The following is a 72,089-nucleotide window of genomic DNA, read 5'->3' as shown; positions in this document are numbered from 1 at the left end:
GATGAGTACTTTACATCCTCCTGTAAACACAACATAGTACAGATAGGACACACAACAAAGTACAATGTGTCTATGGAGAACCCTTCACATGGATTAAAACATAATTAGTACAATTCTCTTAAGGACGGACAATACTATAAGTACAAGATGAGTACTTTACATCCTTTTGTAAACACAACATAGTACAGAACCAACACACAACATAGTACAATGTGTCTATGGAGAACACTTCACATGGATTAAAACATAATTAGTACAACATAATACAAACAAAATTAGTATGCATGCATCCATTCACAAGTGCAAGATTCGAATAGTTAGAAACATAATTAGTATGCATCGATGTGACTAGTACTGTTTGTTAATAGTTACAAACATAATTAGTATGCATCCACTAACACAAGATTTACTTCCTTACACATTGCATGATAAGTATTAACCATATGGATTAAAAATTACCTGGCGATAAAGTAGAACGATCGTGCCGCCTTAAACTGCGAGGCAGCACCATCAGACCAAACCCAATGACGGTTAAAGGTTAACCCTAGAGAAAATAAATCTGCATGGTGAAGCTTAAAACAATGTTGAACAAATAGTGTATCATGCTTTTTATCATCTGAAATGTAAAATATTGATTTCTTATGTAACTCACCGTCTTGCCTCCAATAGCAAATATGTACAAGTATTGTACATTGATCATTGTACCAATGCATTGATTGAACCTCATTTTGAACTTTAAATGTATAGTTTTCTGCAAAATCAATAACGGATACAATGACACCCGTTGGTAAGTTATTAATACATTCCTTGAACTGTGAATTTTGCCAATAACTCCGGAAGTTATGTGGAATAAACTCCCCAAGTTGTTTCTTAAATTCTGAGACAAGGGTAGCAGCACATGTCTCCTTATATACTTCCTTGATACGCTTAGTTACAACTCCCTTGCCAATATTTTCAGTCACATACTCCAAATATTTCCATTTCACGATATGACTATTTCCCATATCAAGCTCCTGCCTACAAAATAATGGTAGCGGACAAACCTTACATGTTCTTAATAGACATGTACGACGATGCCACTCACACGATGGTTCTTTTTCACAAACACAAGACCTCCATAGCTCAGAAACGGATGCATAAGTCATGTTTCGTGCATTACACCTATTATCCTCCCCATTTGGTCTACAAATCTCACAAGTGCAGACACATAATTCCCCATGTATACCCTTAGAATCAGTACGCATTGCATTCACAGAAACCCTTAACATGTCCATCTTCACATGGTACACACAACAACATGTATTCCTCTCATTTAATTTTCTAACATAAAATGGTTTCAAACCTTGGAACTTGCGGAATCCGACAGTCAAGCTTGGATGTTGGTCTTTAAAGTTCATGTACAATTCAGCCTACATCAACCAATATATATAGCAAACATTAATATACACTTGGTCAAAACAGAAAGTTATGGAATGTGAATTGATATAAAAAAATGGAATACCTCTGTCATCTCCAAGAAGTGTCTAGGGTGAATCTGGTACATACCCTGACTTATTCGTTGTCTACACACGTCCTTCTTATTTGGTGAGACACGCGTATTTTTGGCCCAAAATGAATCCACTTTCTCAATAATCTCTTGAGATAAGGCATCACATCGTCGTCTACGTCCCGACCCCAGCCACTTGAATTTGCTTGAGTGTATATTTCGGCGATGTTTCCTCAAGTTCCTTCTTTGAATACCCAGGGCTAAGGCAACTTTAGTATCACTATATTTTTTTTCTCTCACACCATTCACAACCATGTGTAGGGCTGCCCTCTTTGCAGCAAGTTTGTCTAAGCTCTCTACACCTTTCACTAAGTCTAGGGATGACTTCATAGACTCCACAATCTCTTCTGAAACACATTGGTCCCTAAATTTTATTCTCTCCATGTCTTCATTCAAACTTTGATGGTGTAACACTCTACAAATAATATCCCTACGATCCTCTTCACTAAATCTCTTCGTTATTTCTACCAAATAACGAACTATGTGAAGAACCACTCGTCTCTTAGTCCTTTCAGATATGCATGAGTTACTTGACAACTCACTCTCGTTAGGAACCCCCATTCGGTCACTAGATTTATCCACAAAAATTAAGTGTCTTGCGAAAGTAGTTAATGTTATATAGACTCAACCAAGAAAACACAATCAAATGTTTTTAAATGTGGCCTGCAAAGTGAGAAATATTTTGTTTCAAACATTAGAATTACATATCAAATATGGCAAATGTCAATTCTAAAAATTTAGTACTGAAATATGAAGAAATGAAACATTTTAGTACTGAAAATGAAAAAAATGGATGGAAGGAACCTCCAATGGTGGAGGGAGCGTGGATATATAGACTCAACCAAGAAAACACAATCAAATGTTTTTAAATGTGGCCAAAAGTGAGAAATATTTTGTTTCAAACATTAGAATTACATATCAAATATGGCAAATGTCAATTCTAAAAATTTAGTACTGAAATATGAAGAAATGAAACATTTTAGTACTGAAAATGAAAAAAATGGATGGAAGGAACCTCCAATGGTGGAGGGAGCGTGGATATATATACTCAACCAAGAAAACACAATCAAATGTTTTTAAAAGTGGCCAAAAAGTGAGAAATATTTTGTTTCAAACATTAGAATTACATATCAAATATGGCAAATGTCAATTCTAAAAATTTAGTACTGAAATATGAAGAAATGAAACATTTTAGTACTGAAAATAAAAAAAAGGATGGAAGGAACCTCCAATGGTGGAGGGAGCGTTGGATATGCCGCCTCGATTTGGTGGAAGGAACCTCCAATGGTGGAGGGAGCGTGGATATGCAGCCTCGATTTGGTGGAAGGAACCTCCAATGGTGGAGGGAGCGTTGGATATGCCGCCTCGATTTGGTGGAAGGAACCTCCAATGCCGCCTCGATTTGGTGGAAAAAGCCCCAAATCACCACGACATCAACTGCAATTGGTGGAAGTACGAAAGTCGTTGTCAAAGAAGTGACTATTGGCTGCTACCTAAACCCTCAGAACAGTCTCTGTACCTCAACCGAAACCTAACAAAAACAGAAACCCTAAAAAAATCAGAAATCCTCAACTCAAACTCTCCAACCAGACATGGATGTCTGAGATATAGATTGAAGGAAAATCAGAAACGTGACATGGATGTCTGTGATGAAAAGCTCAGAGAGATAGAGGAAGAACAGTATGAGGGGAATCGCCAAAACGACGTGAGGGGAAGCGCCAAAATCGACGTGAGGGGAAAATAGCCCCCAAAATGGAAGAACATCTCCTCACGTGTTCCCCCCACTCCTTCTACAGTAAATGACACTTGTACTACAGTCACCCCACTCTCCAAAATCGATTTTCTTTTTCTCTAATTTATTTTCTGAATTATTCAGTACTAACAGTATTGAAAGTACTGACAATTTTTGTGGCCAAAAACAGTACTTTTTTGGTACCCCGTAGCGTGCTTCGACCCGTATATTATAAAACATCATCAAATACAAAAATACCTACAATGAGGTATATATAGATCTCATGTGCAACGGTGCACATGTGTGAGGATAATATAGGTACAAAAGTGTAAGTCCTATATTAAATGTACTTGGGAGTGGAGGATCTAGAATATCCCACTTAAGTACAAGGTCCTATTTAAGGCGTTATAGTCAAGACTCCTAACTAGATTCTATCTAGGTAACTACGAAGTTACATGGTTGACTAACTAACTAAACTAAGTTGAGCTTGATCTCTCAACACTTCCCCTCAAGCTCAAGTACGGGGCATCCGATGTCCGCTTTAGCTTTCGACATTCGGATCTTCGATTCAGTTGAATCAGCTTCGGCTTTGGATGGCAGGTATTGTTTCTTTCGGCGTCGACGTTTTTGTGGCAAGATCTTCGATTCGGTTGAATCGGCTTCAGCTTTGGATGGCCGGTATTGTTTCTTTCGGTGTCGACGTTTTTGTGGCAGTTTCGGTTCCTCCCCCTCAAGCCTGTGATGAAGGCTTGTCGTGCGAAACTGGTCGACTGCTTTCACCCATCGTGGGTTACAAGCCACTTCTGTAGAGCTCTCGGGCTCTTGTTCGGCCGCTACCTTCATCGCGAAGGCATAATGATGGGCCATATACTCACTGTAGTCGAGCCAAGTGACGGGATTCTTCTCTCTAGAAGAGCATCAAAGTTTTTCACTCACCTATGTGAGCGCCTTCTTTACTCCGGGTGTCCGCATGATGGGTACACCGAACTCACTGTCTAGTGAGAGAGCCGACTCATCCAAATCACTATCGTCAGGGTGGTAGATTTCGTATTCGGGCATCTTACCTTTGCCTTTGTCCAAGGTTGTACTTGGTCGCGACGTGCTTGGGTTGCACGAGGGCTCTTGTGGCCCACTAAGCCTTGTCGTAATCATACTTTCTTTGAACATGTGTTCGAAGCGATCTCCATCTTCTACCTCTTGTTTAGTGGATTCAAGGTCGAGCGGAGTCAGAGTTGAAGTTGTCTCTAGTGTGTACCAAGATGCGGACTCGTCGAAGACTACGTCTCGACTTACCCGAACCGCTTGGGTAGAAGGGTTGTAGCACTTATATGCCTTCTCCTCGAATGAGTATCCTATGAGGATACATTCCTCTGACTTCACGTCGGGCTTTTGTCATTGTTCGTTCAGGATGCGTACATTCGCAATGCTTCCGAACAGCTTGAGGTGTGATAGGATCGACTTCCTTCCGACAAGGAACTCGTATGGAGTTAGCTCATGCACTCCATTAGTGGTGCATCGATTCATGAGATAGACGGCCGTGGATGTTGCTTTGGCCCAATAGAAATTCGGCATGTGCTTCTCATGCATCATGGCGTGTGCTACGTCGAGTATTTGCCGATTTTTCCTTTTGGCAACTCCATTTTATTGGGGTATGTGTCGGCACGAGAATTCTCTTCGAATGCCTTCACTTTGGAGGTAGGAGGTGAATTCATCGGAGAAGTACTCCTTGCCCCCATCCGATCATAAGCATCGAATGTGCCGACCGGTTTCTTTTTCGACTTGGCCCTTGAGCTTTTGGAAGTGGGAGAGCACTTCGTTTTTCTTCTTCATCGGGTAGATCCACGCGTAGCGCGAGTAGTCGTCGATGAAGGTTATGTAGAATCGACATCCATTGATCGTCGACGTTTGAGTCGGTCCCCATACATCCGAACGTATGACGTCGATGTTGTTTGTCGAGCTGACACACTTTGCATGCTCGATCAACTCGTTTTGACTCGAATGTCAGAAGTCCAATGACAACTCCCTTTGTTTGCATCGCTCGGAGCCATTGGAGGTTGATGTGGCTGATTCTCTTGTGCCACAACTCGATGCTTGTCTCGGTTTTGAGACTTTTGGCATACATGGCTAATTTCACCTCGTTCGAATCGAGGATGAACATGCGACCGTCTCTCCGTCCCTTGGCTATGAGTCGGCCATCTTTCTCGATAAAACAACCTTCGTTGTTGAAGCGGACTTGCATGCCTTGCTCCATGATTTGGCCCACCGAGACCAAATTCTTCGTTATTGTGGGCACGTTGTCGTGAAGAAAACCGTCCACAAGCGGAATCGGTGCACCGGAGCGTAGGGACCGGCTCTTCATGCACGTACGCCTTATGTTGTACATAAGAGAGAATTAGGTACATAGAAGATCCTAGGTAGGTAGATTCGATATGTAGGAAGTTAATGGGAAACGGCTCCTTCCTTGCCTATAAAAGGAGGGAGACGAGGAGGGGGGAGGGATCGCGGTGAGAGAGGAAGAAGTGTTGTCGGGTTGTCGGCCGAAGGCTTCTCTCTCTTCCATACTCCGTAGCTTCTTTCTGTGCAGGTTTTCGGGAGGCTCGCGCTGCTCTGAGGAATGCCCGAGTGCTTCCGGCAGCACCTCCAACCTACTCCCTTCTTTCTGAGCGTTTACGAACAGGCATCGGCATCTGTTCGCCGGCCTGTTCGGTTGTAACCGACTTCGTGCTTCTTGTTGTTTGTCCTTGTTAATATATATACATACATTCGTGTCTCTCTGCGTCGGTGTCCCCCCCTCGCGTCTTTGTGTCGAAGGGCCGTGCCCCTGTGAATCTACGCCCACACGTAGTGGGTCGCTTCCCTTCTCCTTTGTCTCTTGCTCTTCGGTACAAGACCCCCGAGGCCCCACCTCATTGCACGCATCCGCGAGGAAGACCGCGACAACGTGCAAGACATTCTTGATGCAAGTTTGTTCGCCTTCTTTCCCGAATGGGACATTGCCGATGTGCCGAATGGGATGTGTGGTGTCGTCTCCCATCTCTATGAAGCCGGGTCGGTCCGGTGTATGCAAGTCATTGAACCACTCTTTGTGGGATGTCATGTGATGTGAGGCGCCGGAATGGACGAACCACACATCTTCCGAATTGGAGGTGCTTGCGGAGTTGGAGGCCGACATAGAGTTCACTCTATGCCTCATTACGAATAGTCCGCCGTAGTCATCGTATTCGGAGTTGGTTGCGTAATTCGTGAGTTGTCGAGTTGTCGAAGCTGACTCACTTCTTCTTTTTCGGCACTCCTCCTTGTGGTGGCTGATTTTTCCACAATAGTTGCAAGTTGCGGGCCTCATTTTCCGACCTTGTTCGGCATGGAAGCTCCCCCTTCTTCCGAAAGTTCCTCAATGGTTTCCGTGAAGGTTTGAGTTCCCTTTGTGTGATGGGCCGAATTAGCCTCTTCTACCACTGTGACCTCGTCCTCGGTCACCATCTAAATTCGAGAAGAACATTTGTCCTTCCGATGTCTTGGTTTTGGTTTGGAGGTGGTTCTCTTCAACCATTAGCATTGATTGAAGGTCGAAGAACGAATGAGGATTTTCCCTCGCTAAGATTACCGTCCTCAACGAGTCGAATAGTTCTGCGAGGCCGCCCAACCATACTTGAACCATCTCGTTTTCATCGATGTTTATTTTGATGGAGCCAAGCGAGTCGCAAATGCTCTTGATCTTGGCAGTGTAGTCTGACACGAACATGTCTTTTTGCCGAATGTTTTTCAACTCTTGTCGGAGTTTAAGCTTTCGGGCGGTTGTGTTGGTGGCGAACATTTTCTTTAAGTTCTCCCACGCCTCTTTGGGCGTCTTGGCGTCTCGAATGTGGCTAAGCATGTGGTCATGTACACATGTTGCCAAGCAATACATGACTCGACTCGCCGCTTGCTCCCATGTTGAGTAGTCAGCGTTCTTTGGGTCTGGTCGATTTTCTTGAGCGTCGTTGATGTAGCTCCAATACCCTTGGCCGACGAGGTATTGGGTCATCTTGTACTCCCAAGATGAATAATTGCTTCGGTCTAGCTTTTCACTAGGGAGCGAGCTACCCATTTGTGTGTTCATGTTGATTGTAGTGTCTTCTCTTCTTTTGCATTTCTTCCTCTGATCACGTTGTCGTGTTGTTTCGCTTTCACGTGGGAAATAAGGCGGGACTATGGGAGGCCTGAACCGAGGAGCAAGAGAAAGAAGAGGAAGGGAGAAGCGCACACGCGTAGGGCTGGTTAGGCCCGTTTACAACCAACAACGCTTGCTGGCTGAATGAACCACCAACGTGTATACCGACTGAACAAGAAGCACGCTCACGGAAAAGGGGAGACTCACAGAAACACAGATAGACGAAAATAGGAGATTCAATTACAATGTCAGTAACGATTACAACCGGCTAGCCGGCGACAGACCCTACCCAAACGATCACACCCCACGCATGCACATTGTGGAGCCTCTGCCAGAAGCACACAGGCTTTCCTCGAAGCAGAGGCAACCGACTCAGAAAACTTGCAGAGAATAACGATAGATAAAGGACGAGAGAGCTCGGTTCCCAGTCCGTCAGCACCTCGTCCTTGCCCAAAACACGATACCCCTTTCAATCTTCTCCCCTTTCCTTTTATAGGCCGTCGGGGAGGGACCGTTACATCCTGGTCACATCACTTCATTCTCTGTCCGAACGCATTGATTTCCTTGTTAATAAATCTTTACTACCTAGTATATTTACATCAGCTGGCCTATTCCTAATTATGTACTCCTTATCAATACTTGTGTCCGCATGTAAGGGCCGGTTCATACACCTTCTTCACCGATTCCGCCTAAGGCCGGTTTTCTTCACGACAATGTACACGTGCTACGTAGCGGCACTATGGTAGCCGATAGCCAAATTTTGTCGTTGGCGTCTTGAACACACAATCACGGAATCGGGTGGGCTCAGTGGATTTTCTAAACCACACACACACTCTTATACCATGTTAATAATTAGGTAATTAAGCAAGGGTTAATTAGTACCTAATTTATGTGATTAAGTTAAGCGAAAGATCAAGTGATATGTGTGTGTATGTGTGTGAGAGGAAGAGAGAGAGGAAGTTACACTTATGATCTCAAAGACAAGATGGGGGTTGATAAACTAGAGTGTATATTATAAAACATCATCAAATACAAAAATACCTACAATGAGGTATATATAGGTCTCATGTGCAACGGTGCACATGTGTGAGGATAATATAGGTACAAAAGTGTAAGTCCTATATTAAATGTACTTGGGAGTGGAGGATCTAGATTATCCCACTTAAGTACAAGGTCCTATTTACGGCGTTATAGTCAACACTCCTAACTAGATTCTATATAGGTAAATACGAAGTTACATGGTTGACTAACTAACTAAACTAAGTTGAGCTTAATCTCTCAACACTAATGAGTGGATATACATCCCTCTCACTGTTAAAGAAACAATGCCACCATGCATACTTTCACGAGCCACTGACTAAGGGATGGCTCTTCCACTCATTAATGACCCCTTCCCTTATGTGGTTTGGGCTCTAGGGCTACCACCTTTCATGAGGACACAACTAGAGAGACTATTGGTGACGATGTTATCACATCAACTCCAAAGCAAATCGAAACTGTCACATGACATTATTAGAATAGAATTCACTTTACCCTCGGATGTTAATAGAAGCACTTTTCCAAATTTCAGTTTTTATTCATAGGATACATAGCCAACCACAAGATAGGATATATCGCCAAGCTTTTGAGGCATCTCGATCACTCTATGAGTCCAAAGATACTACCTCTTGGTATAGCATTGTGGTGAGTTGGCTTCTTGCAAACGGCCTAGTCATTAATAACCTACCTCCCCTTAGGTACAACCACGAGACTGTTAAAACTTTAATCCCTCATAAGCACCGTAATAAAGTAATACGCCACGAAATATGGAAAATTTACATTCGATATAAATGGATCAACCCATTAGAGCCACTCCTATAAACAATGTACTATAAGGAACACTTCATGCACTTCTTTGAGTTAGGTTTTATTACACAGCCAAAATATCTAGATACATTCTTACCAAATGCACTAAGGGTTGCTATTGGATAACTTGGAATATCATCTCACCAACTCGAGATTGAGAATGGTCATAGTAATGGAGTCTTGGATAGAGATGAAAGGATATGTAGATTATGTCACATAGAGATAGAGGATGAGTATCATTTTACACGCAAGTGTCCAACTTACGCCGAGATAAGGGCAAAATATCAAGACATACTTGGACCCTTTCCCACCCTCTCCAAACTATTAGATACTCAAGATATAGAGAAACTAGGTAGATATATCTTAGAGCTAAGACAACATAGAGAGAATAAGCTACAAAATGTTAACAATAACCTTTCTAATATTCACCAACATGTAACCAATGAAAATTTTCAGGGACAGGGGAAGACGATGAATGTGGACACACTTGCACCACTCGGCCTCTCCCTTGCTAATGCAGAAAACCAAAAAACATCCAAACGCCCTCAGATGTCGGGCCTCAAAGCAACTCGTGGTGTAGAAGCAATAAAGAATATAAGGGAACATGAGTTACACCACCTAGAAGCTATGGTTGGGGTACCTTTTACATTGGGACCATGGGCCACACCCATATCAAAACCGTTTGATCTCCCACTCCTTTTCGAGAGACTTGAATATTTACACCATAACACGTTGTCGTGGAGAAAACCGGCCTTAGGTGGAATCAAGGAATTAGGCACGTGAAACGGCACTTATGCGTGTGCACTCAAACCGACACTCTCCACATAACCCGGAATAGGCCAGTGTACTGTGTATATCCTAGGAAGAATATATTAATAGGTTAGTAAATCAAAGCAAATCTCTATCCAAAGGGATAGAGAATAAAAGTGATGTGACAGGATGTAACGGTCCCTCCCCGGCGGGCTATAAAAGGAAGGGGAGAAGGCTGAAGAGGGGGGGTTCAGGCCCTCGGTTCAAGCCCCCCGCAATCCCGCCTTATTTCCTATGCGAAAGCAGAACAACATGACATACTTTGGTGAACCCGAAGTGAAACAAGGCGGTAGAGGAGTCGAAGATGAGGGGATCAGAGCTCGCCGAAGCCATGGCGGCAGCAGTCGATCGGATAGTAAGTGCTCGCAAGGGCACGGGTGCCCTCGACAGGGCTGTTGAAGCAATTGTTGGCACAATAGGCCGGTTCGGTGGGAAGGACACCACGAGCTATTTGGAGGCCTACCGAGCCGAGATGGTGATGATAGTCGGGTTCCCTCGGGTTGCGACACCAGGCATCCACGTAGAGGTGCTCGAGTTACAGGCTAGATGCCGGACCTAGGGAGAATTCGAAGTACGGCTCCTCGAAAGGTACGGGCTTGATGACGCACTTCGGTTATCAAAGCGGGACTTCATGGAGTGGGTGGAGACACCCGAAAAGGGGAGGAACACGTCAGCGCTCCTCCAAGAGTTCGAGGAACGCTTCGCACGGCTCTTGGCACTGGACAAGACCGTGCTTGACACAAGTCGTGTCCTGTTGTTCGTCAAAGCGGTGGATGTGCGGGATCGGGATCAAGTGGGTCTCCTGCTGATGACAGATGATTGACGGCCGACTGGGCCATGGTCAAAAGACTCTGCAGCCGTTTTGACAAGCGGCGTGAGTGGGGCAACGAAGGTTCGTCAGCAGCAAGACCCGTTTCGACAAGGAAGTTCGAGGAGGAAACCCGGGATTGGCTCGAGGCGGGCTCAACCTCGACCGGTGTGGTCAAGGGCCCATCTGGGGGAGCGGCTCTAGAAGAGCTGATGCAGATGGTGCGCAATCTCCAAATCGCGTAGGCCTGGAGAGACAGCGTCGAACAGTCCCGCGACCGGAAGCCTCCGGCTGGGCAGCGGTGCATGTGGTGCAACGCGATCGACCACACCCGGAAAGAATGCGCAGATTTTGCAGACGTGCTTAAAAGCAATGTGGTATACCTGTGGAACGGGCAGGTGCACACCGGTGATACCCGGAGACCCCTAGAGACGATTTTCGGGCGCGGCAGAATGAAGAGGTTGATGGAAGAAGCAATGGCGCACCATGCAGAGGCCGTCCATTATTCGGCGTCGGCCGAAATCCGGGTCGGGAGCGACGAGGGTCGAAAGACGAGGGACTCCGAGTTTTGGCCGTTGGTGCTAGAAGGCCTCCATGGAGTAAGACTGAGGAAGGAGGAAGCCGACCGCGCGGAGAAGCGGATCCAGGAGGTTACCGGATGGGACGACCCAGTCGAGGAGAAGACCAATTTCGTAGAAGCCGCGTGCCAGAACTACGAAGTTCTTGTGGATGATAAGAGGACAAGGAAGGCCCGTGGGACCGCGGCCCCGAATCGGTACGAGACCCGGTTCAGGCTGAAGAGGATTGAAGCCGGCAATCCCGGCATGGCAGACAAAGCAAGGTTGACCGTCTACCGGCTGGGCACCGAAATCGAAAGGACGATGGACCTGCGGAAGGTCCTCAAGGAGTGGATTCTCGATAGCAAGGTGGAGTTGTCACTGAGGGAGGTGCTTGGGATCGCCAAGAAGGAGTTCCACGATTCCATCATGGACTTAGTGAAGCGTAAACGGCTCTCGACGGAGCCGGAGCCGGAGAGGCCGGTGGAGGTGCGAATGACGCACTTGGAGGACATGGCCCTAGAAGACGAGTTGGCGGAGAGCCACTATTCGAAGTTGCACTGGGCAAGGGCTACTACAGAAACCCTCGTTCGGGTCAGGGACGTCTAGGAGCCGGTAGTGTCGTTGATCGACCATGAGTTGGAGATCAACCTGATGTCTATGGACTTCTATAAGAAAGGGAAGCGGTCGATCAACACCAAGCACGAGTGGAAGATACGTGCCACAGAGGAGCTACATGGGGTTTGCCCGAATGTGCGTGTGAAAATCGGCGATGTCGAGATTGATCAGCACTTCTTCGTGCAGGAGACGTCCTCGCACCCGGTGATACTCGGCGAACCGTACATTACGGCAGCACGCATGGAGACAAAGGTGTTGGATAACAGTTCGGCGTACGCACGCGTGAAAAGCCAAGATGGGCGACACTCCATCCAATTCCGGACAGTGCGACCGAACCATGAGTGGTGTTGTCCATAGGCCAGAAATATAAATACATTATGTAAAATCGTTGGTAGGTAGAATAGTAGGTGAGGAAATAGGTAGAACTAGATATAGTCGAGTTTTTTAGCCCTCACAATCAACCGATGGCTCGGCTTTGTCTAAAGAGGAAAACTATATAAACCGAGATCGGCATACCTCAATGGGGGGAATATCTAGATCATTTTTAGCGAGATTAATATCGTAGCACTGAGCTCTCCACGAACTGTGTCCGGCCGAGAGCTGTGTACTGTAATCACTATGAGCTTTATCATTTAATATAAGTTTCGATCTTACTATTCTGTTATCTGTGTATTCTCCCCGTACTCGTCGAGCTACATTTATGCCTAACGGGTTGTAGCCCGTGTACGCTCCTCGTTCTCCTATCGTCTTCTCAATGGAGAAGATGCTTCCATGTAACATGATCCCTTGATACCGATAGCCTGTGGGCTCATCGAAGGTGTTTTCCCAGAAACAGTTAACAAGCGTAACCGCGAGACCCTCGGCGACGACAACCGAGGGGATTTTTAGAGAGGGCTATGAAGGCGTGGAACGGTAAACCACCGATTGGAATACGGGGCACTCGACGGCTCGAGGATGCCCATCTCCACCTTCTACTTCAGCAGCTCCATCAACTTCGGGATGTCAGCTCTCAGTACCGGAATCGTCTTGAATGAACGACACATTGCGCTTCATTCAAGACCTGCAACCGGTCAATAAAGTGACCATTCGGAACGCAGGAATTGGACCGACCCTTGACGAGTTCACGAAGGCCTTCACCGGAAGGTCGATTTACTCAGTCGGTGATCTGTACTCGAGGTACAATCAGTTTCAACTAGCCGTGGAGAGCAGGGATATTACGACGATGTGGACTCCTTTCGGGCTAGTACGGATGTGTACCCTGCCGCAAGGAGGGACCAACTCGGTGGCGCACATGGTGAACGCAATGAATAAGGTGTTGAGGGATTCCATCCCGGGGATCACCATGCCGTTCTTGGACGACATCCCGATAAAAAGGTGCCCGGTGGAAGAGAAGGATGAATCGGTTGGGCCGAACGGATGCTGAAGATTCGTAGTGGACCATATCGGCGATTGCGAGAAGGTGCTTCAAAGACTTGAGAATGCGCAGCTCACCTTCTCCGGAGAGAAATCGGCTTTTGGGCAATCGGAGATCCTAGTGGTCAGGCACTTGTACGGGCCTTACGGCAACAAGGATACGCCTAAGTTAAATGCGAACTCTAGGCTATCGTTTCGGCAGTCAAGGCCGATAAAGACTACTTGATCGGGACGGAGGTGATAATTGAGACAGACTGTCTACCGATCCTTGGTGTGGTTTCCGGATAAGCGACTCCGGACCTGGCAATGCTCAGGTGGATCGCATACATTAAGTCTTTGAACCTGGAAATACTGCACATCTCCGGTAAAGACAAAGCCATGGCCGCCATGCTTTCTAAAGCACGGTTCGACGACTAGGACGGCATGGTTTCGGAGGACGAAGAAGTCGGCGTAGACTTCTTCGAGTCGGCTTACGTGATGACAAGGGCAGGGAGCATTCCGGCGCTTAACAAGTTCAACGAGGGGGAGTAGCTCCAGATCGGCAAGTTCCAGAAAACAATGGTGCTTAATGTGGCATGGACAAGGGAAGAGGCTAGCTGGATGCGGAAGAAGGCGTACCGTTTCTTCTTGCGGGACGAGAGCATATGGAGGCACCCGAAGAAGCGAGGCAGCGTCCCACTCCACGTAGTGGCAGGAAAGGCAGAGCGAAAGGGGTTGCTAGCGGCGTACCAAGAGAGTCCCTGGGCCGGACATCGCGGGACATGGGGCACGTTCGAGAAGCTGAAGGAGAAGTATTGGTGGATGGGGTTGTACCAGGACATGCACCAGTTCGTAACAATGTGCAAGAGCTACCAAATGCATTCCGCAATCCGACATCGAGACGAGATGCACCCGACCTACCCGTCGACTATCCACTTCAAGTGGATGGTGGACTTAGTGACGATGTCGATGGGGGTAGGACAAATGTGGTACCTGGTGCTTGCGCGAGAGGACTTGATGAACCAGGTGGAGGGTCTTGCATTGTTGAACAAGACGACTGCAATTGTGTGTCGGTTCCTGATCAAAGAGGTGGTATGCCGGTATGGGTGTGTAGGGAAGATCGTGGCTGACCGGGGAGAGTTGGATGCGCAGGAAATAGAAGAGTTGTTTGGACGACTAGGGGTTAAGCTTTCCCTCACTACGGCATACAACCCGGAGGCTAACGGGAAGGTAGAGCGCGGGTAGTAGAAGCGTTGGTGCGGCCATGCGGAGGACAAGTCGGGAACTAGCCGTGGCTTCTGCCTTACGCGTTATGGGCAGACCGAACTACGCATAGTTCGGTAATCGGGTTAATATCGGCGGAGCTGATGTATGGGCAGAAGCCGATCATGTCGATTGAACACACAATCTCCTCATGGGCCATGGTGGACTGGACAGACGAGATGAGTCGGGAAGAGTTATTAGCGGCACGGATTCAGCAACTCGAACGAAGACCGGAGGACGTGGAGCGGGCGAGGGCAAAGCTGTATGCGGAAAGGGTAAAGAACAAGGGCCGGTTCGACCAGACGCATCGGCTATAACCGAAGAAGATCGAGGAAGGCGATTGGGTGCTGGTATACAACAGCAGCCTCGACAACCAGCACAAGGCGACGCAGAAGTTTGTGAGGAGGTGGTTCGGGCCCTACACCATAACGAGCGCAAACGACAACGGTACTTACCATAGTACATAAAATTCGTGTTCATCTAATATATCATTCGTTTTCCTACGTTGGAAAACGAATGCGAATGTTATCCAAACATTCTAGTGTTTTTTTTTTGTATTTTTCCCATTTTTTTAATGTTTTTTTTTGTTTTTTTTTTCATTTTTAGGCTTATCTACCTCATAATAAATAGTTAATCCAAAAGTATGGTATTTATCATTCTTTCGCGAATGATTGAACCATTCGCGAATGCGAATGCGCGTATGGTGCGTATGGTTCATACTAGGGTACTTACCATCTTGCGAAGCTCGACAGGACGCGGATAGCGGTGCCAGTAACCAGGAAGAGGATCAGGGCCTTCAAGAAGCGGCATGAAGACAACCCGGACCTGGGAAGCGAGGACGACGATGACAACCGGTTCGGAGCGGGTGAAGTTCCGGAGAGCGACTGGTGAATACGAGCTGGGTTTCTCTAGCATTTGTCCCTCTCTGGCGCATGCCGGTGGATGCGCGGTTTGGTGGGGGTGGATGTCGTGGAGAAAACCGGCCTTAGGTGGAATCAAGGAATTAGGCGCGTGAAACGGCACTTACGCGTGTGCACTCAAACCGACACTCTCTACATAACCCGGAATAGGCCGGTGTACTGTGTATATCCTAGGAAGAATATATTAATAGGTTAGTAAATCGAAGCGGATCTCTATCCAAAGGGATAGAGAATAAAAGAGATGTGACAGGATGTAACGGTCCCTCCCCGGCGGGCTATAAAACGAAGGGGAGAAGGCTGAAGAGGGGGGGTGTTTTTCGCAAGGACGAGGTGTTGTCGGACTGGGAACCGAGCCCTCTCCTCCTCTATCGTTGTTTTCTGCAAGTTTTCTAAGTCAGTTGCCTCTGCTTCGAGGAAAACCCGTGTGCTTCCGGTAGAGGCTCTACTGTGTGTGCATGGGTGTGATTGTCTGGGTTTGGTCTGTCGCCGACTATCCGGTTGTAATCTCGCAAACACTATAACCTTTACTGATATTGGAATCGAACCTCTTGTTTCCCTCTCTTTGTGTTTCTATGAGTCTCCCTTTACGTGAGCGTGCATCTTGTTCAGTTGATACACGCATTAGTGATTCATTCAGCCGGCAAGCGTTGTCGGTTGTAAGCGGGCCTAACCAGCCCTACTCGTGCACTCTTCTCCCACCCCGCCTACTTTTTTCTCTTACTCCTCGGTTCAGGGCCCCCGTGGTCCCACTTTATTTCCTACGCGAAAGCGGAACAACACGTCAACATTATGTACAATGCTAGAACTGTTTTAGATTAAGTTCTATTTTGTTTTTATTTTTATTTTCGATGATTGGGTAAACACCCGATTTTGTTGTAAACCAATTGTCTCATGGGCCAATTTTGGTCTTAGAAGACGTTAATATATCTTTCTTTCTTTACATAACTTAGAAGGGATGGAGTTATCAAGAGTAGGATGCCCTGTGAGTGTTCTACCTTGGTATCCAACCTCTGCAATCAACACACTATCATCAAATATGAATACTTATTATAAAAGATAGAATTTAATAGGAAGCACTGGCAAGAACTGATTGAATCTATTGTTTGGGCTCATGATAAATTGAAAGTTGCTCCCGTTACTCAGCCCAGAGCTCTGAGTATCATACAGGGACGTGTTCTGGGAGTAGCTCATTACCTTCTGGGTGGAATCACCACAACATGGGCATTCGCCACAAAACACGCATTGGCTACCCTCACACATGCAATTATGTAATTGGAGGTGCATTGCATATGGTAGACGAGTTAATTGTTGGGTCTCACAAATTGATATAACTCAACAAACCTTATAGTACATTCTAAGGTTAATTTTCTTTTCTCACATTCAGATGTATTTATGAATGTTATCTTAGGAGCACATAGTCTAGAGCTCCCATAATATCAAACTGTATGTTGTAATTATGAGTTAACACTTCGATAATAGTATATTTGTCTATATTTTCTCATTTGTGTATTGTGTGTTAAACATATGTTTGCACATCTTATTGTTTTTTGTAATATTTAACATGGTTTTACACTGTGAGAATATACCCTTGGGTTTTAGGAACATGACAAGTCTATGATTGATGAAAATGTTATCTTGGTCACTGTAGGCCACCTACATGCCCTCATGATTCTTATTTTCGTTGAATCTTGGGCATTCAAATCACAGAACTAGCAAACTTGACAATGAGCGTCCTCGCTCATTAATAACTTTTAAGAGCCCTCGTGACAAATCAAAATAGTATTGCATATCAACTTTTCCTTTGAGCCTGTACTTGTCCTTATCCTTGTTTATGTGCTTGGGTTTTGACAAAATGTATGTTGATGTATTCTTATTTACTACATGCTTCATTATCATCACTTTTCCTATTTCTTGTGGCTTTAAAATTGAGTATTCAACTCTTGACCATGTTTCTCTAGAGCTATGCTTTCATGTTATTTAAATTCTCTTCTTGGCCTTTTCTTCAAGTGAAAACTTTGACAGAGAATTTGACCTAAATTAAGCTTGACTTTTTGGCACTTTTCTCCTTTGAACTCAAATACCACATCATGAGAACACATTCCAAGTGCTTGTCATGTAACTTGGTGCTACATGAATTGGCTAAGCAGGACAATCATGTCACGAGGTTTGGGAAAATGGTCATTATGTAGATAAGGTTTCTGATTATTTTCCTATATTGCTTTGCATCACATATAATAGAGCTAGAGTTGGCTTTCATTCTCGAGTTATTATCAAATGGGTTTATGGTCGGCCAATCATTCACCACGTTAGTCAAACAAGAAGTTCAAGATATAGTGGCATTGGGAGAACAAGATTCTGCAAGCCCAATGAAGTAGTGAGCTCCATCATCTTGATTTTGAGCTTTGATGGCACTTAGAGACTTCACTTTCTTGATATTGAGCATGTGTTCTCCAATGATTACTTGGTCACCAACATACAAGAGAATGCATGCAATACCATAAGAGTTGACTAGAACACATAGATATGTATGTTCTTCATATTCGTCCATCAAGTTTACCCAAAGAGGATCATGATCTATCTTGGGGAAACCTTTTTGCTCATAGGCTATTGCCACTTCATCATGAACGCATTGTGTTGCATCATATAATCACGTCACACAATTGGATTCTTCTCATGGGTGGATTATTATGGTTTCTTTCATGCCTTTTGTTGGTCTTCAAAACTTGTTGATTTGATGGAACACGCTTCCTCATTATTGTTCATGGCCCATGGGTATTTTATTGAGTTTTCATGGTGCTTCTCAAGAAGGAACATCTCTAGGTGAACCTTCGTGTTGACAAGTCCACATGATAACTCTTGTCTAAATAAGTGCTCATGGACCATGGGTATTTTATTGAGTTCTCAAGGTGCTTCTCACAAAGGAACCTCTATCAGTGAACATTCATGTTGACAAGTCCACATAATTGCTTTAGTTGACAAGTTCACATGATGACTAGTGTCCTATCATGTGGATAAGTCCAAACTCCACACAATCAATTAATTTGAGGCCATGATGGTTGGGCACTTTCTTGATATTAAGGGCCAGCCAATGAGCACTACAACAAAAAGGGGCATTAGTGAGCTAAACCTCATGCAAACATGTTCACAATCAACATTGCTTTCATATTTTCATTGTGCGACGTTATTACCTATGTGGTTTGCAACGAGTTTAGTGACATGTGTTTATTGTGTCGCATATAAATACATGAGAGCCTCCACAGGTTCGTGACTGATGAGTGGTCTATTAGGCTTACAGAAGTGAGGAAACGAAAGTTTCACTCACTGAGAGCCATTCCAAGATGTCTTACACATGGTGTTGATGGAATCAACTTGACTACGGTTGAGGAAATTCATAGTTTCATTTCTCCCTTGGTGCTTATTTCATAAAACAAGATCAAGTAAGGTATTGTGGAAGGCAAGATGTAAATATGTATTTTAGAAAGTCAAACATAATGTGGTTGAGTTAGTCAAGGAGACATGGTTGATGCTTTTGGATACTCTAAGAGGTCAATATTAAGCAATAATTGGTCAACCTGATGGGGCAGAGGTCTTCATCTCTTCTGGGGAGAGAATAATCCGGCAATAAGATCTGAATTATCAAGATTACATAGTTTGGAAAGCTTGTTTACACAATGTGAGAAGATTTAAAAAAAGAAAGATAAATTTGTAAAAGTGTTAGGGGCCAATATCCTTGAGGTTTGGCATAGGGAGGTGACTATGATTGACTGTCAGCTTAGTCTTTTTAGGCCTCTCACGTATCCTCATGATTTACCACTCCAAGATTTTATCTACCATCGAAGCTTGGGCATTTGGCTCCCAAAGGAGCGATTATTGACAAATCCTTGGCATATGATTCGCAAAATTTGTGAGCCCGATATCTTTACCTAGAAAGATTGGCTACGGTCGTAAGTAATATTGGACTAGTTTGTATATTGCCTTTGGCCACTTTAATTTTAATACCAATGAAGGATATTTTTCATGAATAAAATTTGTGAGCCCGATAATGAGCTTCCTTAGTCTTCATATTGCATTCTGGAGCTCTCTAGTTGGATAAAAATGTGTCCTTATTTAATATACACTTGATCTCATCCTTTTTCTCCCTACGGTATGTTTTATTGTTGCTTTAATCTCCTTCTCACATTTTCCTCTAGTGATCATTTTGACAAAATTCCAATCGATGATTTCCTTCCTTCACAATGCCGTGCATTACAACATCCACCCCACCAAACCTATTGGGAGACAGGTCCCTCCGGATGGGAAGGGAGAAGAACAATGCTGATGAACAAACTCGGTCGAGGCCGAAACCGTATGAGGTGGACCCGGCTACGGAGAGCCGGATGGTGCAGACCCGGTATGAACCAGATGAAGAGACATATTTGTAAATATGTTTCTGAGAGTCCATCGAGGCTATATTTGTAAATAGCCGAAAAGTCATATTAGTATAAATATGACTTAGGGCAAACTTTTAGTTGTGGTTATTTTCTTGTTGGTGCAAGAAGAGAGAGCGTGTAACAGTGTACAGGTGTAGAGAGACAGAGAGAACGAGGTCGTTGCCTCTGTTGTAACCGCCACCTGTGGTGAAGATCGTGAGTCTGAGGTCGTTGCCTCCGTGAACTCACTGTTTTGTACATTCTTACATAGTGACAGTTTGCAGCCTGTGGGCTGCCGTGGTTTTTCCCCTAGTTTGGGGTTTTCCACGTAAACCTCCTGTGTATTTTCCTCTTCTTTGTGTCGTGTTTTATTTCTCGTTTTTCTGTGTATCATTCTAAGCTCGGTTGTGGCCGAGCGTTGCGCATTTGTGAGCCTTGAGTTTCCGTCAAGTGGTATCAGAGCAAAACGACACAGAAATATGGACGAATCATTTGGCGGCATGTTCAAGCTCACCGGCTCCAACTATTCAGTGTGGAAGTCGAAGATGAGGGACATGCTCGTTGTTAAAGACCTCTGGCTGCCGGTTCAGTTCGGGGACAAGAGACCGGACAAAATCGACGCCGCGATATGGGAGGTGATGCACATGAAGACAACGGCGTACATACGGTGCTTCATCGACATGAGCCTGTACAACAACTTCAATGAGGAGAACAAGGCTCATGAGCTCTAGGAGAAGATCGGCATAATGTTTCAAAACAAAAATGTTGTTAATCACGTGTCGGTATTCCGGAAGCTAGTAAGACTCTAGTACCAAGATGGCTCTAGCATGGCGGAGCACATAAATGCCTTCCAGGGGCTGATACACCAGGCAACATCATTGGAAGTACCTCTCGCCGACGAGGTACTAGCGCTACTCCTGCTCGGTTCCCTCCCAGATAGCTGGGAGACGTTGGTTGTCACTTTGGGCAACGCCAGGCCGGAAGGAAAGCGGTTATCCCTAGCAAGAGTAAAATCGAGCTTGCTAGATGAGGAGGTGCGTCGGAAAGATAAAGATACGAGCTCTGACTCCAAAGCGCTCCTTACCGAATCGGAACGCGGAAGACAAAGAAACCGTAGTCCCCAGAACCGGGAAAAGTCGGGGACACGGTCAAAGTCAAGGGGGAGGCCTACTTGCTTCTATTGCGGCAAGCCGGGACACTTCCAAAAGAACTGTCAGCATTTCCGAAAAGATAAGGAGACCGACGGTACTGATTCGAAGCAAACCCCGGACTGGAACGGTAAAGACTGGAGGGGGCCGGACCGGAAGGGAACGACGGCAATTGCGGCAAGTGAAGAAGAATTGATGCTCATCACCGAGGAGTGTGAGATAAACCTTGCCGGCGACGAGATGACCTGGGTGGTAGACTCCGGAGCATCGTTTCACCTTACCCCGAACCGGAAATGCTTCTCATCCTACTCAGCCGGTGACCACGGCTGTGTCCGGATGGGGAATGAAGGTACATGCCGAATTGTCGGCATAGGAGATGTGTGGCTGTCAACACCAACCGGGTGCAAGTTGTTGTTGAAGGATGTCTGACACATTCCGGAGGTTCGACTGAACCTGATATCAGCCGGTCGGCTAGATGATGAGGGTTACACAGGTAGCATCCGGAACGGCGACATGAAGTTCAGCAAAGGGAGCCTGATTGTGGCTCGGGCCCGGAAGGTAAACACACTGTACTTGATGAATGCCCGGCTATGCCCAGAAGAACTGAACGTGGCATCTGACACTGCCGGTGAGCTGTGGCACAAGAGGCTGTGTCATATGAGCGTGAAGGGGATGAAGAGGCTTGCAAACGACAACCTCATTCCAGTGAAGAACGTGCACTTAGAGAAGTGCACTGATTGTCTGGCCGGTAAGCAGAACCAAACCTCCTTCCGACCAAGCCCACCGATGAGACGTAATGCACCACTGGAGTTGGTGCATACGGATGTGTGTCAAGTAGACACGAAGTCACATGCCGGAGCGCAGTACTTCGTGACGTTCATAGATGACCACAGCAGGAAGCTGTGGGCCACACCGCTGAAGACGAAGGATCAGGTGTTATCCATCTTCAAAGAGCTCCACGCGAGAGTGGAAAGAGAAACCGGCCGAAAGCTGAAGGCGGTTCGAGCAGACAACGGAGGAGAATACCAGGGGTAGTTCGAGGAGTACTGCCGCTCGAAGGGAATCCGGCTCGAATTTACCGTGCCGAAGACACCAGAACTAAACGGGCTGCCCGAGAGGATGAACCGGACCATAATGGAGAGGGTCCGGAGTATGTTAGCGCATGCAAAACTACCCAAGAAGTTTTGGGCTGAGGCATTGTCGACGGCGACATACGTGATAAATAGATCACCCTCAGTACCCTTGGACGGAGACACGCCATAGAGAGTGTGGACCGGTAAGGACGTGTCCTACCGGCATCTGAAGGTGTTCGGGTGTCTCGTGTACGTGTATGTAGCAAAGGACCGGAGAGGAAAGTTAGATCCAAAGACCCGGCCATGCATATTCCTCGGTTACGGTGACGATGAGTTCGGCTACCAAGTGTGGGACCTGGTCGACAAGAAGGTATTCCGGAGTCGAGATATTATCTTCATGGAGAACAAGACGCTCGCCGACTGGGAGTCGGAGAAGAAGATAATGAACTCCGAGTCGACCGGTAAGGATAGACTCTACGATGAGCAGACCCAACAGCAAGAGACCGGTTAGCACTCGAGGAACCAGCCGGTTACGGTGAGGATACCGAACCGGCAAAAGAAGAAGTAGAGGAAGCTGAGACCGGAACCGGCCAAGACCCCGAATCGGATTCGGATGAAGAGCAAATGGAGGAGCCAGCTACCGAAGCCCAAAGACGGAGATATCCTCTCAGAGAGAGAAGGGCCCCTCGGAGATTTCCGGATGCAGAGCATGTTCTACTGACCGATGAGGGGGAGCCGGAAAGCTTCAAAGAAGCGGTGGATGACACCCACAGCCGAAAATGGTTAAGTGTCATGCAGGACGAGATGGATTCCCTGCATGAGAACCATACGTACGAATTGGTGGAGCTGCCGAAAGGAAAGCGGGCACTCCGAAACAAGTGGGTGTACAAGTTGAAACCGGGAGATGCCGGCAAACCCCCGAGATACAAAGCCAGGATCGTGGTGAAGGGGTTCCAGCAGAAGAAGGGCGTGGACTTCGACGAGATATTTGGCCCGGTAGTAAAGATGACCTCCATCCGGACGGTGCTGAGTATAGCGGCAAGCATGAACCTTGAGGTAGAGCAACTCGACGTGAAGACGGCATTTCTTCACGGTGACCTCGAAGAGGAGATCTACATGCAGCAACCGGATGGATTTGTGGAGAAAGGGAAGGAGCACCTGGTATGCCGGTTGAAGAAGAGTCTCTACGGGTTGAAGCAGGCCCCCCGGCAATGGTACCAGAATTTCGACTCCTTCATGACCAATCAAGGGTACCACAAGACACAAGCCGATCACTGTGTGTTTGTGAAGAAGTTCGAAGGAGGCGACTTCCTAATACTCCTTCTGTACGTGGATGACATGTTGATCGTCGGACATGACCAAGTCAAAATATGGATGCTGAAGAAGGCTCTCAACCGAACCTTCTCAATGAAAGACTTGGGTCCGGCAAGACAGATGTTGGGGATGCACATCATCCGGAACCGGTCAGCGAAGCAATTATGGCTGTCACAGGAGAAGTATGTGACAAAGGTGCTTCACCGGTTCAACATGTCAGAAGCGAAACCGGTCGGATCGACACTTCCGGCAAACTGCAGGCTATCCGGCAAGCAAAGCCCGAAGACGAAAGCAGAGAAGGCAGATATGATGAAGATTCCATATGCCTCTGCCGTGTACGCAATGGTTTGTACTCGACCGGATATAGGATACGCAGTCGGAGTGGTGAGCCGGTTCATGAGTAATCCCGGCAAGGAGCACTGGAACGCGGTCAAATGGATACTCCGGTATTTGAAGGGCACTTCAAATATGTGTCTCCGATTCGGCTCTGGAAAACCTCAACTGGACGGTTTCACCGATTCGGATATGTCGGCTGATGTGGATACCAGCCGGTCTACATCCGGGTATGTAATGACATATGCAGGGGGAGCTGTTTCGTGGCAGTCGAGGCTGCAGAAGACGGTTGCATTGTCAACCACGGAGGCGGAGTACATGGCAGCTGTGGAAGCCGGCAAGGAAATATTATGGATGAAGGACTTCATCGGAGAGCTCGGTATCCGGCAAGAGGAATACCGACTCTATTGCGACAGTCAAAGTGCCATCCACCTTGCTAAGAATGCGGCCTACCATTCTCGGACGAAGCATATCCAGCGAAGATATCACTGGATCCGGGAAAGAGTAGATGACCAGGAGTTCGCGCTAATGAAGATCCACACAGCCGAGAACGGGTCAGATATGTTGACCAAAGTGTTGATACCCGACAAGCTGGATGCATGCCGGAAGAGAATCGAACTGGTAAGACACCCCATGCCGGAGTGAAGGGGGAGTTTGTTGGGAGACAGGTCCCTCCGGATGGGAAGGGAGAAGAACAATGCCGATGAACAAACTCGATCGAGGCCGAAACCGTATGAGGTGGACCCGGCTACGGAGAGCCGGATGGTGCAGACCCGGTATGAACCAGATGAAGAGACATATTTGTAAATATGTTTCTGAGAGTCCATCGAGGCTATATTTGTAAATAGCCGAAAAGTCATATTAGTATAAATATGACTTAGGGCAAACTTTTAGTTGTGGTTATTTTCTTGTTGGTGCAAGAAGAGAGAGTGTGTAACAGTGTACAGGTGTAGAGAGACAGAGAGAACGAGGTCGTTGCCTCTGTTGTAACCGCCGCCTATGGCGAAGATCGTGAGTCCGAGGTCGTTGCCTCCGTGAACTCACTGTTTTGTACATTCTTATATAGTGACAGTTTGCAGCCTGTGGGCTGCCATGGTTTTTCCCCTAGTTTGGGGTTTTCCACGTAAACCTCCTGTGTATTTTCCTCTTCTTTGTGTCGTGTTTTATTTCCCGTTTTTCTGTGTATCATTCTAAGCTCGGTTGTGGCCGAGCATTGCGCATTTGTGAGCCTTGAGTTTCCGTCAAAACCTACACATCTATTGGTATGAGGAGGTATTGTTGAGAATCAAACTCAACTTACTTTAGGATACTCAATTGTGTGAACGCCCCACCTCCTTGTATAGTAACTAGAATGTCATAGAACATTAACTTGTATGACACATATTCTTTAGGTAGTTAATACATGACCTCTTTCCCAAGAGGCGGTACTAGTAAGAGAACTTAGACAGAAGGTGACCACATAAGCACCTTCTCCTTCTCTTTGTAAGTGTTGGCTATTCTTGTTTTCCTTGTTAATACAATTCTCTCTCTCTCTCTCTCTCTCTCTCTCTCTCTCTCTCTCTCTCTCTCTCTCCACACACACACACACACAGTTCTTCCACTGCACAGAATCCATCCGATGCTTACTAGGTATTATAGGCATAACCTTATAGACCAAATCTATAGCTAATTTTAATTAATTGAGGGCACTTAACCCCACCATCACTCTTGAGCGAATAACATGAGACAAACATATAAAAATATTATCAATATTACCTTATGTTAATATACCTTGGTTATCAAAATAAGTGATCCAAAAAAGAGAGCTTACCGTCATCAATAGAGTCATAGTAGTGTCTCATGACACTATAATGAAATATGTAACTAATTGCCTTTATATAGCTCAACACTTGAGGCTTCCCCGCCACTTTGTGTTCCACATGTCATATTGTTCCTAGGCTAACTAGTTTCCCGACTCTCCTATCCTTAACCCATTAAAAATAGCTATAGAATTGGTTCGTAAGGTTGTGCCCCTAACATGAGGGTCTTCATCCTTACAACATCCACTTCCGCTTTATTTGTATCCTACTTAATTATAACAATAGACTCTTAAGTTTTGTCTAATGATTGGGGCCATTTATCTTTTGCCTTGCAACATTACAACGACCATTCCTCACTACACCCATGTAGATCAATCAATCTAATTTATCCATGTTTCACTTTGCTAGGCATATCCATTGATGTCACTTTCCTTCATTCACACATGCCACACATCGACGTCGATGGGTTTGGAAACCTATTGGCTATTGCTATAAATGAACCTTAGATTGCATTCTAATGTTACTCCTACTTTACGTTGTATTTGTATCGGCTCTCTTAGGAGCCCATGTGTTAGAGTTCTCATTATATTTAACCTTATGTTGTAATAGCGTTTTGATGTTCTACCAACAATATTGTACAAAAATACTTATTCCATTAGTTATAAAATTTTACAAATGAGAGTGTTATATACAAATCCTTGTAGGGAGGTGATAGTTCCATATTATGTGGATGCTCATTGACTCAAGAAAGGGAGAGGATGACCATTGTTGGATGAAGGGTAGTCGTTGTCTTTCAACTCCATCGGATCCACCATTGAGATTGTATCATATTGGCTCTTTAGAGTGGCTACAACTTCACTCCATATCACTTGCATTAACGTTACTAGATGTGAGGTTTGGTTGGAGAAGGGCCCGTCTACATCGTTGTTTCCATAGAATCCAAATAATTATTGGGTTGACCAATTCCAACAGAACTTGAGATTTGGCATTTATAGGAGTTGTGTGGATATTGCCGACAGTGGGAAAAAAAACCCTTGTGTTGTTATCACTAAAGTCATCCCCTCCTGATGTTCGTAGGTCTGTCAATTGGGGTCTGCCATGATAACCAACATACATTTCCCCACTTGATTGTGCCTTGCACCTAGCAAAATTGCAATAAGCTACCAACCCCCCATATTTGGTGGGTCTCTGGGCAATCCCACAAAGCGTGTTGGATTGATTCTGTTGTGTTTGGGCACGCAACACAAACAATTAGGAGAGCTAAGGTTGCCACATTGCCACATAGTTAGATGTTTCTTCTATTTTCTACAATATTCAACAATGATATTTATTACATCAAGCCACAAGGCTTCACAATTAGTCCACAATCTCTCTTAAGCACTCCATCTTCTTAGAGCAAATTCTATTATGCATTATACCCTCTTTTTTCTTCTCTCTTGTGCATTCTTCATTGGTCTTTATATATTTTGCTTGTTCAAGCCTCTAGTGATTGCAATATTTTGTACACTAATAATATATTTTGCTTGTTCAAGCCTTTAAAGATGTTCTACTATTCTATTTTCACTAGAGTATCCATAGTAGTTTCTTCGATTTTCTAATAATACATTAGTTTCTTTGATATTTATTACATCAAGCCATAAGCCTTCACAATTGGTCCTCACTCTATCTTAAAAACTCCATCGTCTTCAAACCAATTCACTTTTTTCTTCTTTCTTGTGCACTCTTTGTTGGTATTTATATACTTCACTTGCGCAAGCCTCTAGTGACTACGAGGGGCCAAGTGCTTGATGTGAGTGCTTCAACTAATTGGCATGACTCTAGATGAATTGCTCAAGAGTCCTTTGGAAAAGGTGTTGGCATTTGGTGCACCAAAACTATGAGTGACCATGTGGCCACATTTCATAATGTGTACTGAATATTCGTTAATTTTACAGATGTTATTCATTATTATTAAACTCATTTCTGCTTTGCCTAAGGTTTGTAAATGAATGTCAAACTTCAAAGGCTTGAGGGATGTGTTTTTTTTACTATAGCCCCATGTAGGTTGTGTTATAATAATGTAAATAGAATATATTCCAAGGCACCTCATCATATGATTGTGTGTTTGACATATGTTATCATGGGCTCTTGATGACAAACAACACTATGGCTTGTGGAGCCCTTGATGATTAAAGGCTATTAAATGGGATTTAATCCATGTGATTTACTATGTCTTATTGTGATCCATATCGAAGTTACTTAGGAATTATGCAATTCTAAAATATTACTTGTATTCTTAGTGACATTTAGGTGGGGGATACGGGGGATGTTATGTTCTGTATGATTTATATAATTGAATTTCACCTCCCCATTCTAAAAACCCTTGAATGACACGTTGTTGTCTCTGATATTGTTAGCATTGGCATTTCGAACTCTTGGTTAAGTATGATAAGCAATGTCATTCTTAAGATCAAATGACAAGTGTACATCATCTCAAACTAAAAATATTAAGGTTAATTTTGTCATGGAACACAATCCCCATTGTTTGAGAGTTAATCAAAACATCAAGGTGATAAATAAAACACACTTTAGCACTAAGATAATAAGATTTTCAATACATGACCTTATCGATATCAATAACTTTTTTAACATATTGATAAGGACGTATGGATTCTAGTTTATGATGTATTTATAGGGTCAGTGCTTGCACATTGTGTGTTAACATGCAATGTCTTGTTACTTTAATATTCATAATAATTTATTTGGCCAATTGTTTGGGGAAAGTGTTGTATTGCAATATTTTAGAAGTGGTTTTATAGTTTCTTAAATGTTCTCAATTTGGTGAATCTATGAACAATTTGTTTCACATGAACTATGTCTTGGGAACAAAGTATGTAACATCTCTTGTAGTAATAGCCACATTTCATATGTTTTTCGTAGTTCTTTTTTCATGGTATAGATAGGTTCATATTGTTGCACACGAACAAAATGTGCTATCCATCAAATATTCATTATTGATTTGGATACAATCCATGACATTCCAATCGTTGTTCACACTCTAATATGCCCCCCCTTTTTTACAATGTTTATTAACAAGCAAAAGAGAAGTGTAATATTTGTGGTTGGATTAATTACATGGGTAGTAAAAGGTAATACCATTGGCTTCGTTCTTGAATGTGACACAAGCTTACTAATAAGATGACTTCTTGATTAGTACCTAAACTTTCCAAGTTATCAAAGTTGTGACAACTTATTTTTCTCACACAACTAGGTTAACTTGGTGACATTGATCTCTTTCTAGTAATTGCCTAAGGTAATTATTGCATTGGTAAAAATGTGAACTTTAACACGAAAAACCATACTTGTATTCTTGTTGTTGTAATGCAAACCCATGTATCATGTATTGATCATGACATAGTTTTCATGCCATGAACATTTATCACATGTGAAATTACAAAAACTTCAATTGAATGTGTACATGGACATGGTCATATGTGTGAAGATGTTCTGTTAGAAACATGCAGAAAAATATCTTAAATTCACTCAAAAATTATATACAATGTTGCACCATATACTTTTTGTACCCATATTTGCAACCTTCAACCACACAAGGTTATGATTAAACATAATACACAAAACCCTTTTTGGTTTATGTTAAGTTTTCAAGACACATTTAAGTCCATGCTCATATTATTTGGTTTATGCGTCCATCTAATGAGATTTTTGAAATCATGATAGTTTGGATAAAATACACAAATTTTCCTTCTCAATTAAGGATCACATGTTGACACATGCTTTACAATTTGATCCTGTGGATTGTTTGGAGAATGTGTCCTTATACCTTGATAATCAAGATGGAAATGCACATGTTCCGGAAACGATGTATCTCCTTTATCCACCACATCATTTTTTCCTTCCTAGACAAGATCAATTACAATCAAATTGTTTTGCAATAAATGGTAAACTGTTATTGCAAAATCATCACAATGTTTTAGCAAAGAGCACTCTCATGAGTTTTCATATCATAGAGAAGCAATTCCATCCTCAAATAGTTGAAGTGATTCATATATGCAAGTATATATATGGACATGAATATTTGTTTTACAAAACAAACTTTACTTCAATATCATATATTTAGCTTCATGGTATTGTTTACGAAGACTGATGAAGATATATATTCGATTTAGAACTTAATCGTCTTACTTTTTCAAAAGGAGTGGCATATTAATAGGAGATATATGTCATAAATTTGAATAACGATCGAGCTGCCTCAAGTATATTTAAAGGTAATCCAATGGAGGAGATATGAATTGCTATGATTAACTTGGATTTACCATGAATTCTAAAGAGCGGACATCAAGGAGGAAGCGTGAACTTATCTTCTTCATTGAAGCTTCTGCAACACATGCACAACATGGCTAGTGAGCAAAAAGGAGGACAATATTGGCTTAAAACTCATGGTATTATTTGTTCTTTAAGTCAAAAGTATTTCTTCGCTATCATAGTACTAACCTTTAATAACATGATCACCATTAACAACGTATAATAACATACACATGGCAACCACCACACACACTACATGTGCTCTTACAAGCCCCATTCTACACACTTGTCACTCACTCAATCACTCACTCACGACTCTGTCTCACTCTCTTGTTACTATACTCCTTGTGAATATTGCCATTGGGGGTAGCTTATATAGCATGCCATCTATCATATTTTGTTAATGACAAATATTATTTCTTTATATAGGCATGATTCATTGAGATGGTAACAATTGAATTGTGTTAATAAATAAACTGTAATGCTAAGGTCGAGGTTCAGAGTATCCAACCATAGATTTCCAATCTTGAACATTATAGACACTTAAACTTCATAGTTATTCAACTATTGCTATGCGTATATTCTCATAATATAGTTATCCTAATGAATTTCATGTTTTAGATCCTCGACATTCTCATTATCAAATTCATTTGCAATAGTTTTTTCTCGACCTACCAATAGGGGAGCCTTAGTGATTTCTTGTTGTTTTCTAATGCTAAGAACATGAGAGTTCTATTTTCCTTTATTTTTCAGATTTCCATAGAGTAATGCTAAGAATTTATTGACTCATTCGTTCTCATTTCATCTCTCTCTCTCTCTCTCTCTCTCTCTCTCTCTCTCTCTCTCTCTCACATTTCTTGGGAAGGAAATATATATTCCCTAGATATCTCCTTGGAAAAAATGATTGTCACGTGTGGCAAATGTTTAGAAAAGAATCCATGAGGAATATTTGCTATTGTAATGTGATTAATGAATACTTTAATACATCCTAAAGGTATAAAGATTGGTTTTGTAAACATAGCTGAAGTTTATTTATCCATCATGGTTTACATAATCCATCGTTAAAAAGTCGGACTTTAGAACAATTCAGATTAACTTTATAAGTTCAAGATCTAGCTCAATGGTGAGTGTTCATTCTATTGATCATGTTTTATAATGGATTTATTTATCCATTAAGCACATACCACTATGGTAGAGGACATTATATATCATTACACAAAAACTCTCTCTCTCTCTCTCTCTCTCTCTCTCTCTCTCTCTCTCTTGGAGAAAACACACAATTATATTAATAATGTGTGAAAAATACTACTAATCTTTTGTATCATTACTCTATTGAGTTCCTTGGATGTATCATCTAAGGCCGAAGAAGAATGGAAAATACACAAATCTGATCATGGGTGGTGGCAGATCCTACAACGTAGTTAGCATTCTAAATTGCCACTTGTAGCAAAGGTCTTCATTTGGAGAGTTTTGATTGGACGATTGCCTTTGGGATTAGCTCTAAAGCGTCGTGGACTAGCAATGGGTATTGTTTCTTTTGCATTGTTCAAATGGAAGATAGTACTCATCGATTTATACAATGTCCGATTGCTTGTCAGATTTTGAGTTACATTTCTCAAATTTGACAAAATTTATCACGGTGTTATTTGACACCTAGACATGGCTGTTTGCACAATTTACACAAGTTGACCCAAAATTTGAGATTGAGATTGTTTTCCTATTTCTGAGATATTGGGGATTGCGTCATAATTGGAACATGTGCAACGCTTTTGTATTCGATGGTAGACATGGAGTGAAAGCAAATCTATGAAAGTTGAAGGGAGTACTAATGTGGCAATTTTCTTTATTGGAGCAAGTGGAAATTCTTTCCTCAGTGGAGTGTTCGTCTTGCCTATTGGCAATTCAACATGTTCCACTACCCATGAAGTGTCATTAGTGGGTGGCCATACTCCATTCTTTCTCTCTCTCTCTCTCTCTCTCTCTCTCTCTCTCTCTCACACACACACACAATCTCATTAGAAACCTCTGCTTTACTAATGGTTTTTAATATTTGTCGGTTTTATCTTCCAAGTTATCTATATCTCCTTCCTAGAATGATTTGTCTCCTTTCTCAATTACTTGACTTTATTGTTAATTTCTTTTCATTCCTCTCAAGCACAACTGCATAGTCAAATAAAGGAATATGTTAAGCTAATGATTTTTTTACCCCTTTTGGAGACACCAATTGAGCTAAGAGGCAAGCCATGCGAAAATTTCGCCTTGTTTATCTACTTAATGATATTATCGACCAACTCATGGGAAAGTTTGTTTCTAACTCCTCGTGATCATAATTGTCATACAACTTTGATCTCCTAACTTAGTATTCATTTTTTTTCATTTCATATAATCTCTTGGTTGGTATATTCTTTACATGAACTCAATCATGCCTTTTAGACTCCAAACAAGTAATTGTAATTTATTTAGACTCGTAGACACTGATTATATATATATATATATATATATATATATATATTCACTATTGAATGAAGCACTAACGACAATATGAATCATACCATTTTGTTGTGGAAAACCATTTTCTGAGGAAAAAGGACACCCACAGCCACGCACAGACACACATTGATGTGTTCAATTGACTCATTTGTTTTTTTATTTAACATATGACTATCTCAGAGTATATCTTTTGTTTTATCCATGTTTAATACTACAAAAATCTAATAATTTTCCTTCATGTATACACAATGAATGTTTGTAACATTGGACGCCTAAATCTAGAAAAAACGCATTTTATATGGTATGATATCTACCATACCCTAGGTATTTTCTAGAAATATACAATGCTAGGCTTGGTACAATGGTCGGGTGAGTTTTGGCTGTTTTTATTTGATAGTTTGGGAGTTGTTCCTCCAAGTTGTATATGTTGATCCCATTGTGGATTCGAGTAAACTCTGTTGTATTCTATTTGCTAACACTAATGCGAAGTAGTGTTGTTTTGGAAAAAAAAATTATACATTTATGTGTCCTAATATCATGTATAGCACATGGCATCTTAAATACAAATTCTACCCTTGGTAAAAAGAAAATAAAAGGGTAATACAAAAATATAAACAGTATAGAACAACAATATATCACTGATACCCTTGGTACAAAAGGTAAAAGGATAATATGAGGATACACCTTGTATATAGCCTAATATAATCTGTACCCCTCTATATTTTCACAAAAATATGAATCCTATATTTTCTTAGGTAAGTGAACCCTATCGGCTGAGAGTTTAATGATGATCTCGTTTAATCTTATTTCCACGTTACAAGGAGAGTTTGAAAGCCTTCAAGCGCCCTCAGACGCAAGTGAAGAAGCTAGAAGCTCGGTTCCTTCTAAAATGGGGCGGTTCTCCGATGCTACAAATGGTGGATGGCAAAGCGAAGTGGAATAAACCACCACGATGGTTGTTCCCTCCGAGTGTACCTAACATATAGATGGGTGTTGCCATGAGAAGAGAGTGGAGAATGTCTATGCTAAATTCAGGTTGTATGAGGCTCACGTGGAGGGTATGCGGTCGACTAATGCTATGCTCATCGAATGATGTGATGTTTTGGAGTTTTTTTTGTTGTTTCATTTACACATGTTGTTTTCTTTTCGACATGCAAGTTGGCATGTAAGATATGAGTTGTATATTATCCTATGTACATTGCCTTAACTAATGGAAGTAGTTTTTTTTTGGAAATAAAATAAAATAAAATATGAATCCTGCCTGGAATACAAAAGGCTAAGGGGCAATGCGTAGAATAGACATTGTAGATGGCTTGATATAATCTATACCCAAGTTACTTTCCGAAAGATCACTACTACCCTCGATACAAAAAGTAAAATAGTAATACAAACAATACATACATATTGTAAGTGGCCTAATATCGTATGTACCCCGTGGTTGTTTTTAAGATATCGATACTACCATTGGTAAATCAAATAAAGTAAAACAATTAAATTAAAAAAACTTATGGTTGAATTGGATGTAATTAAAAAAATTAGATGATTTTAATAATGGCTTTGATTTTAATATGCTTTTCATTTCATGAAGTTATTCTTTTCAAAGATATAAATACTAGTGTTTTTGTTTCTTGAAATACTTCTCATGGGAGTATAAGCTACTTTGAGGTTTTATCCATCATTTCTTGAAATACTCTTAAGAATGTCCATGATACCCCTAAAACAATTAAGGAGATTTATATACAAAAATGTAGTATTTGCTATGAAATATACCCCTAAAACATAAATGTCAATTTATGTAACTAAATAGAACACTCGCAAATATATGCAACCGAGATGCATTGTTTACAATCTCATAATGTTAGACGTTATAACAATAGTAAGTTATAGAAAAAAACGTTGGTTTTCTTATGTAAAACTCAACTCATTGTCATCCTCGAATAATAATTAAATGCGTGAGTGCGCCATACACATTCACATTTAGATATTGAAAAGGAGAGCGAATGGACAATCATGATAGAATCAAAATTGACATTATTTTGGACCTTTTTTCTTTTTGTACATGCACATGAATCTGCGTGAGAGTGTCTTACATCGTTGAAATGTTTTGACTCCAGTCATCCATTGAATGAATAGTCAAAAGTTGGGGTTAGAGCTTAAGATGGTCCTACCCGAACTTCCACAATATGTGAGCCGTGACCCAACATCAACAACTCTAATTGTGAATATGTTGTATAATAATGCCCAATGGCTTTGCTCGGTTGTCATTAAAATGAAAAGCACATTGTCTTGGTGTGTGGACTTGAGAAGATGCCCCCAAAATTTAATCCACTTCCATGTAACCAAGATTCTTTGGCAACTCTTCATGTAATCTCCATGGCATGTTAGTAGTTCAAGGGGAAGCAGGTGAAGATTAAGTCCAATAAGTATCTAAGGAAAATCCATTAATAGAAGATAGAAAGCACATGTCTAGTACAAGAAAGGGCATTTTGGGAAATAGTAAAGTTAGCTCTTGATATTTCCATCGATCATCATTATTAAGGGATCAATTGGTGCAACACTCATCCACCGGTTGTGGTCTAAGCAAAGTTAAGTACAAAAAAAAAACAACTTTATGAACAAGATAGAAAAGTAAGATTATTTTTCATTTTAAGCATTGTTGGAAACCCCATTGTGCCTTCTCTCTCAATTCTCTTTGTGTATGATAAAGTAATTTGGTGATATTGTATTGTTCAGCTCAATTTAGTTGAGTAAAGTAGCCTCCCCATAGTTATCTAAACTATAGAGAACAATTGGAAGATTCTAATTCCAACCCCCTCTTTTTTTCCCCTACCATAAGATGAAGGTGAAGGTCTCTACAAACTAGATAGTAGAGACTCTTATTTGGCTCCACCATTGTCCACTCTTATGTATTTGGGCCATCACCTAGAAATCATACAATTATTTGAAATCTCTACTTTAGAAGTCGCAATGCAATAATGTTGAGATCACCCAATGATAGCTTAACCAAACCATTAGACTCTCCATCTAAGACAACACACCCAACATAAAATCCATGTCCTTGATGAGCTCACAAAAGAAAGAGTATGACAATTGTATCAATTTGTATCAATCTGCCCAATCCATGATATTGGAAGAGGTCAACATGGGAACAATAGAGGATCAAAACCTCATATAGATTGCTCCATATTGCATAAAGACATAATCAACCTCGTAGGCAAGTACAAAGATTCCTATGCTAGGTCATGCAAAAAAATGCTAGATCTAGACCCCAAGTTCTATCAATATCTCATCCACATGCAAAAAGTGTCCTAAGAGGGGCTATCAATATGCCATCCACATGCAAGGAGTGTTGGTTATAGGTATGACTTGGCCACCTATACTTATAAAGGGGTTGTTGAGTATTAGACTATCAAGCATTTTATTAAGTATTAAGGATGATAAGGATAGTAAAAATTTTAGTACTTAACGATGTGTAAGAAGGTATTACAAAGCAGCTCACAAAACTTTACTATAGCACATGTGAATGATGTGGAGCAATATGGTTGCCAACTCTTAACCTCCTCTATATAAGAGATGAGGAATGCAAAGGAAAGGAAGGAAAAATATAGAGAGAGTTTATCAACTTGATGTTAAGTGCTTCCCATCGTAACATCATACTAGAGCACCAATCCTTCTTGAATGTCATTATTAAAGCCATGATCCTAATTATTATGGATTGCTTGCCTTTATAGGCACCATTATGCTCTTTTGTACCTATTACTAAATCAATTCAATTTTCATTATGCTTCTTGTCACCATTTCTATTCTTCTACATTGATAACTATGTTTTTTGCCATCTATATCATCTTACGAAGCTCAACCATTCCCATGTCCTTGTCGCATTCAATGCCAACTTTCTATTGTCAATATTGAATCAACTAGAGACCACCTACCATTATATGAACATTATGCAGTGACTACATGTCCCTAGAAATTGGCCTACCGACAACACAACTAGATGATCATGAGAACATTTGGTGATGACGATGAGTTGCCACTACATTCGTGACATAGGACATTAGGATAGTTGGTTAAATAGCACAAGTCCATCATGAACAATCTCCTCATTGTCACATGCACTCGTGGACATGCCACATTGAGGCAAGTAGCTAATACGAACATTATGCAGTGACCACATGTCCCTAGGAACTGGCCTACCGACAACACAACTAGATGATCACGACAACATTTGGTGATGACAATGAGTTGCCACTACATTCATGACATAGGACATTAGGATAGTTGCTTAAATAACACAAGTCCATCATGAACAATCTCCTCATTGTCACATGCACTCGCAGACATGCCACATTGAGGCAAGTAGCTAATGAAAACTTTTACTTGATCATTCATGACTTTCCTCCGGCCTTGCCAAGCCTATTCAAGGATGCTTTCCACCTTCAAACCTTTGTTTCACTTTTTACACCACATTCTTGATGGGTAATGCAACACCATTTGAGCTTTTGCTAAGTACTTATTGTATGTAGCATGACCCTCAAAGACATTGGTAATAAACTAAGTACAGGACTAAGAAAATGGGGGATAGAACAACAAAATTGCATGTAAAGCTTTAGGCCAAATGGCCACCCCAATATGAAAGGGGAAAACCTTTTTTAACTCTTCTTGATTTTTGAGTTTTCTCTCCCCTCATAATTGAAGCTAAAGCTCTCTCTTTTTTTCTCTTTTCTCATATACTTGTGAAGTGAGTGATTAGGGTCAAGTGCTATATATCTTAACCCTAATCAATCTTGTGTATTATGGTGACTTCTCTGATATATGTGTGGTTAGGGTCTTCATGTGCAATCTCTTTCACATATATTGAAACATAAAAGTGACTTTATGGGTTAATGTAAATTTATATAGTTATGCTTATATGTAAAGTTATATAGCTATGCTTATCATAGCTTGTGGGTGAAGTTCCTAGGTTCTAGGTATGAGGGCAACATACAAAAGAGGGGTGTTATATAGATTGGTGGGTTGGTTGGTTCACAATAGTTCTAGCATTGAGTATTGCAATAGATGTGGATCAACAAGCAATATTGCTCCTACAAGGATCTTTATTACACTCTTCTCATGAGAACATTCTCTAGCGCTCATTACTTCTAGAGAGTGCTTCTATACTAAGGCCCAATTCACAATTAGCTATGTATTATAGTCCATGCATTGTAGGAATTGACAAAAATATATGATGTTCTGACCAAGAGGGGCCAGGACACAAAGGCCTCTTCCATGTCTACATCATCTTCCACTTCACCCATGACTGATGACGCATATGCTTCTACCTCTCTTGGAAATCATGGAACTTGATTGCTTCATTCCAAAACATGAGAATAATGAAGGGTGTCTTGACACCCACATGTAATAATTTAAGGAAGAATGCATCACATTTGCCCATAATCTAGATGGGTACACTTTTCAACACCTCCTTCATAAACAATATATGAGATTTAGCCCTCGCATGGGGTAAACAAAATAACCTTTGACCCTCAATAACCCCATTATGAATCGTTTAACATAATCCATAGCAAAGATTAACATCATCATATGGTATCTCTCACATGATAATCTCAATAGGTGCATAAAGAACAGGTTGATGAATGTTATGGCACCAGAGCATTGAAATTTTTTCTCCATGAGGATCCACATCCACTAAATATAATCAACAAAATGGGTATAACAATAAGCATTAATTAGTTAAAGTAGTACACCTTTTGTGTCTGCTCAATTATGCATAGTGAAATGCAAGTGAAGAAAATGAAAAAGCAACTCTTTCAATTTTGAGTGTCAAAACTTAAAATGGAAAGATTTGATTATCATGAAGTATCAACATAGGAAATTTTAAAAGCTCATAAAAACAATTAAGCCAATGAGCACTGCACAATACAAATGCATTCAAATTGGAGTGTGCTGTAGCATTTCAAATGTCCACCACAAAAAAATGTCCCTTACATGTATCAACGGATTTAATGAAACGTGCAAAATCCATAACACAACAAATTTGCCACAGAACCAAAAGACCGATAACATGAGAAAATTTTAGAGATTTCAGCAATACTAACCAAGTTTAGTCAATTCTTAACATTTTTAGCTAATATGGATGATATTTCATGCATGCTCTTGTGCTTGATTGCAGATAGATATCAGACACAGTAGAAATAACTTAAAGATGCTGACAATTTCCACAATATATTTTGCTTCAGCATTTTTTGTACTTGCTCTCAATATAAAGCCAGAGGAAATATATGTGCGTATGTCACAAGTGTCTCCACATTGATGATGGTGAACAATTTTCCTTGTGACATGACTTTGTCAATCTTTTGATGCATCTCAATCGGCATCATACTCTATTTACACATACAGCTTTTTTTTGCATTGGCGAGTTCTGCATCTATGAACATCATCTCATCAGTATATATTTCACTTTGGGACAACATAAAACACTAAATCCCTTTACGTGCCCTTGGACTTCTCTTTCCTTCACACGCAGGAAATGTGTAGAAACGCTCAGAAAGGTGGTTTTTGTACATCATCTTCAGGTGCTCAAATCCCATCAAAAGCTCAAAACAAAAGAATAATGTAACCTTTGAAGGGGCGTGTGATGTGGTAGAAAGCTCTTGTGATACGATTAACCTCTTTCTATATATATAGCTTGGGTACCCCTTTGTTATAGGCTGAATGAGTCACACTCAGTTGCAAAAACATCACGAGGCTATATTTGAGGCAGAGTAACTCATCAACCACTAAAAAGCTCATTCTTCCTGCTTTCGAAAGTTCAATCACATGGCATAACTTCTCCTTTTGCATCCAATTTTTTATGCAACATTTTTTTGTTTATGGCCCGTAGAACTATTACCTCCAACAGGCCAAAATTTTATCAGAAGATATAATGCTGTTAAAACTAGTAGCCTGCATCATTGTTAAAGTTGAACACCGTGCTGCAACACAGTATGAGAACTACTTTTTTGAAAATCCAACTTCACTGCAAGACCTCACACATCATTAATGTATATTTTTCAAATAAAGGCTCGACTTGAGGTCACATGGGATTCAGACCTGTGTTCACTCTGACAAGCCTAAGATCCAGACCCTGGCTTCGCCACCCACACTTGCTTCTACATACAAATTAAGGAGACTCCATCAACATACAAAATCTTTTTTAGTTGTCTGAATCTTTTGCTTCCTTACACAAGTGACTTGAGAAGAGTATTCAAGATTGGTACATAACCTCTCAGGTTTTGGTAGTGATTCCTGAGAATGTGTGTTGTAAGAAAAGAAATAAATCAAAATCCCAAAATTGTTATTATTTACCTCATGACCCATGGTGGATGTACCAGCACGTTTGTTAGAAGGTATGTTATCACATTCCCGAGGTCCTTTGCCCTGCCTTTGGCTGCCTGCATGAAAATCATTAGGAGAAGATTATCAAGTATGCAGAACTTGATGGTAAGTTCTTGAATAGATTCTTTTATTTCTTATTGGTAGAGTTACATATGGGTCACAAATAGATCACAATAGAAATCAGAACTACCTTATCTTCTTAGGTTCTTTAATAGAAACCAGACCTATCTTACCTTCTTTAAGAAAAACCAGACCTACTTTACCTTCTTCAGTTCTTTAATAGACAATAGAACTAACTTATCTCCTTACGTTCTTTAATAGACATCGGAACTACCTTACCTTCTTAGGTTCTTTAAAATACATTGGAACTACTTTACCTTTTTAGCTTCTTTATTTCTGAAAGAATAGCTTTAAGCTCTTACCTGGTAGAGATAAGGAAGCACCAGTATTAAAGGATGAAGGAGACCCTGAAGTTTCACCACGTCGACGAACAGTCCACACAGGACGATCAGGCCTATCCTTGTTCCTTAGGCGCCTTGCATCTTGCTTTGGGGTATCACCTCTCTCATCAGTATTACTTGTCGATGCATAATGCTGTTCTGATGAAGTGGATTCGCTTTCTATAGGAGTATTTTTCGACTCTTTCCCATTAGAACGCCACATTTGGGACCTCGAAAGACGTTTGTCTTTGTCACTTTGTTGATCTGACTTCTGAAGTAAAACAGGAGACTTTATAGACAAACAAGAAGCGCCCCTTTCAACATGTTCGCTTGCCTTAGAAAGTAGAGTTATGTGATCATTTGATGTGCCAGTATGAGAACTTTGTAAAGGACTTTTTAATGATGTTGCCAGTCGGGTTGATTGGTTGCCACATAAAATATCCTGGAAAAATAATGTGAAGTGATAAGTGGATCGAACTCTTTATTCATTTAAAAGACAGGTTCAATAAATACCTTAACTACCTTCTGTCCAGTCAATAGCACTTGAACATCCGCATTGTCAACAATATTGTTGCTTGCCGGAGAATCTATCAATTAAATAAAAGACCAGCATTTAAAGAATACGAAAGAGAATTCTGCATATTTTCAATCCCTTGATTTTCAATATATCTGTATACATGTATACATGTATAGAACAAGACGTCTGTATCTTATAAGTCCAAAACATACATAATTGTCAAAAAAATGCATGGTAGCCTTAACCACATTGTGATGGATTACAAACGTCTCCCTACAATAAGAACATTTTTGGTAAATTTTTTCAATTTGTTACCAATGGTATAATAAGACCAATGCTCTTCTCAAAGACGAGACAACACTTAAGATGTAATCTCTTATTTGGTCTTATAGGCCATTTTGGCCTCTTAAAAGACGTTAATATATCTTTCTTTTCTTTCTTTCTACTAATTGTTCCAAAAAATGTTCATTCACTGAATTTGCAGATATAACCAAAGCAATCAAGTGCATAAAGGAGAAATATTTATAAAGTAATACCCCTAACAGAAAATTTATACAAATACTACAGCAGCCAAGCATAAAAACCATACTTTGATTGCTAGAGCCAGTTTTTCGGCAAACGTCCACCAAACTCTTCCTCCCTTTTATTTCAATGATTACTCGTGCTTTTTTGTCTACCAATATATCATGTCGCTGATGTTCTTCAGGGCGTGGAATATACGTTGGTTTTTCTTTCAATCTAGGTCCAGGGGGATACTGCTAACACAATCAAATAAGAAAACATTAGTCATTCACTGATCACGAATCTTCTAAAATGAACACACAAGAAACTACCATTGACGTCTTGGATCCCCGCTTTGCTATTACTTTGCCGGAAGATGTTGGTGACGATCCTCGAACAACAATTTTCCCACCACCAGCAAGTAGCTTCTGCTACAAATGTTATATAGTCAGGATGGCTACTAGTCAATATGGGAAATTCAGAAACAGCAGGTTGAAATAATCCATTTGTGTATTAATAGATATATGATGAGCAAGGATGGTAGATATTATTGTCTATTGTTATTTTCCTTGCTCCTTTAACATTTTTCGTGACCTTTGGAATCCATTTATATCACAATTGGACAAAATAAACAGAATGAAGAACTAAGGCTGCAATGACATATATCTCAAGTTGCCAAAGATGAGAAAAAAATTTAACAGGTTGTGTGAAATATAACTGTTTAGAAAAGCTGACTTCTAGACAAGTTCATAATCTGATAAAAATTCAATAAGAGCATCATAACGATCAACACAGATACACCATTTTGGGCTGTGAACATAACTGACTTCAAACAACACAAATATGTGAACCTGAGGCATAGACTTCAATGCTCTCTTTTGGCGCACAAATTCCATAAGAGGTGTGACAAGGATGGAATCCTTGACTCCAGCAGCTGTCAAAAAAAAATTCACATTTTTCAACTTTCACTTGGGATGGATGAAGTAAATAACTCCAAGAAGACCAACCTAGATTTAGGCTTCTTTCAGCCTCCTTCCTCTCAAGCTGCACCTCAGCACTGGGCAAGAATTCAACAGGCTTTGATAGCAATTCAACAAATTCAAGGTACTCGGGATCTGGAAATTAAAAATAGCAATAATTTCATGGTCCCTTGAAAACGTGCAATATACTCATCTTTAAAGTTGTAATTCAAGATGTTGAAATATGCACTGAAAAAAATTATAGAGGAGAAAAAATAGAGTATGTCCTCAATGTAACCTAACAAGAAGAGGTGCTACAACTTTGCATTCTGTGGTATATATATTTAAATTACCCTGGAAAATTGTGCCTTCACGTGTGTCTTTTTTTGCCCATATTTTGGGAGCACGCTGGTTTGGTGCATATTCCACCATAGCTTTATACTGTGTACCTATGAGAATTAACATGGATATATGAAACCACGTCCCCATGCCTCTCAAGAAATACCTTCTGGAAAATAAAATCTTCGCCTTACCTTTTTCATTCACAAACATATGGCCATTAAACTCTTGATGGAACTCAATGACATCATCAGCATTCTTGAAGTCGATGTATGCTCGAGAGAAAGTGCTGCTTCTTACACTATTGAGCAAAATTGATTGAAAATGAGCACACAATCACGTAATTATTGGAGAATAGAAAAGGCAAACCAGTTATTAAAACACTAATGACTGACAGCAACTAACCTATAAGCTTTTCTGCAGAAAACAGTAAAATGTACTGCATTACAAAAGCTATGAAGAAAGTCTATTGTGTAAGGTATAAAGAAAGATGATAAAATCCTTATAATAATGTGCAGGCCTGGTTACAATAAATACTATACTCGTCATATTAATACAGAAAGAAAACCATAATACATAATAATGCATTCACATCAAGTTTCTTTGGCGTGAGATTATAAATATGTAATTCAATTCAAGTTTAATGAAAGAATATGCATGTCCACTAACTTTGCAAGACCAGAATATCCCATGAGAGTAAATGAGAGAAATGATAGGTATATCTCGTAAATGACAGTAGTTATTTTTTCTATAGTGAATGTATCGATTATTATGAGACCACGCGTCTTTAATACATCTATAAGACTAGAATAGTTTTGACCTCAAAATGTGAAACTGAATGAGTAAATGAGAGCAGGTGATTCATGAAGGTGAAGTAAATAGAATTTACAAATCTAATGAATGAAAACGGGCTACTCAAGTTTATCAAACTTGCCTCTAATCGATTTGTATCGTACAATTACAAAGATAAGATGACCCTACAAAGACGGTAACCATGATACAAGAGTAAACTTCTTCCTAAATCAATAACAAGAAAGTAAAGGGATAAAGTTACAAGATAGAAAGACCTGGGATGGAACCTAAACTTAGTGGAGATACGAGCATGCATTTCAACTACTTCACACATAGCATGTACTTGTTCATGGGAACATAAATGTATGATGAACAGAACAGGTATGGTGATATTTTCTACAAGTTACGACACAACCAAATAATAAGGGGGACACCTTAACTTAATGGTCATTGTCGAGTCAGCAAAATTTACAACAAAACACATGATTTAGATAAGAAAGAATGTTACACCTTCAAAGAAGTTTAATGTATGTTACATGATATAACCGCTATGAGAGCCAATAAATGAATGCATCTGCACAAAGTTTTCAAGACATAATTTATATTATTTAAACAACTAGAAATATTCACAATCAAAGGAAACACTAGATTAATGTATCTAAAACAAACCTTGAAATTGGTAACATAGATATCTCGAGATTTAAGATATTTTAGAATAAATAAATAAGAACTTCAGTGTCCTGAGCAGTGAGACATATGGACAGTTTTAATGTAATGTGTGTTCTATTCTGGAAAGTGCCTCAGCTGTCTCTTCCTAAAGAGTAGTTCAGTGTGCCTCATATATATCTCTCCTAGAGAGTAATTTGGTCTTGGGTTTTGTTACAGACGAGCCATTCTAGGAAAATTAGATGTGTATGTTTATTAGGGCTGTGCTCGTTGTGGAACTTGCCACCAACACCTTGTTGCACAAAGAAAAGGAAATAGCCCTATGTTATGGAGGGCCATTTTGGAGGTTATGTTCAGAATTCTTCAACGAATAGGATTCTAAAAGGGAAGAACTTCACAAGAATGCTCGTGAGAGGTTCAGGACAATTGAGGCTCGCCAAGTTGACTCATTGATATAATCCCCCCACCTCTTCTTTATCTTTTCTTTTCTCTATGTAACTGGAATTGTCCTTCCCTTGCATAAATTCCATTCAATCTATACCTGCTTATACTTGCAGGTTTTATAATGCCATTTTCTTTCCTTCCTTTTTTCCATGAAGTAACCGGGAGCTATCATTCTATGAACCCATTAAATTTAAATCAGCAAGAAACTGCGATGTAAATGCATATATTAAATCAGACAGATTTTTACCTCGATCGTCCTGGATGGAACACAATCCACTTGAAAGAGCTGGAAAAACGTGTTTCTATCTGTTCTTTGAAAGCTTGTTGGGATAAGGCGGGAGGAAGCTGACGAACAACCACCTTAGTTCGGTTGGAACCGTCTCTCATAGCTTTCTTAGCAGCAGTAATAGTAGTAGAAGAACCCATGGAAGCACCTCTACTACCAACAAGGTGATGGCCTTTAGGAACTTCCCTGATATGGCTGGCTGCGGAAGGCGGAGATTTGGGAGGAAACGTCAAGGAAACGGGAGCAAGGGAATCGGAAACGGGAGGAGAGGCAAGCGATGGGGAGAAGGACGGGATTGTGGAGTTCAATGCCAAGGGATGGAAATCTGATGCGATGAGAGAATCTGATGCTGCTGCTGCTGCTGCTGCTGTGGCAGAGCCTTTGTCCGACCAGTCGAAACCAGCATGCTGGTTAGAGGGGGATGAATTGGGATGAGGGTGAGGGCGAGGGCGAGGGCGAGCGTCGAGATTAGGGTTAGGGTTAGGGTTACAAGAAGCGAGGGGGTAAAAGGGATCATGGGGATGCTTGGTTCGAAGAGGAGGAGGGGAGATCATGGCGGACAGTCGCCGAGGGACATCTGCCCTGCGTATCTTCTTTCGTCTCTGCGATGTCTCCTTCCCTGTGTTTTCTCTGTGTTTTCTCTGTGTGTGTGTTTTCTCTGTGTTTTCTGTGTGTAGTAGGGTAAGAAGAAGAAGAAGAAAAGTGGGGAAAGTAAAATGCAGTTTTCTGGTTGCCTTTGATTTTTTACTTTAGTAGAGCATAGCAGAGCACAACACAAAGCCTCTCTTCCTCCTCCTCCTTCTTCTTCTTCTTCTTCTTCTTCTTCTTCACCAAGAAAGCTTTTACTAAGCTAGCAACCAGAAGAAGAAGAAGAAGAAGAAAAAAAAAAAGAGAAAGAGAAGAAATCTCGGATGAACCGACACACACCGGCAGACAGACACATGTGGGCGACTCGAATCGATCATACGATGAACTCGTTCGTCAATGATCGAACCTACGTTCGAACCTCACCTATTGGCATAGTGGTTTACACTGTAGGATCAAAATCATGAAGCTCGGTTAAACACAAGTTTGATCGTCACCACGTGCAGCCAAGCCCCATCACATAGTTTGATCATCAATGACCGAACCTGCGTTCGAGCCTCACCTATTGGCATGGTGGTTTACACTATAGGATCAAAGTCATGAAACTAGGAGAACCCGAGTTTGATCGTCACCATGTGCAACCAAGCCCCATCACATAGAATTGCAATTGATCTCTTGTGGACGTCATAAATGTTTCTCTCTCCTTTCACTGAATGCCATCATAGAATGTATGAATGGATTGAGTCACACTCACTCTCCCTTCTGACATTTATCCACTCACATTCAAGCTTAATCTTCCACTTGTCAAGAACAGCCCCATCCTTGACACACACTACTCTTATGTGTTATTACAATGTGCGCTCTTAATTGCAAAAAAATCATTCTTAAAAATCTGGAACATTGGAGAGGCAAACGCTACATGGCTAAACACTTGCAGAATAGCCCCATCCTTAAATCACACTTCTCTTGGTGCTATTATAATGTGCACTCTTGATTGCAAAAAAAACCATTCGTAAAATTCTAGAACATTTGAGAGGCAAACGTTACATGGGGTAACGTACGTTGGTAAACCCACGTTTGGCAGTACTGGTCATCTATAAAGGGACATCTGCCAAATGTCATGGTGTACGTCCATGTGGATCATGTTTAAGAGTTGAGTACTTACATTTTGCTCTTACGAGAATAGATGACAATGTTGCTTCCAACATCAGTGTGCTTTGCACATATCCCTCATCTGATTCCTAACAAATTGAACATGAATATATGAATAGGAGCTCTCTCCTTGATAAGAAGCTTCACTAAAGCAACTTTGGAAGTTGGAAATACAAGATAACACAATACCTTCTTGGACAAGGGTGTTGGTGTTACATTTGACGGTGCTCTTGACACCATGCATGACTTGGTGCATGTTGATTATGTGGGATGGCAACAAGTGGCATTGTAACTAATCCTCCAAAGGAAGAGGGGGGGGGGGGGGGGCGTAATATGTTTGGGGGCATGATAATTATTTATGATAATTGTTTGTATTCGTGACTATCATCGTAGCTTTCTGCATGGTAACAATAAGTAGTGTAACCATTCTCATGATAGCAAACAATAAGTATATATGAGGGTTCTATGTTGACAACACATTTTGATTTAATGCCAAACTTTGGCATAACCTTGCGCGTCTTGCTCTTTTCCACAATAAAATTTTGTTTCTCTATTGTATTTCTTATTTAATATGGTTTTTGGCCTCAACACTTGACACCTAGTGGAAACCATTTCATTTGTAAAGATATATTATTCCGACCAAACTATTAGCGCCCAACACACAAGGGTATCATTTCAAAGCATAATCTTTACTTCATTATTGTGTTTATATATTTAACAAACTAAAGAAGCTAAGTACATAAATCTAAAATCAATCATTTACGTGTTGGATTGGGAGGGATGTTCCAAAGAATATAAAGCCTTTGCATGTTCAAAGTCTAGGGAACAAATATGGTGATTTCATCATGAAGTTATTATAGTGTTCAAGATTTCTTTACTAGCCACATTGACTAGGCATTACTATTGATGAATTGGTGGCTTTTGATCAAGAATCTACACCACTATGACAACCCCCCAATATATTAGAAGCCAAAATCCATTATCATTAAAATGTAATGGCTTAAAATCTTGATATTTAACACAATGATTTAGACATCAACTTAGTATTTTGAAATTGGGCAATGTTAGTTTGAGGGGCAAGTGTGTCCATCTAGGAAGCTAGAACCTCATTGTATGTTGAATTTTTGTGTAACTTGAATTAAACTTTTTGCTTCATTGTGCCTTCTGGAGAGAAATTACAACTCACCTTCAAACAGTTAATTCTAGTTAACCCATAAGGTCAACAAAGTACACACTCTCTTGGAGAAGCAATGTTTTAAACGCAAATCATTTAAAGGCAAACCCTATGTCCACCTAGTCTCTTTTTGGGGTGTTCACTATCCTGTGATGCATGAAGATTCACTCTTGGTCATGGACAGTTTTGATACGATTTAAAGATTGATGCTTTCCATCCAAAAAGGTGATATAAAATTTGGTCTAACCAGATTGGTTAGGAGTTCATTTGTTTATGAAGACAATTTCTGGTGGTTAACTGAAGTGGAGATGGATGCAATTGCAACTGGTCTGTACCTAACTTGACTAGGCAAATGCATTTCGTGTTTATTATTGTTTTCATTCTCAACCTGTTTGTGACAGCCACAACTAATGCTTCTTTTAAGTTAAGGAATGTGCACGGATGCTTTAATATTTGGCAAAACCACTTGAATCATGGTAAAAAGTTTCCATTTTGCTTTCTTGTTTTTGTGAATTTTGTGTTGTGTGTGTGTGTGTGAGAGAGAGAGAGATTGTGTGTATGTATGCATCCCTTCTTTACTCTTTACTAATAACGTGTGCTCCAAGTTAAGTTTCAAGGATGTGTAGCAATTGTTTGCTTTGAACTCTTCAACCCCCCATTGCAGATAAAATTTCTTTCTCGGATTCTCTTTTTTTTTGTCATTTTTAGGCTCGTTTATTTGGCAGGCGCGCCTGTCCTCATCATGGCTACAAACTCATCATAGTTAATTCGTCCGTCCTGAAAAAATATGACCATATATGAGAACTGAACTCCATAGACCATACTCCATATTCAATGTTCATGTATCAATTTTATAATATTTCTTCCTTTTAATTGTTAATGAGAGAAGGAGACATTTAGCCTTAACTTAAACAAAAAAACAAGGTTATAGTATCTACTGCTGAATGAAAGGCGGGTATATATTTAGCTTTAACTTAAACAAAAAACAAGGTTATAGTCTCTACTTTTGAATGAGAGATGGATACATTTAACCTTAACTTTAAACAAAAAAAAAGGTTATAAATTATCTTACATTGTCAGTATCTACTTCGGCAATGATATCTTTAATGGCATTCGGATCACCCATATCATGCTTTGTCAATGCTTGTTCCAATTCCTCCATCGTTATAAACCTTAAATAGACAAACCCATAATTAGAGATACAGAAACAACATAAAAAATAAAATTCAAGAGGATTGATTTATTTTGATCCTCACCCACTCCCATCCTTATCAAAGTACTGGAATGCCGAATATAAGTGATCTTCTTTATCCATCTTGTTCATGTGTATCGTTGCTGTAATGAACTCTGAATAATCAATTGTACCATTTCCATCTACATCAGCCTGAATGACCAAAAACCCACTTCCATATTCATTAGTTAGAGAAACACATCCTACTACATTTTGGCACCAACTTTACGCTAAACTTTCTTAAAACACCAGATTTCCATGCAATACAATACAACTCACTGCTTCCATAAGTTGGAGAACTTCATGTTCGGGAATCTTAGAACCTTGCTTTGCCAACCCAGTTTTCAATTCCTCATATGTAATTGTGCCACTATTGTCAGTATCCATGCTTTTGAACATTTGTTTCAGCCCCATAATCTCCTCCTCTGAAAGACTTTCTGCAATTACCTGAAAATGTTCTTAAAACAAGGTGAACATCAGTGAGCATATGGTATTACATCGTTACAATTATCAACCCATCTTGGAGATTATAGTAGAAATATAGTGGATCATGCTAAATATAAATTCTTCACACACAAACCTTCAATGCAAGCTTTTTCAGCTTGTTCATTGCTCTAAACTGCTTCATTCTACCCAGTACAGCACTATCAATTGGTTTATCCGACGCTTCACCATCAACCTTAATCCATGGATGGCCTGTAAGACCAGAATAGATGGAGTTTCTTTTTCCAGCAAGCGTCACAAAAAACATTCTAATCATGTCCCAAAACATACAGTATGAGATGAAGGTACAAAAGTACGGGCTTTCTTTTCAAAGCCTCGACAACATCAAATCCAATCAAAGTTTCATAGAATTTCAATTGAGTCATGACGGTATAAATATAAAGGTTTATGTTGAAATTCAAGTCTACTCACTCAGGACTTGTGCTGCAGTTAGTCGCTCTTTGGGATCCACTTTTAACATTTTTTTTACTAAATCTACTGCTCCACGTGAAAAAGTTGGCCAAGGATCGCTACTGAAATCAATCTGGCCTTTAAGAACAGCATCGAAAATGCCTTGTTCCGTGTCTATTGCAACAAAGTAAATAGCTCACAGATTAGACACACATATAACAATATATATAAAGGATTAAGGATATGCAAAAATAATCGAAAAAATGACACTCTTGTATCTACAAGTAAAAATGTCTAACAAAACCAAATTGAAAAGATCATGAACTATATAAAATATTACCTGCCCAGAATGGTGGAACACCAGACAACATGATGTACAGAATCACGCCTGCACTCCACACATCAGCCTCAGGACCATAATGCCTCCGAAGAACCTCTGGTGCAACGTAATATGCACTGCCAACAATATCTTTGAAGACATCACCTGCCCATAGAATCCTTCCACATCTAATGTTACTTTGCACATATCAATGTTACTTGTGTGCAGATAAGCACATAATTTCCCATGATCATAATGCTAAGCATGAATTCAAGGTCACACATTTATTTACGAGCAAATGTTAGCTCCAGGTGGGATCTCTAGCATTTTCAAGTCTTCTATAAGTAGAATCAGAGAACTTTGTTATTTTCCATGGCAACAGTGGATGAAATTGTGCTCCACAAGTTGAGCGAATACAAGATGTTATGTACAAAGCACAAATTATGATGTTGTAAATGTAGCGACAAATTAACCTTTGAAAACATATAACAGAGACAATGATTTGAGGTAGATAAATAAATAGATTGGACTCCACGTTTTTATCCATACATTAGCCTTTAAAGAACACTTTCCAAACCCAGACATAATTAAATCCATAGACCACCTCTTTTACCAAGGCAAATCTTAAAAAGCAAAGAGAAAGAATACCTGGTTGGAAAAAAACTGAAAGACCAAAGTCAGTTGCCTTAAGGTTAGCATCTTCACTCTTGCTATCTAGTAGGAAATTTTCTGGCTTAAGATCACGGTGGATAACACCCATCAAATGACATGTTTGGACAACTTGAACTATAGTTCTACAAACTGCAGCTGCAGCTTTCTCTGTATAATGCCCTCTAGCAATTATTCTGTCAAATAGTTCTCCACCAGCACATAATTCCATCACCAAATTGACTGAATGCTTATCTTCATAAGCTCCCTTCAATTCTACGATATTAGCTTGCCCTGCAAGATGGTGCATGATCTGTACCTCCCTGCGGACATCTTCAATGTCATCCTTGTTGGTAAGCTTACGCTTCGCAATGGATTTGCAAGCATAAAGTTTACCTGTAAACAAAACAATATATAATTAGGTCCTTATTACGAGCTTACTCTCTCCTCATCTCAACTTTTACTTCACTATTAGATACATCTAGGAGAGGTTAGAGTTTGGAACATCCCTCTCTCATGCATATACATCAATAGAACATTTCCTCTCATACACAAATACCGATAGAATGCACCCATTTTGCTTCTATATAAAATTTTCTTCTCTATCTCTCCCATGCAATAATACATACATCAATGTTGATGCCTACATGAAACCATACCATCATTCTGTCTCAAGAAGCTATTTTCGCCTTATGAGAACATATCAAATTTCATTTCATCTCATCACAACAAGAAAACACACATGTACCACATCAATATAAAATAGCATTGCATCTCGCACGAGCAAAGGAAAACCAAGGACATCAATATTGTTGGTTGCTTGTGATTTTGTAGGTCAGTTTAGCCATTTGAAGATCTTAACATAACATTTCATCATAATCATATCCCTTACACACAAAAAACACACAAATACCCCATCAATGAAGTTGCATACCAGTAGATTTCTCTGTACACAAGTGAGAAACTCCAAACTGACCACGGCCGAGCTCCTTGCCGATAGTATAGTAATTCTTGACATCATCCATGGGTCTGTTAAGGACGGGCCCAATAGGACCAGAAGGCTTAGAAGAAGCTTTACTTCCTGCAGCTACGGCATTTCCTGAAGCAATGACAGAAGAGCCACCCGATGAAGACACAGAATGGCCATCGTTATTGGCCTTTCCTGTATTTCCAGCGACTCTCTGAGTGGAGGAAGAAGCAGTAGTAGAAGAAGAAGACGGCGTTGTGGAGGAATAGGCAGAAGAAGCAGATGGAGAAGGAGAATCCGAGCCTCCTCCCACACAGTTCCCCATGATTTGTCTTGCTTCGCTTTGCTTTGAGGAGAGTCGAGACGGATGCAGGGAAAGCTTCAGGGGTTTTCCTATGTTTAGGGTCAATTTACAAGTATGCTCGGAGATTCAACCGCCATGGCCATCACCATAGCTTTCTGATGCGAGAGAAAAAGGGGGGGGGGGGGGGGGGGGGGGGGAAAGTGGGGAGCGGGAACCCTAATTCTAACCCTAACCCTAACCCTAACCCTAAAAACCAGTCTGTGGAATATACGGTGGGGAGGAGAAGGGGCACACGCCCTTCCCATTCTCGGGGCTAGTTGTCGTTTGGGCTTCCATGGGATGCCATGCCCATGGATGCATGCATGAATGGATGGATGGATGGATGGGTCCATGTGACTACTACCACTACTACTACTACCCATTCATACATTAACAATCGGCAACGGTTCGGTTCGGTTTGAGAGGGTCCAAACCGAACCGTTTACCTAAAAAAAAACCTGAACCGAACCGTTAAACCTTTTCAAAGCGTTAAACCTTTAAACCGTAAAAACCGCAGTTTCGTGGTTCGGTTTCGGTTTTCCACATAGGTCAATTTTTTATTTTTTATTTTTTTAAATTTATAATATTTCATTATTTAGAATTTTTAAAATTTTTAAGATGTTCCTAAAATGTGAGAATAAGAGTAAAAATGAAAAGATTGTTTAAAAACAATTTTTAAAATTTTTTAGAATTTTTTTAAATTTTTTAAAATTTTTTTTTAAAATTTAAAAATAAAAACCATTCAACCGTTTAAACCGCAGTTTTTGACTGCTGAAACCAAACCGAAACCGAACCGAACCGTTAAAAAAAACCTAAACCTGAACCGAACCAATGAAACCATTAAGCCGCGGTTCAGTTCGGTTCAAACCGAACCGTTGCCGATTGTTATCATACACTCATATTGAAGCTTCTCATTGGTCACAACGACATTCATATAGATGTTGTAGCTTCTCATTAATCACACAAAATGTGAAGCGAACAACTTCTTTGTTGCCCCCATAATACACACTCATGTTGAAGCTTCTCATTAGTTGGGCAAAATGTGAGATGTATAATTCCATGTTGATGTGGCTCATTTTTTGTAGGTCACAAGCAACATAGGGCATACCAAATTCTTTTGGGGGATAAGCAATTAAAGCACACCACACGGAGAACAAAAATCCATGTTGTTGTGGTATGTTGTCATTGGTCACAAGAAATGAGGAGACAATAGCATTTGAAATATAATAGTTATCATACAAGCATGAAACACATGCCACGTGGGGTTGAATCCAGGAAGGACCAATTCATTGTCAAAAGCTTCTTCAAGTGGTTAGTTAGCCATCTAAACGATGCGAAATGTTAACCTATTTTCTTAATATAGGCTCCACATGCATGGTACATGTTAATCGGATCGACCAAAAAAGACGGAATTGCTTTTCACTATGGCAAAGCAAGACACAATCTAGAGTGAATGGAAACAATGGACGACATGTTTAGCATATGTGGCATTGGCATACCACAATGTAATATATTCATTGCCTTAAGAAAAAAATAGACAATTTGTGCCAAGAGTAACCAAGCTAGACAAAATCAAGAACTTATGGTTTTATTCTACACATTTGCCATGGGGAACATTCATAAGTGACAAGAGTCTCTGGTGTTTCTTAGATCCAAGTTTAAAGATCAAGCACTCCATGTAGTGCTTGAAGCAAGCTATTTATGTATGAAAAATTCAATAGATAGAGTTAAATAGATAGGTTTTCTTATCTTCCTCAGAGGTCAAATGTGTGTGGATGGACTCTTCATGTCCAAGATTTTTACTAAAGACCATGCAATTGAGAGTGAAGAACATGCCCTATGTCTTTGGTGATGGTTTCATGTTTGCTAGGAGTTCTTGAAATGTGGTAAAATCTTGTCAAAATTTCATTGAAAACATGCCAAATTCACATGCAAGGCATTGTGATACGAAAGAAACAGCTCCAAGAATGATTTTACCACAATACCTTGCACGAGTGTAACACAATTGTGGAAACCCACCTCATGCATGCATATAATCTATTGCACAAGGAAAACTTTTCATTGTTTGGGTTTCTTTTACTATTTGTTGCCCTAGCTTTTTGCTAAGCTAACGTGTCATGTGTGTCCTTGTAGATATAGAGCCATCATGACATAGTTAGCATTTTGTTAACGAGTATTTTAAAGTTATAAAGCCCCTTCATAAACTTTCATTCCAAACAACACTTGGTATATGCTATGATTTACTTTACGCTTGTCCATCATGTAAAAAGGAATTGCTCCATTTTTTTTGTTCCTTCTCTTGAAGAATTAACTTATAATGATGGGCATGTATGTGGTTGTAGCTATTATTATCTAGATATCCTCCAAAACAATCAAATTGACATTACAATCTTACATAAGTTCATAATTCTATAGTACAATATTGATAGCAATTATATGTTCTAGCTAATTGCTTCCGTATGTTTCTCACTCAAGAAAGCTCAAATCCCAATTAATATGATCTCATGTAACAATAAAGAATACTTTGCATTTGAAATGCTCTTTCTAGTATCTACCATGTGCTTTGTTCATACAATCAACCAATGCACAACCTATAAGTCAAACTCCACTCCGGTTTCGTCCCACGAAGAATTGGTGCATTCATCACAAACAAATACAGTGTCTGACATCCAATTAGCATGGCGACCACACTCAGGTCGGTTACATTCTCCACATTTAGACAGTTTCAACCAACACTTCAAGCACACGTTATCGTGGCATAATGTTTCTTCACACTCATCTTCTTCCATGCATATACCACATTCCACACACCTAAGCACACACAAAATGCACCCTCGGCACTCCGGCTTTTGTCGGCATCTTTCCCTAGTGCAATCGTACACGAGCCTCACATTGCTACATTTGGGACACACTTCAACATCAATCGCTCTCCCATCAGAAGAGTAAACCTCATGTGGTTCATGATAATATCGAGGCTTAATTGTGGTATGTAAAGAACTCATCATTGATAGCAAACTTTCCAAGTGTTCTCTCTCTAGGCCACTTATGTTATGTAGTTTCATTTCCTTTAGAGGGGCCATTCCCCTATCATCGCGTTCATTAACCATTTGCACCATTGATCCAGCATTTACCATCGTACAATTGGGAAGACAAATCTGTAAGTCAAGATCTTGTGGTTAGTCATCTTTCTAAAACTACATCCAAAGTTAGCAAATAGGAATCACATAGAAGAAGTGGAACTATTCCTAGACCTAAATTTGACTCATAAGGAAGGTAAAAATAAGAAGGTCGGAAGCCTCACCTTGTAAAGCATTGGACTTGATAGAATGATATGACGAATAATACCTTCAGTAATCATCATGCAATCCACCAAAATGAGACATTCAAGTTTTCCTTTTGTCCGATTGAATAGTTTGATAAGATCACGATTTCTTAGTTTTCTGCTCAAAGGAGGTTCTACATGCAATTTTCGCCACAATAGGATATCGTTTCTGACCCATTGTCTCAAATATTTACAAACACATTCCATGTTGAGGATGTCTTGCAGGTTCATGTATGGGATCACATAGAAGAGGACCTCAGGAGGTATATTACTAGAAGTCTCTCCTCCATTTTTATCACTATTCAAATCATCATCAATAAAGGTTCCACCTGTAATAACGAATAAGCATCCTAAACTCCACATCTATAAGATATTGGTTATAATCTCAATTCACCACTGACATGACAAAGAAATCTTTTTATCGAAATTCCCATACATAGTCAGTGCCATTGTTTTCCCCCCTCTTGGATTTTTTTAACCTAAAAAAGGTAAAATATAATTCATTTGTGTCCACTTTTTTCTATCAAAATTCTCCTTTATTATTTTGCAGCAGTGAACATCTCTATCCCCATCGAAGGTTTTGATGGCTTCCTGTTATTTCTTTTGATCCAAGATTTGCAAAATTTTACACAAACATTTGCTCAGTAATCTTCACTAAATATCAGGGTAAACCCCATATGAATCAACTTCCACATGGCTAGTTCCATGCATCAAATTTAGCAAACCATATAACAATATGCATCAAATTTAGTTCAACAGAATGAATTTGCAAAAACAAATTTGATCCATAATGCATACATGGAGCTGAACAAACCTCCATAACATATAATCTATTGACATATTGATATGCATCGCATTGATCCATACATGTATCCATGCATCAATTGATCAAAACATATCATTATATGCATCATACCGTTCCATACATGGATCCAATCATCAATTGATCAAGATATATATTGATGATATGCAACATACTGGTCCACATATGGGTAGGAGCCTATCCATATCCATATCCACACATATATACAGAGCACATATTGATACTCAGCATACATGAAATATAAAAACTTCCATACCTTTCTTTTATATTTATCTCACATGGGGGTTAAAGAGCAGGAAAATAAATACCTTCTGGTGCATATGCTTCAAAATCCATTACATACGGAGACTTCCTCTGTAGGTTCATACGAGGGTTTCTTCACAAATAACCTATGGTAACAGAATCAGATGCAATAACAGGAGAGATTGATGATATTTCTACCTTTCTCCATCATTCAAAATACAGAGATTTTCGTCGATCTATCTATATGCTCTCTCCTCCATTGTCTTCCTCGCCCAATGTTTGGGTTCTAAGTATGTAATGTGATCATCTTGGACTTATCTTATCCTGCTAATGCATACATGATACATACCCCCGGACACAAATCCATTGCAATGAAATCCATTACTAAAGTCTAAAAGTAGAAAATAAGACTTAGGAATATTAAGTTCACAAATTCCATATGTTGTCTAGTATTTACCTAAAAGTAACAAAACTTTAGAACATGTTAGTTCACGCATTGTGAAATGCCAATAGAGTTCTATATCGAGGTTTCCTTATGTCTTGATTCTTCGTTGATAAGTCATTTTCCTACTTCAACAAGTCACTCAATTGGGTAGCAATCTGTTAGTTCTTTGGTTGGGCTTGCATCCGTTCAATCCTATGACATGTATACTTCTATGGCCATCCATTGGTAATTTTTCTTTCCCAACCTCATTGAATCACAAAAATTTGTCTACTGGAAAGACTTTAGTTGTTTGTTTGGCTTGTCTAGGCCCGGTCACCATTCATGCACTTCCTTTTGATTGTCCATTGATTAGCTCATTTCCATCCTTAAGAAACTAGCTACAACCCCAAGTGGAAAATTTGAAGGAATAAAAATTATTTCGTCTAGTTTGATGAAGAACTTAAATCGCATCCCATTATAGATTGCGCATTTCGATGGAAATGATTATGGGTCTATGATCTAGTGCCTAGGACATAGAACTTTAAATCCAATAACCTGATTACTCATCTCAAGAAAACCTTAATGTTTTGTTTTAAGGGTTTATCTTGAGTTTTGAAGCTGTGAAACACATTACTTTTCTGCTTCTCCCATCTTCAAATTATGATAGAACCTTGCTATATTGTTTCTCTAATTTCGATGTGAATAATCCCATGCCGCTAAGGTTTATCTCACATGATGTAAAATGTTAGAACATTGATCTTTGAATCTAATAACCCGACTTCATATCTCAACCTTAGTTTTCTATATCTTTATTTAAATGGAATGGCATATTAAAAGTGTCCCTATTGTAGTTCTTCATCTTATGAGCAAATATAGTAACTTGTGAGTATTTCTCGTGTATAGCTCCGTGATTCTGTCCTCCAAATAGAGCTTATACTAAGAAAACATGTCAACAAAGAAAGTTTTGTGACAATTTGGTTTCCAAGGTTCTTAAGCACCCTTGAAAAGCACCAAAAGTGTGTAGTGGCCAAAAATAAGATAGAATGGAAGAAAGGAGTGGGGAAAATCAGAGAAGAATGTAATTATGTTAACAAGAATGATAGGATTACAAGAATACGTTGAAAACTAGCATGAACCAAAATAATTCATCAATAACTCGAGAACTTTGCCTATATAGGCATAGTTAGACACATGTGTACTTGACTATAGTTTTCGGTGTATTCGTGTAATCTTGTTCTTCTTGTTAATATAGTTACATTCTTCCCTTATTTTTCTATTCTTTTCATCCATTCTCTCTTGCTCTCAGGAGTTTGAATGAAAAGATTCATCAATAACTAGAGAACTTGTTTATATAACATCATTAGACACATGCATGCTTGCCACGTCATATCTATGCATGATGGCCACTCGATATTTTCATGCACGCATGCCATTTTGCCATTCATGCATTAGCCGATAATAGGTGGTAGCATATCGTAATATCAAGTCTATACCATACATTAGCATAAATTATCAAGTTTATAACATTCATATTGTAATCATCATGGGTCCAAGTCTCCTTATGACCTTTTTGTGATGGCATGCTAATTATCATATTATATATATATATATATATGGTATTTTATATAGATGTTCACCACAAAAGTGTACATCCCATATATCAATTAGCCCTAAGAAAGCCAATAATGGACTAGGGAGTAGGTTTAAGAATATAAAACTCAATTATCATAGTAACACCTCAGCATCCCCTTCTCCCAAGAAAGGTTGTCCTAAGTTAACCCTAATTAAACTCATGTGCACCAACGAAGACAGAATCCTTCACCAAAAGCCTTGAATGTAGAAATTGAGTTTTGGTCAAACAAATGCTATGTGATTCAATCAATCTTAGGAGCGTGTACATAGTTGAACATGAAAATAGCTAAGGCTCGTGAACACCAAATTTGTATCCATGTTCACAAACACCACGACCATGCCTTATTTTCACTTTGTTAGTACTTCATAGATCGTGAGGAGCCCTTGGTAGGATCTCAAAATCACAAATCACCAACAACCTAGCATACAAAGATGATGGTGTTGAAAAAAAACACATCAAACCCAAACTACTCACCACCCTCCAAGCCAAACAAACGTGGTTAACCTTTGTTGAATGAGAGAGGAGATCCACACTCTCTAGTGGTAATATGAATTATAGATAGCAAATCAGCCCATATATGCAAGCTCCTATCTCATTTTACAGAAGTGGGCAACAATTATGAACATAATGAGAGGTTCAAAGCGGAATCTCATTAGCCAATTCTTCTTCCTCAAACAATAAGCAAATGAAATTGAATGAGAGTACAAACTCCAAACATAAAGCCTATAGAATAGGTGTGACAACAATCATAAGATGATTGACGAAAAAAGTTATGGATCAATTCATCCACAATTTATATGATCCCACCCTACAAATTTTCGTCATTGTTGGCCAATGCCAAAACTTCAACCATATGTGCATGATAATTAAGAATTTGAGGACTTAATTATAAGTTTGCAGACACCCAATGAATTACTCATAAATCCCGTTGAGAAAATATCATAGCCCCCCCTATGTCCACTCATAATACTAAGAAAGTAGACCAACCCTCCATACTCATCATTCAAGAGAATATTTGTTTCCCCTACATGCCATGGCCATTGCTCTTCTGCCAATAGATCAAACCATAATTCGATTCCATCAAAATTTGCCTCAAAGGATATCAAACAAGTTTATGAAATCCACTAATATCAAACAAACATAATTGTTAGGCCATATCAAGGTTCAAGTCCAGTTACTAGGCTCAATTTAGTGGAAGATGCTCAAAATCAAAAGAACAAGAAGCAAGGGAGAAAATATCACAATCCTCTATGACCACTCACCATACCAAGAAAGTAGAGAAACCATCCAATACATCATTTGAGTGAACATTTGTTTCCTTGCACACCATGGCCACCACTCTTCTACCACTTGACCATAGAACCATAATTCACTTCCATCAAAATTTGCCTCTATGGATGTTGAACAAAGAGTAGGAAATCCCATATTAAAGAAAGAGTAGGAAATCCTATCAAACAAGTATAATAGTTAGGCCATATCAATATTCAAGTAGAGCTACTAGGCTCAAATTAGTGGAAGGCTCAAAATCAAAAGAAGAAGAGGCAACAATTATCGTGACATTCTAACTCAAGTTACTATATTCACTATCCAATGGTCTAAACCATTGAACTAATCAGTCTTTTAGAAACGATAAACACTAGGTTCTATCGAGAGGTTTGAATTCCAATTATTGTTGCTTTAAAACTCCAATTTAATTACTACCATAACACCATAATAGTTTGTACTCATTTGAACATGGTTAGCTTATTTAAAGAGGTATAGAATATATACAAATAGGAGACACACAAATTTAGGTTTTACTAAAATTGCTTATCTAATTACAACATTCACAATTTAATATCCCAACTACTCCATATACTAGGCATAGAAACACTCGACACCACTAAGATTACATCGACATCCTTCTTTGGCACTAAGATTTTGCCAACAAGGACTTGAAACCTCAAATTTTGTGCTTTGAAAGAGGACTGATTGTGCCAACTCAACCCTTGTTCGACAAATCAGTCCTCTTTGAAAGCGCAAATGAAGAGATGGACATAAGTTTGTATGTTATTTATCTACAAAATTTAAGTCGACAATTTGTATAACAAAATGTTCCAGATTGCAAAATCTTGATTTAACAATGTTCAAAAGCATTTGTTTCTATCTTTGCAAATTACTGTCTAGAGAAGCAACCTCAAGTTATACATTACAGCAGTAAGGTTAGAAAACTTATAACCATATGCCCAAATGTATTACTGAATGGAACCTTAATAGCACATTCCAATATAGCAAAGACAAGACAATAAATTCTCATTTAAAAGTTCTCATGGGTTTGAATGACTTATTTAAAAGAACCTGCAATAGTTTTTAATGTTCTTTCTTATGTTTATCAATTATCTCAAGTATGTGCTCTAGGCCATAGAAATCAGAAATTTCTGAGTAAAATTTAAGCTACAAAGTATCATTTTTAGCTTCCATACATGTCAAGCTACCATCATGAACGCTTGAAAGCTATACATCAATAGAAAGCATATGAAATAAATTCTCTAGCTACTTAGACAAAGATTCTGCTGCATAAATTCCATTTACAGGCTGTCAAATGATAGAATCTACCACGACAAATGCTTCAAAGGGTACAGATCACTAGAAAGCTTTTGTGCCTCTATGAAATCAATTCTCTAGCTATTCAGATCGACCGTCTGCAATATAAATTCCATTTTTAGGTTGCCCAAACGTTGCAGAGTCATGATCAATCACATTAGAAACCACAATTTCATAGAATTTTAGTGAGATCTCGTAGCCATCCCCTTAGACATCATTCAGAGTAAGAATAAGAATTCAAGAATCCAAAACAGACCATATCACCAATACATATATACCAACCCAATACTCTGGTGAGATCTCTCACAGCAAACCTCTTCTTCGTTTGTAGTCATTAACAGTGAGCGTAAGCATATGCCTTCTCCCATCGCTGTTCTCAACAGGAACTCCACAGGTAGCTTCAACTCTTTGCTTCCTCGCAATGAAGGCCAAATGAGCACCAAGCGCACCGCCAAACTTCTGTATTCCCGCTAAACTTATTGGAAGATCGAAATCATGTAGAGAAAATAGCTTTTTATCCTCAGTGAAAGGAGCTTTCGTATCTATAAGCTTGCCAGAATCAGCAGCAATGGCACTGGCATCTTCACCTTCTTTCAATGATTCATTAATCTCACCATTAGAAGTCTTATCATAATAGTTCTGTGAACGTGTCCATCTACGAGAGAATGGATCATATCCTGCTTCACCAGCCCTTGCATGGCTTGCTGGCTTCAATTCAGAAGCATTCTTGAAATTCTCAAACCTGTTCCGCTTGTTCATCTCTGCTAATGCCATAGCCTTTGCATTCTTATTCTGATTCTGCATTGAATATGCTTCTAACTCCTTCAGCCTCACCTGGATTCTCTCAATATCAACATGGTCATTTTTACTTTCAGCAATAGCCATCTCTTTTAGAAGTCTGTCCTTCTCCGCGGCCACATTTGATGGCCTAGATAAAGACATTTTCTTCTCGTGTAGCATTTTCTTAACAAGATCGGCAGAATAAACAAAAGTATTTAGCTTGGCAATAGCTTCTTTTTTATCTGTTATATCTACCAAAGATGGCTTGCGAGAGTGTGATTTCTCAACCTCTCTACACCACTGATTAAACTCTATTACAGTTGGTGCTTGATCAGAAATCCGAGCCATTTGCCATCTTGCTTCGGAATCACCCCATACAAGATTCAGCCATTTATGAGTCATCCTATTCTCAAATTTATATTGTTTGTCATGATCTCTTGCATCTACATTCTTTACTTGACATAGACGATACATATTATGATTATCTTTCGACCCTACACCAACCCTTACAAAGCATCCAGCAATGATTTCTTCAAAGAAAGGTTCAAGGAACCACTTTGCAAGCTTAGATCTTTTGATGGTAATGCTATTCACATCTTCTAGAGTGATATCAGCATGATGATCCTCTTGATCATCGTCACTATGGCCACCATCATTAACACTAGTATTTCTAGAATACCTTCGCCTGTCATGGTCTCGATCTCTCTCATCGTCACTATTTTGTGATTCATCACTAGCTTCAACATCACCACCAGGTCTCCTCCTGTGGCTAGGGGGAGATGGCCTCCTAGTTGAACTATTCCTCCTCTGATCAGACTCGTGTGCTTTCTGTTGCCTTGCAGAGATAAGCTTATTGAGAGCATTCTTGTTAACACTCCGAGAAGAATCTCTGGTCGATGATCTCATCCGAGAGGATGAAGGAGGAGTTTGAAGGTCTTTCTGCCTACTAGTGGCTCCATTAATACTAATCTCTTTCTGTTGTCGAGATCCAGCCTTCTTCCTAGCCAAGTAATCTTCTCTCTTCTCTCCTCTCTCTAATAAGATCATCTCCCTTTCCAGTTCTGTCATCTTACCAAGTTCTTCTTTGTCTGCTTCATCTTTATACAGATCACTACCATATGAAGGAGCATCATCAGAGGCATATCCATCATCCAATCCTTCATCCTTATCTATTCTCTTTTTAAGAGGCATCTTAGATCCAGAAGCTTTTCTATTGCCAGTTCCCTGCAGTTTATCAGTTTCTGAATCTTCTTCCTCCTCCTCCTCCTCTTCTTCCTCGTCTGTGTCGGCTTTGAACTCGCCAGGGCCTTCCTCATAATCATCTTCATCAGAGCTTTCTCCACTTCTTCCTCGTTTTACAGAGGAACGAGAAAACGGTGGTTTTCTGCTTCCTCCTCCACCACTGCTTCTTCCAACAGCTGCCAATAGTTCGTCATCAAGAGAAGCATTGTCCGCCATGAAAATGACAGATTTTAAGTCACAAAACACTGGAATTTACTGTAATCTGTGAAAACAACATGGATTCAAGAAATCTGAACCATTGTCTGTCATGGGGAAGTCAGAATTTTGATAAGAAACTCTAAAAACGTACCAAATGATTGAATAACTTGCTGCAGAAAACGAAGCAAGGGCTTGAAGCACAGAGACCACAGGAATTTGTAATTTGCTAAAAGACCTATAAAAAAAGATCGAGTCAGGAGACTGAGCTATAACAGGAAACGTAATACTGACGGATTATCAGACATCAAAAGCTCTGAATTTTTATCAGAAAATCCACGCATGTACAAAATGAAGGAATCTCTGCAGTGAAAAATAAATCCAATGGAGATACCGAATTGCAGAACACGCAGAATTTGAAGGAAATGTAGAAAATTTGAAGGAAAAGGTCTCCAAAAAGCCGTCTTCAGTAAAGAGATCAAACCACGCGAAGAACAAAAATGAAAATGAACAGAAAATCGAAAGAAACATCTTCAAAAACAAAAAGCTCCGACAAAGACGTTGGAAAGCACAGAAAACAAACCGAAAATCGTAAGGAATATCGGTTGTGGAAACATGCTCTCTCGTCAAGGGATTGAACAACAAATGAAGCAAAAGAGACAAGGGGATGGAGGTACCAGATGAGATGGAGAATAGGGTTTCTTGTTTGCTGACGAGCTTGATTTGTTCTGCGATGGAGGACCTCCGCTCGCTCTGAGATGGAAAGGAAACCCTAAATTCAACTCTAACCCTAACAAGGGATGAACAAAACTTCTTATATGATGTATATACAATATTGCATACACATACATGATACATACATATTTACATTCATAGCAATAAGCATGAACATGCATGCATACATACATACATACATACATACATACATACATACATACATCGACGTGTCTAAATACCTCCAAAAATTGAAGAGGGCACGTGAGGGAATTGCGGAGAGGGACGATGCAGGTCGCTTAATCGAGGGCATGTGCGACCTGCACTGTCCGATGTGGGGGGAAAAAAACGCGCGAAGAAATCGTCACTTCTTGGGGAGCCTGACTAGGAGCCCCGCTTACTAAACAAGAACCCGACTAGGAGCCCCGCTGTCTGACAACCTCTGTCAATAGGAGCCCGACTCTGTCAAAAGGAGCCCCACTCATTATTAATGAGGTTGGCTGCTTGTTGCAATTATGTCAAGTGCAAGGCTCAATCAAGTGAGGAAATATATGTTGGCTATCATGGTAGGCCGCAATTGGCAAATACGAGCATCGGGAGGAGGGGATGACTTTGGTGATACAAGCACAAGAGGTCTTTTTCTCCTCCGGCGACAATGTCCACTCCACTCCTCTTAATGACAAATCTCATGAGGTGTTGGAATTGGTCAGCCCAATAACTCTTTGGATTCTATGGAAACAACGATATAGGCAAGTCTTCTCCAACCAAACCGCACATCCAACAAAGGTTACTGCTAGAGATATGGAGTGAAATTGTAGCCACTCTGAAGAGCCAATATGATGGCCTTAATGATGGCTCCAAGGGAGTTGAAAGACAACGAATAGCCTTCATCCAACAATGGTCGTCCTCTCCCTTTCTTGAGTCAGTGGGCATGCACATAAGATGGAACTATCGTGGCCCTTCAGGGATTTGTACATAATCGTCTCATTTGTAAAATTTTATAACTAATGGAAGGAGTTTTTTAGGGGAAAAATAAAAAATAAAAACCCTGAATCGCTCATTTAGAATCTATTTTTAAAAGAGAGTTTTAGGGTATTTGGAGGGAAGAATCAGAGAGGAGCACCACTTTCCGCCAGCGAGCACTTCCCAACCACCTACATTCGATCCGCAAAACGAAAGCAATAACAGGTATGTATTTTCATGGTTATTTTTATTTTTTACATCGTTTAAGGTTTCTTTTCATTTACATTTGATCACATGGTTCCATATTCTAACATGGTGAGAGACTTAGTTGTTTCATTTTTCAAATGTATCATATAAATGCATTGTTATAATTTCACCATCAATATGAAAAAATGTTGAATTAGAAATAACATTTTTGTATTTTCTTTCAACCCATTTTCATTGTTTTCCACCAAATGAAACTAAGCTCAAAGAAACACAAAATATGTTTGTTCAAGCATTGATTATCTCACGTACTTAGTTACAACACAAGGTACGATTATCTTGAGCACTTATGTATTCATGTTTACATACGTAGGAATGCAATTATTTCAAGCACACAGATGTGGTTACACATAATAGGTTTGTTATTTTCCTATTGGATGACGACAATGATAATATTATGTAGCAGAGATTAGTTAAGCATTGTAAGCATAGATATAATCACCATGAGGACATGTCATTATAGCCAATGAATACCATGTATGTATGTGTGCCTGCATATTCTAAATGTTTGAATTCTTCCACGTGATCCTTCGAAATATGGAAATCATGTTTGAATATGGAACCATTTGTTTCTCATATGCCATATTCTAAATGTTTGAAGTCTTCCACTCTACATCGGTATCTTATTAAGAGGACTAGGTTCTCAAATATGGTTCTAGACATACAATAGGCTTTGTAATCAAAGTAGGATTTGAAAATTTATATATTTCAAACATTTTAATATGCAATGTATTTGAATCACCATGAATAACATGTTTGTGTGGTGTCTCTGATTTCATGGGCTCCTTTTGTATCCCTTTTTCTTCTTGCTTCTCGTATGCCATATTCAAAATGCTATTGGAGACACCTGCATGTTCCACATTTCTCCATTGAATATTTCATATGTTATTATATATGGACTTGTTTCCACCCAATTATTTAGCTATATCAATAAAAATTGTTGCATGCATCTGACGATTTCTTAGTGTGCTTGGATTGTGAAATTTGAACTTGAATGCAATTGACATATTGGTGGTTATTGAAAATGGCATGTGGTTTGTACAGATGGTTAGTCGGTCCAAGCCCTTCACATACTTTTATGTGGATTGGGGTGAAACAATACCCTATGAAGGGAGATATGGCATGAATCATTTCTCAACTATATATTGTGTATAAATAGTGATGTTTGTGTGCTAACTTGAATGATGGTTTAGGGTTTTTGTAAGAAAGGGTGCTAGGTGCCCCAAATCCAATAATATGGATAGTGAAAACATCATTATTGAAAAGCCTATGAATGACTCGAACATGAGGAAGCTTAATTGAATGACGTGGAAGCTTAATTGATTTCAACATTCCAATTTTTCCAATGAGGAGCCCGGCTCATATCAAAAGAGGGAGCTCGACTGATTAATGAGGAGCCCTACTCATTAATAGGCAGGTTCCCAACTACGTGAAATGATGGGCTTGCAACGATCATACTAACAATCGTACTAAATTGATTCACCAAAGTCACTACCATGCACTAAGAGGTGAACTCATTCACTAAGAGCTGAAATCATTCACTTCATTCACTGTCTATTAATCACTCGCACTGATTTCATTCACCGTAGTGATTAATCAAACCACATAAATCATTCACGAACAATTGGCATTCTCGATCATTCACTAAGAGTTGAAATCATTCTCGAAGTGTTGAAATTATTCTCGAACTAGATCATTGAAGAAACTGAAATCATCTACTTCATTCATGTGCATTATCAATCACATGGAATTCATTCGAACTTCAATCATTGGCATTCATTTGAATTCATTCACTTTATTCATTGGCATAATTGCTCACATTCACTTCAATCACTGCATTCTCAATCACATTGTATTCACTCACTTCAATCACCGTAGTAATAGACCACAACCATCTATGGAGAGCACAATGCATCATGGTGTCTTTGCCATGTCGGAAGATGAATTGGAGGATACATCATGGTCGTCCAATGCATCGTTTGTATCGGAGGTCTCAAGGTTTTGTATCCATGTTTATCTTTTTGCTGGAAGTTAAAAGCTATATAACTTTTCAGGTTCACTTCTAACATGGTGGTGGTAATAGTGTTAGCAACTATTGGTGGACTCATATCTTCTTATGTTGGCTCATGATCCATAGGTAGAGTATTCCATGGTATAAAGTCAAATAATAAAGAAAAAGCCCAAATTATGAGAGTTATCTTTACTTGGAACATGAGTGAGTTGCATATTAAAGTGACAATCAAACATAGCCGAGCTAACTTTACTTGAACAAAAGTGTTAAGGGCTCGATGCAGATTAGAAGGATCATAGGGTAAAAGATTTACAATTACAAAAGATGAGAATTCATCATGTTGTAACTTGTTGATGCGAAACTATCATATAATAATTGTGGAAGCTAAGTGGCCATCTAGGGAGAAGTAGTGGTGCTTGCCATTCTATTTTTATTTGGCAAATGAGCTCTTGAAAGTTGGGCACAAAGGTACGATCAACAACACATGGTTAAGTGTTTGATGATGACAAATTTACACCTTTTAGACTACAGTAACCATTCGGTTAAGTTCGCACTTTGAACGCATGGGTGAAGTGTGCACTTAACCGAGCTGCGCATTTAGGGGTTTTCTAAAAAAAATTGGGCCTTTTTGAAAAATTTTAGAGTTTCTTGAAATTTTCCCCTTCTCTGTTTGTATCATATATTTCTTCATTAGAAAAGTGATCGATTAATGTGATATAATTGACCTGAAATGTTTATGGTTTCATCATACTCTTGTTGGATATCACTTTTTCCCGATTCCATATTACCTTGAGTTTTTGCCTTTTTGCTAGGCCTACCTAATGAACTTCCTTGGATATGATTAGATTTTTCTTTGCATTCTCTTCCTAGTGGTGGGAGGTTTGAGGAATCGTAGTAGAGATGGAGATGGAGGAGACCGAAAAAGAGAGAGGAGGAGCAACTGAGAAAGCATAGGTTGGAACAGAAAGAAAATAAACGAGATGTACAGAAAGAGAAAGAGAGGGAGGAGGGAGTGAGGGAGTGAAAGAAAGAAGGAGAAAATTAAGAATGAACGAAGGTGGTGACGGGAGGAGGTGGCGGCGGCGGTGGCGGGAGGAGGAGAGATGGAGAGAAAGAAACAAAATTAAGAAAGTGAGGGAGGGAGAGAAAGAAAGAAACATAATTAAGATTGAATGAATACGGAAAAGGAAAAGGATAATTGGGTTAAGTAGGAAAGTTTATTTTCTTTAACGAGAATCAAAATTACCTACTCACAATTCTACACACACACACATACAACACATAACACGCACACAAACGCTACGACGGGAGAGACCAATTCTGAGATTTGGTTCTCTTTTTCCTTGCATTTCTCTTTGTGCATTTCCAGGAGACCCCACCCACCATCACGTAACAAATTCTTTAAATTATTATTTTTGTTAGAAACTCCTTTCTTTTATTGTTTTTTGAATGTTTGGAACATAGTTTTAATTTCGTTTGATGTAGTTTCATCATGAACAATGTAATTTTTTTGATCGGGATTTTAACCTCTATAAAAAGCGCACTTAATAGAATGGTGCACTTAAGTGGGCGCGCACATAACCGAATGGTTACTGTATTATGGCACCATGAACACATTTAGTAATTAAGGTGTTGAATTCAATACCACTATTACGACCCCTTAAATGTAAATGAAGTGTAAAGTGACTACATACCCTAAACCAAATGTCGAAACCCTAAAAAAGAAAGAAATCAATGAAGAAGAAAACCAAAAAGAAAGAATTCAAAGAAGGAAAGGATTTGAACCATAGACCTAACATATCTTAGACAAAACTATAACCACGACCCTATTCACTTTTGTTGTATATATCATTGTTTTATTCTTTATTAGTTTTATTTTTTTGAGAGTCGGGCTCCTACCCAAAGTTGGTCGGGCTCCTCGTGGCAGAGCCTCCTTGTGACAAAGTCGGGGCTCCTAGTGATAGTCACTGTCAGCTATTTATCCACATTGGACGGTGGAGATCGCACGCGCCATCAACGGTGCGACCTGCACCGTCCGCACTCGCGATTCCCTCACTTGCCCTCTTAAATTTTTTTTGGTAGTTGTTAAAGTCACGAGCATGTGTGTGCCTAGGTATGTATGTAATGTATGTGTGTGCCTATGCCTATGTATGTATGTAATGTATGTGTGTGCCTATGTATGTATGTATGTAATGTATGTGTGTGCCTATGTATGTATGTATGTATGTAATGTATGTGTGTGCCTATGTATGTATGTATGTAATGTATGTGTGTGCCTATGTATGTATGTATGTAATGTATGTGTGTGCCTATCTATGTATGTATGTAATGTATGTGTGTGCCTATCTATGTATGTATGTAATGTATGTGTGTGCCTATCTATGTATGTATGTAATGTATGTGTGTGCCTATCTATGTATGTATGTAATGTATGTGTGTGCCTATCCGACGTGTCTATTATGACACAAATCATAAAGAGGCCTGGTGAGGGAATCGCGGCCACAGACGGTGCAGGTCGCTCAGAGAAGGCGCGTGTGATCTGCACCGTCCGATTTGGAAGAGGAAGAAGGCGCCAAAAAAAAAGCTGCGCAGGCGGTCGCCCAACCCTGTCAGAGGTCTCCCAACCGTTTTTTTTTTAAATTTTTGGTTGATTTGGTCACCCAACCAACTCAAAAAAAAAAGCAGGTCACCCAACTGTTTATTTTTAACTAGGTTGGGTGACCTGTTTAACCAGGTTGGGAGACTCCTTTAGAGTTTATATTGAGTTGGTCACCCAACCAACTCAATAAAAGAAGCAGGTCACCCAACTGTTGATTTTTAAAACAGTTGGGCGACCTGTTTATCCAGGTTGGGAGACTCCTTTAGAGTTTATATTGAGTTGGTCACCCAACCAACTCAATAAAAGAAGCAGGTCACCCAACTGTTGATTTTTAAAACAGTTGGGAGACCTGTTTATCCAGGTTGGGAGACTCCTTTAGGGATGTCTATAAAAGCCCTAAACCTGTCATAATCTGTCATTTTTTCAAACGAGATTGACAGGTTGGGTTTGCCGGGAAAGAGGTGGGAGCTCCTCCATCACAAATCGTCTGTGGCTGCACAAATCGATCTCCTCCATCACAAATCGATCTCCTCCATCACTATTCCCAGGTATGCTCCTTGTTATTATATCTTCCACAATGTTATATTCATCGCTTCTTAATAATAATGAAAACAAGCAAGATTGTATGGACCATATTGATGCATAGACATGTTTAAGCTTTAGGGTTTAGAGTCACTATAGACAAGAAGATTGTATGGACCATATTGATGCATAGACATGTTTAAGCTTTAGGGTTTAGAGTCACTATAGACAAGAAGATAAGCGAACCATAAGTGAAGTATAATAGGATCTAATAGGCAAGGCTTTGTTGATTTCCAGCCACTCTAATCCCAGCCAGTATCTTGAAGGCATAATCTAGAAGAGGATGTAACCACTCTTATCCACACTATAGGTGAGGCCTATCAAACTTATTATGATCTTGCGTTCACTAGATTTGCTTGCTTAAACTTGATTTAATCATCTATATTTTGATTGTTGGTTTTGAATGATTTGCTTGCTTAAACTTGATATTTTGTGTGTTTGAGTACTAAAATCAAAAAATGTTTGATTACTTGAATGGGGGTAGATGACTTCCAACTCCAAGTACAAAGATTGGTGGGATTTCGATAACAGTGATATATATCCAACTCAAGAGAGGTATGTCACGAACCAATCTCCCCCAAGAATGGTTTAGGGTTTGATGCATGTATGTTGACTCGTGATTTGTTAAAGGGTCTTCGTTAGAAGACATTGGCGAAGTCGAGGAGCCGACATGTGTACGAGTGGGGACAAAATGGACCAAGATGCTCCTCCAAATGGTATGTGGATTTGGTGTCGTTGCAATATCTCAATCTTTATGCCAATCTTTATGTCAATCTTAAATATGTAACACATGTGCAGAAGGAACAGTTGCTCCTCGTCCCGACTTGTTGTATAAGGTTGGAAGAGATGCAAATGGGAACAAGGCTCGTGCATGTATCTACACTGAGTTTTGCCGCCTCTCGCCAAGGTGGTATCGGAAAAAAAGTGACATGGAGTCACATTTACGCAGAGAACATGCAATAGACGTAGTCCTACCACGAGGGATGCGTATAGAGGAGGAGGAGGGTATTCCGGGGGCATGCTTTAACAGTTATGAGCGTCAAAGATCACTCAAAAGATTCATGGACCCGGAAATCAAGTACTACAGAAATCGACAAAAATATATCCGAATATTGTGGATGATCTGAATGTATGGTTTTAAACCAATCGGAAGTTGTGGTATTGTAAACGCGATTACTTGTTAATGGAAATGTTGTTCCCAACAATTATTGTGGATGTTCTGAATGTATGGTTTTAAACCAATCGCAAGTTGTGGTATTGTAAACGCGATTACTTGTTAATGGAAATGTTGTTCCCAACAATTATTGTGGATGTTCTGAATGTATGGTTTTAAACCAATCGCAAGTTGTGGTATTGTAAACGCGATTACTTGTTAATGGAAATGTTGTTCCCAACAATTATTGTGGATGTTCTGAATGTATGGTTTTAAACCAATCGCAAGTTGTGGTATTGCCCAAACCTTTTAAAATTAATTATCTTTTGTTTTGGTCACCCAACCAGGTCGCCCAACCTGTTATGTAAACGGCCAGAAAAACGGTCATCTTAACATGTAAATTAATCACATTCTC

The 72,089-nt window shown here is 40.0% G+C and overlaps 4 protein-coding genes and 1 long non-coding RNA gene across 12 annotated transcripts; all 5 read right to left on the bottom strand.

Moving 5' to 3' along the window:
- Positions 1-29,218: 29,218 nt before the first annotated feature.
- Positions 29,219-30,549, bottom strand: LOC147858682 (uncharacterized). The gene is made up of 3 exons (XR_015530374.1): positions 30,209-30,549; positions 30,031-30,092; positions 29,219-29,613 (listed from the first exon to the last, which is right to left on the bottom strand). It is a non-coding gene; the product is annotated as an uncharacterized LOC147858682 (long non-coding RNA).
- An 8,155-nt stretch (positions 30,550-38,704) lies between these two features.
- LOC147858681 (regulator of nonsense transcripts UPF3-like) lies at positions 38,705-45,499 on the bottom strand. 4 transcript variants are annotated; one of them, XM_087326431.1, is made up of 12 exons: positions 44,792-45,499; positions 42,837-42,943; positions 42,657-42,752; positions 42,352-42,459; positions 42,196-42,278; positions 41,677-41,772; positions 41,433-41,601; positions 40,840-40,913; positions 40,309-40,768; positions 39,857-39,942; positions 39,602-39,660; positions 38,705-39,527 (listed from the first exon to the last, which is right to left on the bottom strand). In XM_087326431.1, the coding sequence occupies exons 1-11, from the start codon at positions 45,382-45,384 to the stop codon at positions 39,622-39,624; spliced, it is 1,911 nt and encodes a 636-aa protein (XP_087182557.1). In that variant the 5' UTR covers positions 45,385-45,499; the 3' UTR covers positions 38,705-39,527; positions 39,602-39,621. The 4 variants fall into 4 exon arrangements, with proteins under 4 accessions (XP_087182557.1, XP_087182560.1, XP_087182559.1 ...); XM_087326434.1 differs by having other exon boundaries at positions 40,330-40,768; XM_087326433.1 differs by having other exon boundaries at positions 40,849-40,913.
- Positions 45,500-48,086: 2,587 nt separating this feature from the next.
- Positions 48,087-52,297, bottom strand: LOC147858680 (calcium-dependent protein kinase 2-like). Of its 2 annotated transcripts, XM_087326435.1 has the most exons (9): positions 51,768-52,297; positions 50,834-51,229; positions 50,207-50,350; positions 49,888-50,040; positions 49,553-49,668; positions 49,252-49,419; positions 48,998-49,125; positions 48,814-48,913; positions 48,087-48,518 (listed from the first exon to the last, which is right to left on the bottom strand). In XM_087326435.1, exons 1-9 carry the CDS (start codon positions 52,123-52,125, stop codon positions 48,456-48,458), a joined length of 1,626 nt encoding a protein of 541 aa, XP_087182561.1. In that variant the 5' UTR covers positions 52,126-52,297; the 3' UTR covers positions 48,087-48,455. The 2 variants fall into 2 exon arrangements, with proteins under 2 accessions (XP_087182561.1, XP_087182562.1); XM_087326436.1 differs by lacking the exons at positions 48,087-48,518; positions 48,814-48,913 and having other exon boundaries at positions 48,994-49,125.
- A 2,205-nt stretch (positions 52,298-54,502) lies between these two features.
- Positions 54,503-56,826, bottom strand: LOC147858679 (F-box protein SKIP14-like). Its single transcript, XM_087326437.1, has 3 exons — positions 56,597-56,826; positions 55,445-55,794; positions 54,503-55,298 (listed from the first exon to the last, which is right to left on the bottom strand). Exons 1-3 carry the CDS (start codon positions 56,652-56,654, stop codon positions 54,735-54,737), a joined length of 972 nt encoding a protein of 323 aa, XP_087182563.1. The 5' UTR covers positions 56,655-56,826; the 3' UTR covers positions 54,503-54,734.
- A 4,158-nt stretch (positions 56,827-60,984) lies between these two features.
- On the bottom strand, positions 60,985-64,201 carry VIP5 (plus-3 domain-containing protein). Of its 4 annotated transcripts, none has more exons than XM_087326426.1 (3): positions 64,066-64,201; positions 63,543-63,626; positions 60,985-63,455 (listed from the first exon to the last, which is right to left on the bottom strand). In XM_087326426.1, the coding sequence occupies exon 3, from the start codon at positions 63,407-63,409 to the stop codon at positions 61,475-61,477; it is 1,935 nt and encodes a 644-aa protein (XP_087182552.1). In that variant the 5' UTR covers positions 63,410-63,455; positions 63,543-63,626; positions 64,066-64,201; the 3' UTR covers positions 60,985-61,474. The 4 variants fall into 4 exon arrangements, with proteins under 4 accessions (XP_087182552.1, XP_087182554.1, XP_087182556.1 ...); XM_087326428.1 differs by having other exon boundaries at positions 63,543-63,617; XM_087326430.1 differs by having other exon boundaries at positions 63,543-63,582.
- Positions 64,202-72,089: the final 7,888 nt, after the last annotated feature.

The sequence above is a fragment of the Azolla caroliniana genome, unplaced genomic scaffold, assembly GCF_043228905.1.
Source record: "Azolla caroliniana isolate FFs.n. ecotype wild unplaced genomic scaffold, voAzoCaro1.0.p SCAF_10, whole genome shotgun sequence".
NCBI classification, from domain to species: Eukaryota; Viridiplantae; Streptophyta; class Polypodiopsida; order Salviniales; family Salviniaceae; genus Azolla; species Azolla caroliniana.
The sequence above is the reverse complement of the archived record's forward strand: the minus strand, read 5'-3'. Positions and strand labels throughout refer to the sequence as shown.

Excerpts from the sequence above, each read along its gene's own strand:
- VIP5 (XM_087326426.1), bottom strand. The coding sequence starts at position 63,409 with ATGGCGGACAATGCTTCTCTTGATGACGAACTATTGGCAGCTGTTGGA.
- LOC147858680 (XM_087326435.1), bottom strand. The coding sequence starts at position 52,125 with ATGGGGAACTGTGTGGGAGGAGGCTCGGATTCTCCTTCTCCATCTGCT. Across the intron at positions 51,230-51,767 it reads GTGTACAGAGAAATCTACTG|GTAAACTTTATGCTTGCAAA; the intron begins GTATGCAACTTC and ends TTTTGTTTACAG. Across the intron at positions 48,519-48,813 it reads CCGAAGTAGATACTGACAAT|GACGGACGAATTAACTATGA; the intron begins GTAAGATAATTT and ends ATATTTTTTCAG.
- LOC147858681 (XM_087326431.1), bottom strand. The coding sequence starts at position 45,384 with ATGATCTCCCCTCCTCCTCTTCGAACCAAGCATCCCCATGATCCCTTT. Across the intron at positions 41,602-41,676 it reads GGGGATCCAAGACGTCAATG|CAGTATCCCCCTGGACCTAG; the intron begins GTAGTTTCTTGT and ends TGATTGTGTTAG. Across the intron at positions 40,914-41,432 it reads AACTGGCTCTAGCAATCAAA|ATTCTCCGGCAAGCAACAAT; the intron begins GTATGGTTTTTA and ends TTTAATTGATAG.
- LOC147858679 (XM_087326437.1), bottom strand. The coding sequence starts at position 56,654 with ATGAACCTACAGAGGAAGTCTCCGTATGTAATGGATTTTGAAGCATAT. Across the intron at positions 55,795-56,596 it reads TGAAGCATATGCACCAGAAG|GTGGAACCTTTATTGATGAT; the intron begins GTATTTATTTTC and ends TCGTTATTACAG. Across the intron at positions 55,299-55,444 it reads CAAGTCCAATGCTTTACAAG|ATTTGTCTTCCCAATTGTAC; the intron begins GTGAGGCTTCCG and ends CTTGACTTACAG.